The sequence below is a fragment of the Phasianus colchicus genome, chromosome 5 (assembly GCF_987193195.1).
Source record: "Phasianus colchicus chromosome 5, bPhaCol1.hap1.1, whole genome shotgun sequence".
NCBI classification, from domain to species: domain Eukaryota; kingdom Metazoa; phylum Chordata; class Aves; order Galliformes; family Phasianidae; genus Phasianus; species Phasianus colchicus.
In genome coordinates, this window is record NC_143440.1 from 61095594 (window position 1) to 61158977 (window position 63384).

A 63384-nucleotide genomic window follows, 5' to 3' on the forward strand; every position below is an offset into this window, starting at 1 on the left:
AATATGATGGTGGATCAGGTGGCAGAACAGGCAGCTGAAGGAAAAGAAATTGGTGAACTGGCTTTAATTCCAGGCGGTAAACTTAAAATATCTGAACCTTAATCAGAACCTCTAAGGTATTGTAGAGAGGATAGAAATCTAATTAATAATTTAGAAGGGAAGAGAGCAAGCTGACAGGTGGGTGCACACCCAGATGGACACATTGTCGTGCTCTTTATTATTTTATAGAAATTGGCTCTAAGGGAACATAATAAAACACAAGGGGGTACAGACATCAGAAAGTAACTGTACAGTCCTAGTACCAGGACTGGGTACAAGAGGGGCTTGTTGGGAAAGGGAATCTTTTAGGACAACAGTTGCAAATTGATTTTTTTCAGAACTGCCAGGAAAAAGGAGGGTTTCGGTATATGCTAGTTCTAACAAATACCCTTTTCAGGGTGGCCAGAAGCATTCCCTTGCAGGACCAATAAAACCAAAGAAATGAAAGGTATTGCTGCAGGAGATTATACCAAGTGGGTGTCCTGCAGCAATACCCTTCAACAAGGGAACTCACTTTATTGCAGAGATTGTCCAACAGGTCAGTAAGCATTGGGAATAAATTGGCAATTGCACATATCACACAGACCACAGGCGTGTGGTCAGGTGGAAAAGATGAACTATCTAATTAAATCACAGGTTGTAAAACTGGGCCAGGAAGCTGGACTGTCCTGGCCAAAGTTGTTGCCTTTGGCTCTCCTTAGGAGCAGAATGAAACCTAGAGCCAAAGAGGGGTTAAGTCTTTCAAAATACTGTACAAAAGGCCTTATGTTGTACAAACAGGATCTCTACCCAGGTAGGGAGTGAAATACTGAGCATGTGGTAAGTCTACAAGAACAGCTTCAGGAAATAGAGAAACTGGTTCTAGGAACTAGAGCCCAAGGCCTTGACGGCTTGATACATAATATTTTAACAAGAGATTATGTGTATATAGCAGATGTCTTTCACATTTGCCCCTGAAATCAAGGTGGGTAAATCTGTTCCAGTGCTGCTAACATCCCGCACAGCAGTGGTTAAGAAGGTCCCTCAAATACAATGGGATAATTGTTAGAAATGTTCATTTGATTAAGTGCAGCATTTGATGTAAATGTTTATGTATCTCTTGTGAAAAACATCATTGCAAAGTATACTTATATCAGTAATTGTTTGGTATGTGGGCAAGCTAAGGACTTAAACTTTTCACTTCTTGTTGTCCCTGATGATTTTAAGGCGAGAAATCAAATTGTTGCAGGGTTTGAGTTACTGTCCTTGTGGGTGATGATCAACAAGAATGTAGATTGGATTAACTACATTTGTTATAATCAGTGGAGATTTACAAACTATACAAAAGAGTGCAATAAAGGGAACTGCAGAACAGTTAGATGCCATAAGTAGGATGGCCTGGGAAAATAGAATCTCCTAAGATATGATACAAGCTGGGAGAAAAAAAAAAAAAAAAAAGGGTGTATGTGTAATGCTGGGTACCGGTTGTTGCACCTTCATCCCAATAACACAGCTCCAGGTGATACAATAACTAAGGCATTGCAAGGGCTTACCACCCTTGCCAATGAACTGGCAGAAAAATCGGGGATACTTCTATCACTGGATGGTTGGAGTCCTGGTTTGGTGCATGGAATGGGGTGATTGTATCCACGTTTACTTCTTTCATAGTAGTAGCAGGAGCCCTGATGGCCACTGGTTGCTGTGTTATTCCCTGTGTGAGGGGACTGGTACAGTGATTGATCGAGACAGCACTATTGAAGCAAACACCAATGGAGTCACCACATTTGGATAAAATGATGGTATTAGAGGAGATGGGAAATAAAGAAAGTGGAGAAGAGGGAGATGTCTATAAAAGTGAAACTTTAAAAATTGCAGAAAGCAACAGTGTATGAAAAAAGAAAAAGGGGGGGAATTGTGGGAATCAAATGTTGTTTCTGCATTAGAATTGGATAATATTTTTTATTTCATGAACTCCGTTGTCATAGTTCTTTTTGGGAGTCCTTCTACTTAACTTGGGGAAGATCTCGGATAGTTTGCATCACTTATCCTCTAGCCAAATCTTCCCAGGAATGCCGCTCTGTATATAGGTGTATATATGTATATTTTGTCACACACACTGCAAGAATATCCTGCACGAGATCAAACCGGAGAACAAGTCATGGTATGCCCGAGGAAGCGCCTGAAGAGACATCTGAAGGCCTGCCATCTTCCCCCCCCAGTGCTCTTTGTTTAACGAAGACTTTGGAGACAAACACCATATCGATACGATGACAAGAAGAGCACTGAGACTTCTTGGAAACAACAGGATGGCTGCTGACTTACACCAGATAACACACGAATCAACAAACGTAAACTGATAAGATTGTGAACCTGGAGCACCCAGCAAATGGGGAAACTGGGCAGGGGATGGATAAAGGGAAAAACAGGGTATAAAGATTGTCATCTTGTGTCCATAGGTGCGCTCCTGCTTGCGGGACGCCCGCCATTGCAATTGCAAATAAAATCTGCCTCTCTGGATGTGGAAGAGGCCTCCTTGAGCTGCTGGACTGTTTCCCGCAGCTGCACGGTAAGGAGGCTGAATGTCTGCTTGAATGTCACTGGCACCTCCTGGTACCGCCTGCTACCTCCCTGTGTTATCTCCTCTCATTTCTGTGGCTCTGACCCCACACGTCAACCCCATGTCCCCTCAAGTCCCCCCGTGCCCCCTGGCCAACTTTGCTCCGGGTCAATGTCACCATGGGGTTGACAGGGATAGGGATGCCTGTGGGGTGCGTGGAGTCCTGGGAGAAGTTGATGGCCGTGCGCAGTGGGGTGATGGTGTCCTCGTCTGTGACAGTGGGGTGGGGGCAGTGCCCCACAAGTGGGGGTCATTGCCCCCAAAATGGGGCTTGTGCCCCACGCGTGCGGGCAACTTGCATGGGGACTGCATTCTGTGATGCTTTGTCCTTTCTCCAAATGTTCTGTGACTTCAGCAATCCCACGTCATGCCGCAGCAGAAATGGGGTCCTGCAGTACGTCAGTGATCTCTGACTTGAGGTGCGCAGGGGCTGCACGAAGTACGCACGCTGCAGCCTCCCAACTTCTTTGGGCTTTGGGATCGATGTTTGAGCCAAAGGGCTACACGCTGCCATATGGGCAGGTGCCAGGTTCACCCGCTGAGGACACCAAATCCTAAAATAATTTCACAATGGTCTTTAATTGCTGTGCGAGTAGATGACACACGTTTCTCACTGGGAAGCCATAAGCTGACCCCGACAGTTTGGCAGACAGCACTCGCTCCATTCACACTGTAATCGCAGCCCTTTGCTGTCCAGGCTGCACACACAGCTTCTCAGCACCTTGCTGCATTAGTACTGAAATTTGTACTCCCCTACTTATTAGAAATTTCACCAGTAGCCTTTGAGGACAGACTGGAATCAAAATATGTGGGCCTTCATAGCTCGTCTTTTTTTTTTTTCTTTTTTTTTTCCTTCATGCTTTTATGGGAACTTTGAGATCACAGCCTGAAGCAGTGACGGAGCACCTGGTGAGGGGTGTAGCCCTGCAAGCACAGGTGGATGCAGTGCACCTGTGGGACCAGATGGGGCTGAGCCTGGCTCCACCCCTCCCTCACCTCATTTAAGGGCTGGCAGCCCCAAAGGCAGGGTTTCTTCCTGGAGACTGCCTCCTGTGGATTGTTGGGTGAGCTCTGGTTCTTGGAAGGAGGTGTTTCTTTATTGCAGGGCTTTGGTCTCTGCCTTTCTAAGGGGGTCCTAAGCTGGGTCAGCTACTGAAGGAGCTATCTCTGCTATGCCTGTCCTTATGATGCCCTTCAATTGTTCTCTGACGGGAATGAAGGGGTTATCTCCCTTTCTCTGAACTGGTAATGGAGGGACTGATGTTTGTTCCGTTCGTTTGCTCTTGTCTCGTTTCTGGAATGCTTCAATCGCCCCAAGGTAATGCTGGTTGGCTGACTGAGCATTGCAAATCTGGAAATGCCTGGAGCTAATGTGCTTTTCCGTAAAGGGATTCTGTGTTCTCCAGATCTTCTTTGCAGCTCTTTTTAAGTTGAATATCTTCCCGTGAAGTCTCTGTTCCCTCTTTCGTGATTCTCCTTGCATGATCTCCAACCTGGGACTCCAAACTTGGTTTCTCTGCTACCACGTTGCCCCAACTCTTTTTATGGCACATTCCCTCTGTGTCCTTGTGTCCTGTTTGTGTCTTGGAGTCCTCCCTGTGTCTTCTGCCCCCCTGTCCCCTCTGTGTCTCCTGTGCCACGTATTAATTTCACCCATGCTGAGTATTGTTTAAGGGCACGTATTTAAATTATGCTCCGTGTCTCTTTGGATCCTGTTCTGTTTTGCAGCTCGATGGGGTTTAAGGGTTCCTGGGGCTCTTCTAGTTAGTGGTTTAAGCACTGTGAAATCTGTGGAGCAGATAATAGAACACCACGAATCCCTTGTATGCAGGTGGGTTTTGTGATGGCTGTGGGACACTCACTTAGAGATGGAATGGGGGTCACAAGGGGCTCGCCTTGCTCCCTGGGGTTTATTCTTCCAGCCCAATAAGCTACGTGGCTGGTGATAGAGTGTGGTGCATGTATCAGGCTGGGACCTGAGCTTAAGAAAACCCCCAGCCCCAGTGGCCGTTTTCTTCATCCTCGCTTAGTGTAATACAGTCTCCACTACTTGAGCATACTGAACACAAGTATTCTGTTCCTGTTTTGTCTGGTTCTCTCCTAGACCTCCCTTACAGATTTGTCAGTAGTAACAGATGTCAGGGCATAGTTCTCAGGGCACGTTGTGGCCGACCACCCCAGGGTCCTAGGGTTCTTTCTGTTTTTATGGCAGATCTGGCTTCATCTTTATAGGAAACAAAGGATTGTCGTCTACTGGATCACTTTGTCTGGATCACCCCAGATATCTCCATCCCAATTGTCAGGGGATGCTGTTAGTTTCCTAGTCTGTATGATACCCAACCTCCCCACCCCTCTTCCTTCCATCCCCTGACCCTCATTCAATAGCTAGCTCTGCAGCTGTGGGACCCACCAGTGTGATGAAGCAGTACCTCTGGTGTGCTGAATACTGGCACTGGCACAAAGAGGCTCTATGGCTGATGTGAATCTTCCCGACTGGACTACTTGGTGAGTTTCCCCAGAGCTGTTGAGCACACAGGCTTCCCCACCTACCCTGGTTGTTCACCATGCCATCGATGTCCTTTGTGGACATGGCTTCAGGTATCATACCAGAGACTCCTTAGAGTCGGAAGCAACCATTTACGATGGTCTAGTCTGACTCGCCCACAATGAACAGGGACATTCACAGCTAGATCAGGTTGCCCTGTGTGTCACCTTGGAAGGGACAGGGCATCCACCGCATCTCTGGGCAACCTGGTCTGCTGCGCAGAATCACAGAATGTCCTGGGTTGGAAGGGACCTGGAGGATCGTGAATCTCCAACCCCCCCCTGCTACGTGCAGGGCCATCAACCTCCACATTTCATACTAGACCGGGCTGCCCAGGGCCCCATCCAACCTGGCCTTGAACACCTCCAGGGATGGACGGGGCATCCACAGCCTCTCTGGGCAGCTGTTCCAGCACCTCACCGCTCTCTCTGTGAAGAACTTCCCCCTGACATCCAACCTAAATCTTCCGTCCCTCAACTTAAAACATTTCCCCTTGTCCCTTGCTATGAAAGATATTTTCCTTATATCTAACCTAAATTTTCCCTTCTTCTTTCCTTCAGCTCCCCTTTGGGTATCGAGAGGCTGTTACCAGGTCACCTCGGAGCCTTCACTTCTCCAGGCTGAACAGCCCCAGCTCTCTCAGCCTGTCCTCACAGGTGAGGCGTTTGATCCTTTGGTTCTTTTTTTTTCTTGTGGCCGTCCTCTGTATGTGCTCCAATGGGTCCATGTCTCTTCTGCACTGAGGGCTCTTCATATGGACACAGTACTCCAGGTGAGGCCTCTTCAGCACAGAGCAGAGGGGCAGGCAGGATCACTACTTTTCACCTGCTGACCGCGCATCTTTTGGTGCAGCCCAGGGTGTGGCTGGTTTTCTGGGCTGGGAGGGCACTTTGCTGGCTCGTGTACAGCTTGGCATCCACCAGGTCTTTTGGGACAGGCCTATGCTCAGCCTTTTCATCCCCCAGCATGTATCGGTAGTGGGGGGTTCTCTTGTCCCGGGTGCAAGACACTGCGCCTGGGTTTGTTGAACCTGATGAGGTTTGTCTGTGCCCGCTGCTCGAGCCTGTCGAGGTCCCTGTGGTTGGCGTCCCATCCCTCTGGCGTGTCACTGCTCCCCACAGGTTGGTGTTGTCAGCAGGGTTTCTGAGGGTGCGCTCGATCCTGCTGGTGATGCCACTGATGAAGATACTGAAGAGTCTCAGCCCCAGCACGGACCCCTTTGAGATGCCATTCATCACCGATCGCCATCCAGACATGGAGCCGTTGGCTCCTGCACTCGATGCTGCAGCCGGTTCTTTGTCCATTGAACAGTCCGCTCACCGAATCCGTATCCTTCCAAGTTGGAAAGAAGGATGTTGTGTCAGAGGCCTTGCTGAAGTCCAGGTGGATGATATCAGTGGTTCTTCACTTGGCTATTGATGCAGTGACGCCATCACAGACGGCCACTAGATTGGTCAGGCAGGATTTACCCTTGGTCCTCTGGGTGCTCCAACAGGTCCCTGTCTTTTCTGCGCTAAGGACTCTACACCTGGGCGCGATCCCTAGATATGGGATCACGTAGAATATCGTCTCAGATAAGGGAAACCACTTTACTTCACAAGTCCTACAGGAGCTAATGAGAACTCTAGAAATCAAGCGGGAGTTCCGTACTCACCGGCACCCTCCTTCTTCAGGGAAAGTAGGATGGATCGGTCAGATGCTGACAAAGCGCTTGTCAAAATGGATTTTAGAGACCAAATGACCATGGCCAAAGCGTTTACCTGTAGCCCTTCTCAGAATACAAACTGCTCCCAGAAAAGACTTGGGAGTATCACCGTATGAAGTGCTGTTTGGGTTGCTGTACTTGAGAGGGAGGGGTGAGATGCTCACTCTCGAGACCAAGGATAAGTTTCTTAAGAACTCTTGGAAATCTGGCCCTCATATCTCCATGGAGAAGTACAAAACTTACCGAAAAACAACAGGTTGGTAATGGACCTCATTGGAAATGTATCATAGCAACAGCATCGGGGAGATTGCAAGCCTGAGATGCTCAACCAGTGAGCGAGTGCCAGGAGAGCATTACCTGCATTCGGTTTAGAGTATAGAACGGAATGAATTTCGCTGACTGGTGCACAGTTTCTCCCTTGCTAATGGGGGATGTGAGCCCAGTATTGCAATAACAAATAAACTTTGCTGCTATCACTAAGTTTCTTGCCTAACCTGAAATTTTTGAGTATTTCTCACATGGTCTTGTTTAATATGTTTGTCACCTCCCTTGGTGAGGAGGTTAGTGTCCACCCTTAGTAAGTACCCTGATGAGACGAAGCGGGTGAAGTGGTTGGCACACCAAAAGGCTGTGCTGCTAGACCTGGACAGGCTGGAGAGCTGGGTAGTATCAAACCAGGTGAGCTGTAACAAAAGCAAGTGTTGAGTCTTGCACCTGGGAAGGAATATCCACAAGTATCAGTACAGGCTGGGATGTGACATGCTGGAGAGGAGCTCTGCAGAGAAGAATCTGGGTGTCCTGGTGGATGACAGGTTGGCCATGAGTCAGCAGTGTGCCTTGGCAGCCAAGAAGGCCAATGGAATCCTGGGGTGCATTAAAAAGAGCAAGGGAGCTGATTATTCCCTTTTGCTCCTCTCTGGTCAGGCCTCACCTGGAGTACTGCATCCAGTTGTGGGTTCCCTGATACAAAAATGACAGGGTTCTCCTGGAGAGAGTCGAGCAGTAGGCCATGAAGGTGATAAAGGGCCTGGAGCACCTCCTCAGTGCGGAAAGGCTGGGTGACCTGGGTCTGTTCAGCCTTGAGGAAAGAAGACTAAAAGGGGATCTGATTAATGCTTATTATATTAAGTGTGGGAGTCAAAAGGACGTGGCCAACCACTTTTTAGAGGTCTCTGGGGACAGAAGTAGGGGATATGGCCATAAAGTGGAACACAAGAAGTTCCGCACCAACACCAAAGGAACTTCTTCACAGTAAGGATGATGGAGCACTGGAGCAGGCTGCGCAGGGAGGCTGTAGATACCGGGGTATGTCTGGCAGGACTGAGGCTTGGGGACCAGGCCAGGTCAAATCCAGTGCGCTTTGCTCTCATTCTTAGTGCTTGCTTTTGCTCAGGAGGGTGGGTGGTGAGCCTTATGAACCAGTGCCTGCAGATGGGGTTTGTGGAGAAAGAGGTCCTGCAGGCCTTGTGTGACACCCATGGAGCTATAGTGAGGCTGCATCAGTGTAAAACACCAGAAATCCCCAGAGGTGTGAAGGTGAGCTGTGGGCACCAGTAACACAAGAGGGAATGTGCGTGCTTGGGTTTGGATGCTTCTGTGTGTTTTAAGTGACTGTGATACCACTGCTCAGTCAGTTTGAGTGTGTGGAACAAGTGTGACCCCCCGCCCCCGGGGTCTCCTTGGTCCGCGGTTGCTCCGCCGGCTGCCGTTAGCTGAGCCGCCATACCATCTGGTATGGTAGCAAATGATGTTTAGCATCCTGGATGCTGCTCATGATAATCCCGAGCTTCCTGGCTGTGGCTTTGTGATGCTTTTCAGGGCTTTTTGATGCATTTTGAAGCCTCGGCTGCTCCCTAACGCCTCTCTCCTCCTGCCGTGTCCATTCCTGGCTCCCGACCTACGAGCTGGCTGTGCAGACCTGTCGTCATCACGCTGCGGCAGGAGGAGCTCACCTTGAGCAGCATCTCCCTTGCCCCGCCCCCTGCCTCTGATTGGGCAGCGGCGGCGCCGCCCCGCCCCCGGGGTCTCCTTGGTCCGCGGTAGCTCTGCCGGCTGCCGTTGGCTGAGCCGCTGTGCGCGGGAGCGAGCGTTGGGAGCCGGCTGCCGGAGGCGCGGCTCTCCTCGCAGAGCGCCGCTCCTGCCGCCTGGGCCGCCCCGCAGGACAGCGCGGCGGCAGCCGGAGCTGTCCGGGCAGCACCGAGAGGGAAGCCGCGGCGCGACGGGAGCGAGTGCTGAGGACAGCTGTGCCGGAGGTGTGCGGGAGAACGGTCCCGGGACGGGGAGAGGGGCTGTGCGGGGCTCCAGGAAGCTGCAGGGAGGCGACGGGGGGGATCTAGAGAGATCTGAGGCTGTAGGCGGCTGCGAGGGAGTGTGGGGGTTCTGGGGAGCTGGATGATCGTTGTGGTCCTTTTCAGCCCCCCTGCCGTTCTGTGGTTCTGGTAAATGCTGTGGAAAGTGAAAGTGGTGTTTCTGCATTGGATATTGAAAGGGGCAGTTGATCTAAAGAAGTGAGCTGTAGCACGTCCTTAGAAATAGCTGACGTGGACAGTAAGATTACCATATGCATATAGGTAACATATTTTAGAGACATAGTTACCGAATTACGTGACCAATTCTTTCTCCCAAAGCTGCAACAGACTTTGAGTCCAGGAGTTGGGGAAGAGTACGAGGCAAGGAAAGTTGGGGTAAGAGGATGAGGCTTAGGACCAGGAACCTCTTCCATCGGTATTAACTCTTGCCGTTCTCTTTTTGGATTAGGAATCCATGTGTTTTTTTTAACGAAGAACAGACTTATTGTGCTGCTTGTGAGTGAATTCATTCACGCTTGTTAGCTGGTTTTCTTCTCTAAATGGAGCTGCAATGGAAGTGGACGCTTGTGGTCAGATGTGCGGCCCCCTCCCGCGTGCTCAGATTAGCCAAGTTGGCAAGGCCTGGCTCTTGGTTGGTGAGTTGTGCCCAAGGTCAGAGAGTTGACTCTTGTGAGCTTTGAGTCATGTCTTCCAGTTGCACGTTGTGTTCTTTCTGTTGTGTTGACCTCTTGAGCTCCAGCCCTAAGTGAGGATGCAAGTGCTACCGCAGAAGGAACGGTTTAGATTGGAAATGCAATGCAAAGAACTGGAGCCAGCAGGAGCAGGGAAGCGATCATCCTCCTGTGCTCAGCACTGGTGAGTCCTCACCTTGAGTACTGTGTTCAGTTCTGGGTGCCTCACTACAGGAAGGACAATGAAAACCTGAAAGGTGTCCAGAGAAGAGCAGTGAAGCTGCGGGGCATCTAGAGCACAAGTCTTATGGGGAGCGGCTGAGGGAACTGGGATCATTTAGTCTGGAGAAGAGGAGGCGCAGGGAAGACCTCCTCACTCTCTACAACTAGCTGAAGAGAGGTTATGTCGAGGTGGGGGTCGTCCTCCTCTCCCGTGTAAGTAGTAATAGGACTGGAGGGAGTGGCCTGAAGTTGCGTGAGGGAAGATTGAGGTTGGATGTTAAGAAAAACTTCTCCACAGGAGTGGTCAGACGCTGGAACGGGCTGCCCAGACAGGTGATAGAGTTACCATCCCTGCAGGTGTTCAAGAAACATTAGATGTTGTCGTGAGGGGCGTGGCTTAGTGGGAAATGTTGGTGGAAGGTGGATGGTTGGACCGGATGATCTTGGAGATCTTTTCCAAGCTTGCTAATTCTATGTTTCTATGAAAGACATGTGCTGGTGAGTGCTTTGCTGGGTGAGCATCACCCTGCTGGAAAGCAGACAGCTGTAGTCTTTATCAGACAGCCACATCCATGGGGATTGGAGGCTTTTTAACCTTAACCTCGTCTTTCATGTCTCGTGGGCAGTAAGTCATGTTGTTTTAAAGCAAGATCTTAGAGGCAACCTTGATTTCTTCAGCCACCAGAGCTCTCCACCATGCTTCTCCGTGTGATGTGAGACCATATTGGAGGCCGTGCAGAAGTCTGGGTAGGTGAAGTCAGTTGCTCTTCCTTTTCCCCCCAGGGCTGGAAGTAGCGGGGAACGGGACTGTGGGACATCCCAGCAGTGGGTTCCTACCTCAGCAGAACCAAATGGCTGTTCTGGTCCACGTGGTCATTTTGAGTGAATCTGACACAAATTAGAGACATGAGGGGCCTGTGAGCAAAAAGCATGCGCCGCATTTTGTGGTGCAAGATGTTCTCTGAGCTGCTGCTAAGAATGCCCAGCATGCTTCCTTTTTGATGGGAAGAGATTTAGCAAGGATTTTTTAGATGAAAATAGATGAAAATCACGTATTTCCTTTTGATTGACCTTTCTTTCATACTGCTTCTTGAAAAGTTACCTTTGGATTCTAAACCAATATTTATTACAGAAGAGAATACATATGCACCCCGCACTTTTATCTGCACAAAAAAACTTCTGAACATCTGTTTACGTGTTTCTTTTTGGCACTGAGATGAAGCTGTGTGGAACATAGGCTTGGATGAATTTTCAGTCAGTAGCAGGGACGTGTAATGCTCATCTTAGATGTCGTGCTGACAGAAAGAGCAGAGAGGTAAATTTTATGGGGTTGCATGCTATTTTTTTCTTTTTTTTTTTTCAGTCATGACCATGGAAGCGTTACCCAGACGAAATGAGCATTTGTCACCTGGACTTTCTACACATGACAGAGGAAGTGGAAGTCAGCAGCTGAAGCGTCTGGGAAGACCCCTGCATGGGAATGGTGAGAGTTACTCTGGCACCGTCCTTTGGAAATCTCAGGGCTCTGTAAGCTCTGAAGCTGTGTCATAACTCCTCCCGTGGTGCTGGCTCAGCTCTCCCTTTCTTTTGTGTAGGAGAGCTGGAGTTCAACTCCTTCCTGTTTCCTGCCTATGTGCTCCCTGCTTTGCCCATGGCCCAATGGGCTTTTATTCCTCGCACCCAGATTGGCACGTGTGGATAAGGGCCTCTGTTTACGTTTATCTTTTGCTTGTGGTGACAGCTCATAGCTGAGCTTGTGGTTAACGAGACACACAATAGCTGGAGATACAGTTCTCTGCGTCCCTAAAACACGAGCTTTGTGGCAGCCACGAGCCCAAGGAACAGCGAGTTTCTGTGTTTTATTTCTGTGCTTGCTCCCATTGCCCCGCGGCCCTGTTGAGGTTGAAGCCGGTGGGTGGCTCAGCACCACACACTCCCCTGTTCCCCGTGGGATGGGGGAGAGTGTTGGGTGGAAAAAGAGAAGTAAAACTCATGTTTTTGAGATAAAAGTAGTTCTGAATATATATATGAATGTATTGCAAGTGATGTACAAGCAATGGCTCACCACCCGCCAACCACTGTCCAGTTAGCCGCCAAGCAATAAAAGAGAGTGAGATGTACTCTCATCCCCTTCAAAACTCCTTCCACTTGATGCCGTATAGTATGGAATATCCCTTTGGCCAGTTTACGTTAGCTGTCTTAATTCGGTTCCCTCCCAGCTCCTTGTTGAGAGCTTTGCTGAGAATGGCCTTGGCTCTGTGCAACTTTGCTTGTCAGAAACTATAAAGATCAGGGTGTTATCAGTGTGATTTTTCTCCTAGAACCCAAACATAGCATCATACCAGATACTCTGAAGAAAAATCCCTCCCACCTGAGACTAAGGCAGCCCCCCAGTGTGTGTGCCGTAAGCCAGATAGGGATGCAGGTGTTGCATTTCCCTGGCAGCGTTGGCCAGGGATGCTGGGGAGGTTTTGGTGCCCAGCTTGGACGTCGCAGCACTGCTGTGCCTGTCAAAGCAGCATGCTGCGTGCTCTCCGAGCAACGAAGCAGCGTTTCATCAACAATGTGCCATGCTATTTCCTGGAACCTGGTGCATTTGTGTCTCTGAGGCTAGGTTTACCCTACGAGCTCTTCTTGCAATAGCTGTTTTGAATTCCATTGCAGGCGTGTGAGCAGAAGTGCTTTTCCCTCCTTGTGTTCTGTCTCACAGTGTTTGCCCATGGTTGGTAGAAGAAGGTGCTGATGGAGTCAGCAGTAGATTCTGTTGGCTTACCCTCTGGTAAGCCTTCATCCCTGGAGCTCACTGCTGCACAGAAGAGTACACGCGTGTTTATCCCAGGGCTGCAGTAAACGGGAGCCTGGTTGGCATAGCACTGAGCAGCACCTAATGGGCTCTGCAGAGGATGGCTTTGCAGAAGGAGCAGGAGTGCCTGCGTCCACCTGTATCCTCGGATACGTTCTGGCAGCAATGCACCAGCTGTGGCCACAGTGACTGAATGCAGGGCTTGGCTTGGGGCTGCCGTGTGGCACTTACTGCCCCGCCGTATGCCTGGCAAAGCACAGCCACCCCTCGCCCACGACAAGCGTTTGTCTTAGTGTCGTGTTTCATGCTGTCTCCTGAACCTCAGGAACTGGAGGCAGCTTCCCCACAAGAAGGGGAGAACAAAATGAGGTCATCCTGGAAGCAAAAAGGCAAAAATCCACTTGGGAAAGAAATGTATATAGCAGTCTCGTAGCAGTTCTGTGTTTCTCCCGTCTCTTCCTTGATTTCCTTACAGTGAAATAGATATGTGCTGTAACGTGCTCTTGAATGAAACAAAGGACTCTAGTGTGGATTTTATGTAGGCCCTGCACTGCAAGGTATGCTGCTGGGAGGAAGTGTCCATCTGCCCGAGGGTAGGAAGACCCTGCAGAAGGATAGCCTGAGGCCGGTTGTACGAGGCTCAACAAGAGCAAGCGCCGGGTCCTGCGCTTTGGTCATGACGACCCCGTGCCAGCTTCTCCAGGATTTGGCTGAGGTAGAATTCCAACCGCCCTCTGATTCTAGAATGTTGGAGTGTTGGAATCTTCTGGTCTTGTGACGTGGTCTTGCTTCCCCACCTTGTCTGTCATGGTGGAGCAGCCTGGTGGCCCTTAGTGATGTCATAAGCAGCTAGAATGAGGGGAGGAGCAGTGCCTGCTGCGTCCCTTCATTGGAGCGCTTGAGCTCTGACTGAGCAGCTTGCTTGTTGCACTTGTGCATCGACTGAGTACCTTCGTTTTCACACCGTCTTGTGCAGCATCTTGTAGGTAAGCTGAGACAGTGTGAGATAGACGGGTGGACAGTGAGGTGTTGAAAGCTGCTGGCTGGCGGAGCTGGTAGTATCATGCTGCTTACTCTTTGACCATCAGACATAATTTTCACTCAGTAGCTACATTCCAAAGCATAGAGGTGGCATTTGTCTTAGGGCTTTTCCCTTGTCGTCTTTGTTAAATTATGCAAGCTCACTGATCAGCTCTTTCTCTCTCCTCTCCCCGCCCTCTGCCTTCTCCTTTGATGCAGCTTTTGCTCGCGGAAGAACAGAGCAAAGTGACAAGAAACGGCTGCGGCTTCAAGGAACTTGTTCTGATCTCTTGCCTGGTATGTGCCACGCGTTGTCCCCCCACGTGGTTTTGCAGCCTGCGTCGCACCGTGTTTAGTAACACAGCCTCATCCAGCCTTGACGGGACACCGGTCATGTATAGAGTTATTCCACTTTCCCTCCAGCTCAGCCCTCAGAAGGATGCTGTCTGTGATGCTGTGACCGGCTAGTCTTTAGGAAACCAATCCCTTAGGCAAGGAGTCCTAGTCCCAGTTTGTGCAGGGCTGCACAACATGACCATGAGCATGCGTGCTTTGGCTGCGTGTGCGCACGACAGCTGTGGGGAGCACAGCAGAGATGCAAGCAGAGGAAATCCATGTGCAAGGTTGCAGCTGGCGCTGGAGGTGAACTGGTGGGAGCCGGGCGCTGGGGAGCAGATCCACCCCCAGCAGTGACTCCTCTCACTGCCCTGCTACTGTGCTGTCGGAGTGCTCTGAGCAAGCGTATCTGCTGCTTTGTGCTGGAGTCCCCATCTTCTAGCAGAGGGATAGCGACTTGGTAAACTGCTGCGTAATAGGCTGTCTCGTTTGAATTGACTGAACAAAGTGGTTGTTTCTAGAACACCTGCCTATGCCAGTGGGTAACTGAGGGTAGTTCTGAAGAAGTCTCTCCATACCGTGGTGTGTGAACAGAGAAAATAGAAGTGTGTTTCTTTTCAGTTCCAGCTTGTCGTGCCTGCTGTGATGGGCATCGCGTGCAGCGAGATCAGCTGTGGGCCTGACCTGGCACAAATGGAGGTAGAGTATGAAGCTCTGATTGGTCTTTGTTCTGCTGACTTGAGCCGGCAGAGTGAGCTGCAGATGAGCTCTCCTGCTTTTCAAGAGAGAGAGAATCCTTCCAGCTCTATCGGTGTCACTGAAAAGCTGCCTGAAAAGCTTCATGTCCTTGCTACGAGCATCTAGATGGCCGTGGACGTTATAGTACCGACAGAATCAGATCGAGCGTTATAAACATGCAGAAGCATTTTCCCCATCCTGCTTGGATTTTGTCACCCAAAGACCAAGTTCTCATATTCAGTAAGTTAAGGGAAGCAGGCACTTGTAGTGAGCCAAGGATTGGGTCAGTGGACCAGCTCCTGTGTCCAGTCCATGGCTGAGGTCTCCAAGCAATAGGTTACAGGAAGCAAGCAGACTCTTACGCTCCTCTTTGGCAAGACAGTAGTGCAAGCGTGGCAAGTTTATAAAACTCCAGGAGTCCTCCCGGTTGGGGTGTTTGTCCTCTTAGTCTGGGTAGAGAGAGACGCATCTTTGCATTGCCTGGTGATACTGCTGCACGTCGGGAAGAGAAACAGCTGTTATTAGACTTGCAGTTTCTTGTTAAGCACTCACGATAAGGATCTTTCTCTGCAGATGTGCTCCTTGCTCTGAAATTGTCCTCGTTTGTCCTCAGCTCCTCACCATGGCCTGTGCTCTCTGTTTCAGACTGAGAACAATGGGAAGCCCCAGCTGATCCACGAGGAGTCACCTGTAAATATTCCAGCTGTTGCTGCTGCCCATGTTCTTAAGAGATACGTTGCCCAGGCACCGGATGAACTCTCCTTTGAGGTAAGCAGTTAAGGGCATTCCTAGTTGTCATGTACAGGAGAGTATAAGTGAACGCATCAGGAATATTCTCAGACACCTTCAGAATGTTTGGTGAGGTTGCAGTCTTTTGCAGGTGGGAGACATCGTGTGCGTTACTGATATGCCACCAAAGGAGCTGACCCCCTGGTGGAGAGGCAAGCATGGTTTTCAGGTAGGCACAAGCTTCGGACTTGAGAGCGCAACTTCGGTCAGGTCGGGAATCTCGGCTAAGAGCTGTGCTGCCTGCACAGGATGGCTCATGGATGTAAACATTTTCCCTGTGTCGGTGTCAGAGATGGTCTTTGTAGGAAACTGTCTCCTCAATTCACTTAGAAGCAAGAGCCTTCACAATATGCATCAGGTCATGGCCACTGAACCCCACCTTTGGAAATACAGCAGCTAAGACAGTGTTTCAGTGTCTCAGAGTATTTTGCTTGCACCCATGCAGAACGTGAAGTTAGTGTCTTTTAGGAAGTTACTGCCTGTCAGCCAAGGTAGGGTAACAGACCCTTCGCGTGCTTGTTGCTGCTGCTGGCTGCAGAACGCTGGGTAGCTCAGAGCTGGGGATCGGAGCTGCATCTCAGTCAGCAAGAACTTTCTTCTTCTACATCTTCTACAGAAGCAATTATTTGTTTTGTAGGTCTTTTGGCTGCAAATGTTGAATAATTATTACTTTTATGCAGGCCACTTTTTGTTGGATAGTCTTACGGAGTGTCAGGCAAGCACGTTCCAAGTAAAATGTTAGGTGGCTTTTGGTTGAACAGTTCAGGCCTGAGAAATGCTGCCTTCAGTATTACACCTCTCTTTTTTTTCTTGTTACAGGTTGGATTTTTCCCAAGTGAGTGCGTGGAGCTCATCAATGGAAAAATTCCGGAGTCTCTCCTCAGTTCAGTGCCAAAGCCAGGTACGGATGTTGCATTTGATGGTGCAGGGAAGCAAAATGGCGTTTCATTTTGGGTGTGTTCTGTGTTTAATACCTCCTTTATCCATCCCGTGTTATAGTCTGTGCTGATGATCCTTCAGGCATATCACGGGGCATATGGCTGGTGTTTTGTAGGCAATGAGAATGAGGGAGGGCAAAGGCAGTTCTCCTGCGAGTCAGTATGAGGTTGAGAACAGCCAGTGTCCCTGGTGGACAGCTAGAGGCCTGGTTGTGTTAGTGATACGCTTGATCAGAACGTGGCTTTTCAGGAGGATCCTTAATCCCCAAGTTGAGCAAGCCAAGCAAGAGGAGTGCATTAAACTCCATCGGAACGCGCAGAGATTTGGCCCGATCCTCCCGTGTTTATGAGTGGACTTGGGGAAATCATAGAATCCTCCTAGTATGGCTTGGGATGGAAGGGAGCTCAAGGATCATCAAGTTCCAATCCCCCTGCCTCAGGCTGGGCTGCCAACCAACCTCCACATCTAATGCGAGACTAGACCCCACTGCCCAGGGCCCCATCCAACCTGGCCTTTGGCTCCTCCTGCAGGGATGGGAGAAAATCCGTTTTTGTATGTACTTGGTAACGTTCTTCCCGTTTTGACGTGCTCTGTAGAATGTGTTATGCTCAGCCTCATCCAACTGAGCCAAACCTGAAATGAACTGGTTTCTTCCTGTTGTCGTGCAGTGCCAAAGAAACGCGGCAAGCTCGTCACCTTCCTTCGTTCCTTGGTGAAGGCCCGCCCAAAGAAACCGAAAGAGCGGGAGGTGGAGAAGAAAAAGGTGTTTGGCTGTGACCTGGGAGAGCATCTTCTCCACTCTGGTTGCGATGGTAAGGGACAGCCTGTTCCTGAGATCTTCCTCTGTTGGGCATCTAAAGATGAAAGGGAGGTCATATCTAGCAAAGGGGCAGGTTGGTACCGGTGGAGAAATGTGTAATGGAAGTTGATGGCTGAAAGATAAACTGAGGCTAATGCTCTTAAGAGACAAGCACGTTTGTATTTGCTTAAACCAAAGCCTGTAAGCCAATCCCACGCTAGCCTGAAAAGAAAGGAAGCCTTTTGGCCAAGGAGAGTGTCCTGCATCAGTTTCCCAGCTCTCCTGGACATGAGATTTCCCACCTCCTTTCATTCCCATGGAGCTGTGGTGAGACTTGCAGTGTCTCCGGCTTCCCCAGAATTACTTTCTCTAGGCTGATTCCTAGGTCCTGACATTTCTTGAAAGCAAGGAACACGTCTGTCCAGTTTCCTCGTCTTGGACAGCTTTCTTCTGTAAGGAAGAACTAAGCAGTAGCCTGGCTGGGCTTAGTGGATGAGATTTGACAGGAGCACAGCCTGAACCAGGACTTGAATGAGGAGCTCAAGTAACCGCTGGCACGTGTTCTTTAGTCCCCCAGGTCCTCCAGAGCTGCGCCGAGTTCATTGAGCAGCACGGCGTAGTGCAAGGGATATACCGGCTGTCCGGCGTCGCGTCCAACATCCAGAGACTGCGGTAAGAGTGCTGCGACTGACACAGCGGTCAGTAGGGGCGCGTGCCCTGTTGTGGGTGCTGAGAGGCCTGTGCCGTGGGGCAGCTCTGTGCAGGCAGCGTGCGCTCAGCGGTGGTGCGCCAGGCTTGTCACTGTTTGATAGGAACATGGGGCGTTCAGCAGACTTGCTGGAGCAGGAAGTTCTCCTTCTGTCCTTCAGAGCACTGGAAGGCTGTGGGGGACTGCGGTGTCACCGCTGCCAGCTCTCATTCCCGTTTCCTCCTGTTTGCAGAGCCCTTTGGAGCAGCCCACACTCCTCCTTGCTGCTCTGGGCTCCTGGCTTAGGATTGTAGGCTAGGCAGCCAGTTGTCAGAGTCACGGGAAATGCCTTAGCAAAACGAAAAGGTCTCCTTTTGGAAACATCTCATCCAGCATGGCTCGTGTGGTGCTGGTGACTGAGTGTTCATTTTCTCCTGTTAATCGGGAAGCCCTTCCAATGCTTGATTATATTTGGTGTGGCTTTTGACTTGTTTTCCTCTTTCTCAACCCCCCCGCCCGTTTTTGTGCCCTTCTCTCCAGCCAAGAATTTGAGTCTGAGCAGATTCCTGAGCTAACTGTCCGTGACACTCACAGCGTGAGCTCCGTCTGCAAAATGTACTTCAGGGAGCTCCCGAACCCTCTGCTGACCGACCAGCTGTATGACAAGTTCTCGGTAAGCACAAGGCAATGTCTTTCCTTTACCTCTTCCTTGGGCCTCTTGGGAGATGGCTGCAGCAGTGCCCCAGCTCTGAGGCCCTTTTTCTGTTAGCCCCGTGGGGTTTACTCATATGTCTTTGCCACATCATGCATCATGTGGATGCCATTTTCGGTGGTCCCAGGAGGCGGTTATTTCCATATTCGCAAAGCTTGCGAGAATTCATGTTTTTTGTTTTTTCTTTTGTTTTGTTTTTCTATTCCCCAAGTATTTATAGAATGGGAGTGAGATTTGATAGCAAAGTGCACTTGAAGCTTGAGGAGCTGAGCTGTGCAATCAGGCTGTAAACCGGACCGCTGCTTGGACTCCTTGGCCTTGATGGCACCAGCTGCGTGCCGCTATGTTCCCCAGATGCCTCCTGGAAGGCGTAAAATCTGTCTCGGCGCAGACCAACTGCACGCTGTCCCCATAGTTCCCGACCCTGTGGCAGGTATCTAGCCTGATTTGTGTCTCAGTCCCTTTCTGCACTATTCCAGGAGGCTGTTGGTGCCGCTACAGATGAGGAGCAGCTGGTCAGAATGCAGGACGTCATCCAGCAGCTGCCCGCTCCTCACTACAGGTCAGTGCTGCCCTCACTCTGTTGAGCTCAGCCATGCTGCACTTCAGAGGGCAGTGGTGTGATTCCAGGCTTGTCTCATGCTGGCAACATGATGCCTGCGTATGTTGAAGCAGTTTAAGGCTACACGGGGTTAATTTATTGGGTCGGTTCCTGGGCACGGGGGCACAGTTGGTGCAGCTGGTGGCTGCGGCTGTGCTGTGCTGGGGCTTGGTGCCGCAGCGTGGCACTTAGTCAAGTTGGATCTACTTCATCTTCAGTGACAGTAGCAAAAACATGCATTGAGGCTTGCTTTGTGAACTGCAGCACGGCGTGCTCATTGGTGCTGAACGTTTGCCTCTCTGTTTTTCCAGGACACTGGAGTACCTGATGAGACACTTGGCTCGTCTAGCTGGGAACTGCTCCGTGACAAACATGCACGCTAAGAACTTAGCGATTGTGTGGGCTCCAAACCTCTTAAGGTAAACTTCTTTCTCCATTTCAACACACCGCTTAGATCTGTTCTCCAGAAAAAAATGCAGTCTACCTTTTTCTCCATCGAATGTGCTCTTCTCCTGTACACTGTAGTAAGTGGATGACGGCAGAGCAAGAGCCTGGGCTGTTCTCCAACCGCACGGGCACAATTTCTAGATGACAATTTCTGCCCTCTTGTTTAGATGGGACTGGTGTGTCCTTGATCAGCCAGGAGAATTTCTTCAGCGGCATCACCGCGGAAGCCTCCGGAGCCCAATTTGACAGCTTTTGGCTGCAACAATCCAGACTTGGGGAAACTTGGATCTTGGAGAAATGACTTCTAAAATCTGCCTTTTCTACAGATCACAGCAGAACGAGTCTGCCTGCGCCAGCGGAAGAGCTGCCTGCATGGAACTGCAGACACAGTCGGCTGTGGTGAAATTCATCATCAACCACGCAGATGTCCTCTTCTGCTCCAAATCCGGATCAGACATGGCAGATGGAGCAGGTGAGTGTCTTCCTCCATGAGCTTTATCTTGATCAGACACCTTGATCAAATCCAGGCCTTCTCCAAGATCTTTGAAATACACTTTTTCTATCGTGGGGACAGCAGACTTCTGGGCTTAGAGTAGAATCTGGCATCCTGTTGCTGGATGCTGAGAATGTCCAAGTCCAAACTTTACAATGAGAAAAAAACCATCACTGTCGTTACGATGTTTTGCATGCAGGTGAAGCTTGATGAAAGTGTGGCAGTGAAGCTTTCTGAGTTCCCTGCCCCTGCTTTCTAGGGTTTTTCTTTGCCCGTTTCGATACAGTGAGCTGCTCTTATTAATTATGACTTTGTCCTTTGCCTTAAACATACATCTGACCACGTGCTTATTCTGACCTCCTCTTCTTCTAGTGGCTCGGATAAGCAGGTCTGAGAAAACTATAGCATCTCCCCCAGAACTGTGATGGCTGTGGTGCTGCTTTGTGATCCTCGCTCTTACCTGTGGCTTTCCCTTACAGGGCACGGTTCTCTCTCAGGGCCCAAGTCTGCGTGGGTGTCTTCTCCTGCCACAAAGCTGCTCACCCTGGAGGAGGCACAGGCTCATAGGCGAGGCCACAGCAGCTCTTCCGTTGTGACACAGAGCAGGGACATAGAAGTGGAAGAAGGCCCCACAGCTGTACAGGGGAAATTCCACACAATCATCAACTTTCCATCTGAAAGGTAAAGAGGACTTTGTTTTCCAGCAACCATCATCATTGTTTGGGTGGGTTGTGTTGTTGTTTTTTTTTTCCCCCATTATTTCTTGCGCCAAAACATGTGGAAGATAAATTAAAGTAACGGTGCCTGAAGTGAATTGTTGCAGTGAATCTCTGCTCCCTTTGGACTCTGAGATTCAACTAACATATTCGGTTTAGCCACACGAGGCTGCCATTCCTTCCTTGCTGGGCACGCAGTCACGAGATGTATAAAGCCATGCTGACGTCTACCCTGGCTTGAGCTGTTGCTCTACCTTGAAACGTTGGGGTTTTCCAGCTGTCGGGGCCACATGCCTGAAACCAGTTCCGGTTCTCCTCTAAGCAGAGCTGTTGGTCAGACCTGTTGGCAGTAGAAACTAAACTTGGCGGTGAGATGGGGCTGACGAGGTGTTGATGTCAGAGTCAGAGGTGCTTTTGAATTTCCTTTATGGCTGCACGGTTCCTCAGAAAGCAGTTACGCCTGCTGGCTCCAGAAGAGCCATCCCTTAGATGCTGTCCTGTACAGCCGCGGAGCCTTTGCTCACGTGCTCTGCATCTTGCTTGACACAGTTTAGGGGAATTTAGCCAGCAAGACTTCAGGGCTGAGCTATAGGAGTGGAACCGTCCTCAACTGCTTGAAAGAGAGCGAGTTTCTAAGTTGTGCTTCAGCAGAAACCAGGCGGTGCCAGGAACAAGCAACTGTTGGCAAGAGCTCAGTGCAGCTCTTCCCTCACCCCGCACCACGCACGACTCACACCAGTCAACTGTTTTCTCTCTCCAGACAACGTCCACCCAGCAAGACGAAGGAATCACCAGCTGGCAGTTGGCGTTCCTGCTTCAGCCTGCGGAAACCATCCTCTGTGGCCAAACGCCGACTGCAGCACAGTCCCAGGGAGCCCTCAGAGACGGAAGTCGTGGTGCTGGCAGGTAAGGGTGCGAATCGAGCTTTCAAAGCCTTGCTTTTCAGCGACATAGAACTCATGCAATACAAGTGGACTTGTATCTCCTTCTAGCGTTCCAACCTATACCTAGCATCTTCAGATCACCCCTGATCAAGAGCCACTTTCATAATTCAGCTTGTGAAAGTTTGACACTAACCCCTGTGTATCCTTCCTAGGTGAATTGAGCCCTTGTCTACCCAGAAGAGCCGGGGCAAGTAGCGATGGTGCGCTGTGTGCTTCCATCGATGGAGGGCTCTTAGGAAGCACGAGTCACTGTGGTTCAGATGACAGCCTTCCACATAATAACAGCGATGGAGAGAAGGAGCTCATCCAAGTTCACGCCCTCATTTCTCCTGGCTGTGCTGAAGATGCTGACCTGAGCCTGCTGGACACCACAGTCACCAGCCTGGACTGTGACCCAGTGCCTTTGCAGTGCAGCCCAGCCCAAGCACAGTCCGAGTGCCCCGACAGCAGCACCTCCACGCAGGAGCAGGTCAGCGTCGCTGAGGAGAAGCCGAGCCTCTTGGAGGGGGACTTAGAATCAGGCCTCCAGCCCCAGGCACCGGGCAGCAGCACTGAGAGCTCTGAGCCACTCTCTCCATGACAAGAGAGGATGAGTCCCATCTTTACCCTGGGCCTCTCACGCCCTCCTGTCTTTTACATAATAATAAAAGCACGCTCGTGCTCAATCAACGCCTTGACTGCCTTCCGAGTCTTCATTCACAGAGACTGGGACGAATGCAACGAAGAGCAAGGCACTCCAGCTTGCAACGCGATGGCTGTGGGGTGCACGCAGCAGAGCTCTGGGTTTGTTCCCGTTCTGTCTGGCTTTGGGACGTGTGCAGCGAGAGCTCAGCTACCATCTGGTATGGTAGCAAATGATGTTTAGCATCCTGGATGCTGCTCATGATAATCCCGAGCTTCCTGGCTGTGGCTTTGTGATGCTTTTCAGGGCTTTTTGATGCATTTTGAAGCCTCGGCTGCTCCCTAACGCCTCTCTCCTCCTGCCGTGTCCATTCCTGGCTCCCGACCTACGAGCTGGCTGTGCAGACCTGTCGTCATCACGCTGCGGCAGGAGGAGCTCACCTTGAGCAGCATCTCCCTTGCCCCGCCCCCTGCCTCTGATTGGGCAGCGGCGGCGCCGCCCCGCCCCCGGGGTCTCCTTGGTCCGCGGTAGCTCTGCCGGCTGCCGTTGGCTGAGCCGCTGTGCGCGGGAGCGAGCGTTGGGAGCCGGCTGCCGGAGGCGCGGCTCTCCTCGCAGAGCGCCGCTCCTGCCGCCTGGGCCGCCCCGCAGGACAGCGCGGCGGCAGCCGGAGCTGTCCGGGCAGCACCGAGAGGGAAGCCGCGGCGCGACGGGAGCGAGTGCTGAGGACAGCTGTGCCGGAGGTGTGCGGGAGAACGGTCCCGGGACGGGGAGAGGGGCTGTGCGGGGCTCCAGGAAGCTGCAGGGAGGCGACGGGGGGGATCTAGCGAGATCTGAGGCTGTAGGCGGCTGCGAGGGGGTGTGGGGGTTCTGGGGAGCTGGATGATCGTTGTGGTCCTTTTCAGCCCCCCTGCCGTTCTGTGGTTCTGGTAAATGCTGTGGAAAGTGAAAGTGGTGTTTGTACACTGTACATTGAAAAAGGGCAATTGATCTAAAGAATTAAGCTGTCACATATCCTTAGAAATAGCTGATGTGGACAGTAAGATTACCATATACATATAGGTAACATATTTTAGAGACATAGTTACCGAATTACGTGACCAATTCTTTCTCCCAAAGCTGCAACAGACTTTAAATGTTCTAAACAATGTGGGTATAGTATTCTGACCTGGGAAACGTACAGTAAGGTTGTTCATTAGGCCAGCAGAAGTGAAGTCCATTGAACAAACTCTCAAGGAGTCGGGGCCTTTACACAAAGCAGAACTGTCTCACTCTGTGGGAACGTTAGGATGCCGTAGGCAGGTTCCAAGATACTGCCCTCTATCCTCCTTCCAAGCTTATGTCTAAGCAAGGACAGGCGGATGATCCGAACAATGACCCAGTGTAAAAGTCACAAATGCTAGGGGTAATGAAGCAGTTAAGAGGTTATGTTTATGTTGTAAAGCAGACATCCAAAATTACGACCAGTTGTTTGTTAAGAAAGCAGTTGTTAGAAGGCAACTGACCAATTAAGATATTTGTGGTTGGGTGGTAAGGATTTGTGTTTTCTTGGTATTGGTATGATTAATGAAGTGTCGTGAAAGAGTGTGAACCTGCAGTACTCAGCCAATGAAGAGCCAGAGAAGACAGAGATTAGGGTCGGGCAGGAGGGGATAAAAGATGTAATGCCGTTTCCTGTGTCCACTCCTGCTTGCAGGAGGCCCACCATTACAAATAAAGATAGATATAAAGATCAGAGATACTGTCCTGGAGAATTATTTGGCTATTTCCAACTATGCTTATAAATATCTTAGAGAAAGCCTATTGCATATTTGTCCAAAGCACTAGACCCTGTATCTCGAGGTTGGCCTGAATGTGTCCAGGTGGTAGCAGCAAGTGTCCTATGGGTAGAAGAGAGTATGTGTGTACACTTTGGGGGTGTAAGGAGTAAATTGTTGAGACTTTGATAGTATGTGTTTGCCCCCCAAAGAGATTGCTCCTCATTTTGAGTCATGATCATTTAAAAAAAAAAAAAAGGAAATTAAGAAAAAAAAAAGGAATGAGGGCAGGAATCCGCTCCTTGAGCTCTTAGAAAAGCATGGTGCCAAATTCTCCCCCATGGAGATGAATTGGGCACAGAATAATTGGCCCAACTTAGAGGGAGTTGTGGATCATATAGATTCCCTCCACAAGCAAACTCGTATGGTGGAGGAAAAGGGAAAATCAATCACTTGTGCAGTTCCAGGAGCTGCTCTTACTGCTGCCGTAGAGATCCACAATGAACAGCACACGGCAGAAACCCAAATTATTCAGTCCTTGCAGGAATTGATTACAAAGACAAATTAGAAAACCTGGTGATCCTTCTCTGCCTTCCGATAGAAACTGGGCATGCGTATGAAGAGACTGAAAGTGGGTATTCTGATGTTTGTATCAAGAAGGTCTCCCTATTCTGCTACAGAACTAGCCAAATCAAGGAAGGATTTTGGTTACACACCTAGGAAATCAGTATGTGTGAAAAGTGCCACTAACAGTGGGAGATCAGATCCTGTTGATTGAAAAGGAATCAGAGGGTTACTGGGGACCACCACTGGCAACCACTGTGCCCTGTGGTCCCTTACTCAAAGAGCTGATTATTGGGATGATTACTCCCCAGGACAACTAGTGTTGATTGATTTGCCCCACACTGGTCCTGTCCCTTTAACCCTCAGGGAGACTCTTAACAAATACATCAGTAAGGCTCAAGATGATCAGAAGGAAATGTACAAAATTAGCTATCTGGATTTCACCTACCTTCTAACTTTGCTTCACTTGGGACCAGGAAGTTTCATGTTTGTTTTGTTTTCTTTTCCAGTTATGCTTCCTCTAACCTTGGTTCCTTTGGAACCGGGAAGTTCTCTCTTGTTTTCCAAATGCTAACGAATGCTGATCCTATTTCTGTGCCTCACATGTTCCCTTCTCGCTCTGTTCCTTTCTCTGGGATCCCCATGGTATCATTAGTCACTGTTTTGGACAGGAATCTTCTTCAGATTAATTTTTGTAATTGCTTATGATGACCTTATCACAGTCACTGGCTGCTCATGGGGCCATGCCCATATTTGCCGTACTGGGCATATGGGACTGAATTCTAATTCTAACAGAGGCTTAACCCTTTCAACCATGGTTAAACACAGTGATTAAATGCATTCAGGAAATGAATGGGGCCAGGATAGCGCTGGCTGATTGCCCCCAACTCTGGAGAGATGCAGGATAAAGAATAAAACTAGGGTGTCAGATTAACAAGTGATCTATGTGCATTGCTACACCCCTGCAGTTTTCCCTATCAGCACTGGGAACAAATCAGCAGTTATTATCTAGTGTATTATCTCAGTGGGAAAGAACTAATATAAAAAGTCCACCAGTTAATTGTAGATGCACTTGCCATAATTCAAATGATGTCTCCCTAGCTCTAAGTTATGGAAGGTAAAAGAAATGCTTTACCCACTGAATTTTGAAAGGTGATTTGGGACAATGCAAACAAATTTCAAAGAGAATTTTAATCTTGGTGACATCTAGTTAATTTTACTTGTGATCCTCTCACTAACTATGCCACAGCTTTTGTCCTAACAATATGCAATGTTTTGGTACATACCATATACCTAATAATTGTGCTGGGACTGAATCACAATGGAGTTGGTTTTTTTTTCCTGCAAAGAAGAAAGAATCCCAAATGCTTGTGGAGAAAGAAGATTCAGGGATTTCCTTTTCTTTCTTTCTAGCAGATCTTGACGCTCTCCTGTTCCTGCCTGTGGGCTGCTTGTCATGCCAGAGTCCTGCAGTCTCCAGAAGCTACCCCACATGGTACCAAAAGAGATCATGGACCTGGATTCAGCCATTCCTCATTCTCCCACTGCATGAGCTCTCATGGAGCAGCATGCTCCTCAAAAGTGGTCATGGTCATTTTGTGCAGTTACACAGTGTTTGTGTACTTATGTAGGAATGGAATGTTGTTTCTGCATTAGAACTAATAACGTGAGTATTTTATGTCGTTGTTTCTGCTCCCATCTTGTGTTGTTTGTCAGTACTAATAGCTCTTCTGTCTCTCCCAAATAGCATGGGTTTGTTCTTTTCTTTTTGGGTTCAGTATCATTTCTTGCCATTATGGAGTGTTTCTCTTCCTTTCCTTTGTTTTCCAGGCTGTTAATTGACTCCTCATTGGAGCTACAATGACCCAAACACAGACTACTATGCACTGACCAAGTGAGATGCAAAAAGAAGAGGTAAGCTCCAAAACAGGCTTCGGGTGAGTGCTGTGTATGACTTGTGGTTTCTAGAATGACACCTAAGTCTTACTAACCCGTGTTGTTTAGTATCTCGTGTGGACGTTTCTTTTCTCCTTCCAGGACTGGAGACTCCAGATGCTATTGCCCTTCCTGATCTCTTTGGTTTGCAGTGTTAGACATGCCCACATGCTTGGAAGGGGTGATTCCTTCATCCTTATTAGAAGATCTTGTCTTGTGTTCAACAGGTGGCATTGGAGAACTGTGGCCCTCTGAGCCGTGTGAGGACAGTACTGAGGCTCTTGGTGGTTACAGCAGGAAACCAGAGCCATAGATGGGTGCCAAGATGCACTCCTTATTTTGTCCGACAAGCTATGTTGACCCCTGAGGCCACTCCCATGCTTGTAGAGGTCCTATATTCATGGCATTGGTTGTCCCTTGTGCTCACTTTGTGTTCACCAGATGTTCTTATTTTACACCATCTTCCCCACCATATACTTACAAGCAAGTGTTCCACTTGGTCTCCATATCTCTCTCTGGCCAGGCAGATGCGGTGTGCCAACAAAACAAAGCATGCAGACCCTGAGAAGAAAAAAAAACAGGAGAGAAGCTGTCCTGGGTGAGACAGGAGAAGTGTCCCTTGAAGGGATGCTCCACTGGCACTGCCTCTCACATCCGCCGCCTGGTTCCTTCTCTCTCCTTGTCTTCTAGGGCTCACAAAGTCCAAACGTACCCTGATGGAGTTCAACTCTAGCTTGATCAACACTCATCACGTCCACAGTAGCTGGCTTAGGCTCCCAATTACCAATGGGATGTCTGCAGCTTCTGTCACTCCTACCAAACATGGGTTTGTTCTTTTCTTTTTGGGTTCAATATCATTTCTTGTCGTTATGCAGTGTTTCTTGTTTCTCTTTTCTAGTGTTTCATGTTGTCAATCTGTGCCTCATTGGAGCTACAGCGACCCAAATGCTGACTGCTCTGCTTTGACCAAGTGAGATGCAAAAAGAAGAGGTAGGCTCCAAAACAGGCTTCCAGTGAGGGCCGTGTATGACTTGGGGTTTCTAGAGTTAACTTCTTCTTTTCCAGTTCTCTTTCGTTTTTTTTTTTTTTTATTTCCCCCCCTTTTTCTAATTTATTTTCATTTTCTAATTCGCTTTCTAATTGTAATGCTTTCCTTTTCTCTGATTCCTTTTCCAGTTCCTTTTATTTTTTTCATTGCTGTTTCTGAATAATTTTCTAATTTGTTTTTTCCCTTTCTTTTCCTTTTTACCTTTTTCTTTTTTCTCCTTTTCATTTTCTAATTCTTTTATATCCTTTTCTACTTCCTTTTATTTTTCTTTCTAATTTATTTTCTCAAGTCTTTTTCCAATTCTTTTTTGTTTTGAATTCTTTTTCTATTCCTCTAATTCTTTCTTTTGCTAATTCTGTTTCCAATTCTGTTTCCGTTTCCAATTTTCTTTCTTTTTCTTCATTATGTTCCTTTTCTTTGTCATATTCCTTTCCATATTTTTTTCTTCATCATATTACAATTCCCATTCCAATTCTCATTCCATTTCTTTTTCCTTTACCAATTATTTTTCCATTCCTTTTTCTAAATCTCTCTTTTTCTCTTTCTAAATCTGTTTTTTCTTTCCTGTTTCTAATCTATTTTGTTTTTCTATTTTTTTTTCTAATTCTTTTCCTATTTCTTTTTCCTGTTGCAAGTCTTTTTCCTTTTTCTATTTCCTTTTTTTCTTTTTTGAATCCCAGTTCTTTTTCTAATTGTAGTTCTTGCGTTCTCTTTTTCTGGATAATTTTCCATTTTTTTCCTATTTCTTTGTCTAATTCTAATTATTTGTCTATTTTTTTTTCCTAAATTTCCTTCTTTTCATTGTTTTTCTTTTTCCAATTCCTTTTCGTTTCCTTTTACCACTTCTCATTCTAACTTTAATTCTTCGTTTTCTTTTTATAATACTTTGTTTTTTTCTAATACTTGTTTCATTTTCTTTTTTCCTTTTCTAATGACTTCTCAAATTCTTTTTCTAATTCTTATTCTACTCCTTGTTTTTTTCTTTCTCTAATTATTTTTCCAACTCTTTTTTTTTCTTTTTTCTATTTCATTTTTTTCTAACTCCAACTCTTTTTCTAATTGTAGTTCTTTTTCTTTTCCCCATTCCAAATCTTTTCCCCAATCCACATCCTTTTCATTTTCTCTATTTCAGTTTTTTTCTTTTACATTTTCTAATTCTTTTCTGATTCTTTTTTTAAATTTGTTTTCGTTTTTTCTGTCCTTTTCCTGAATCAGTTTCTTTTCTTTTTCTGATTCTAAATCTTTTTCTACTTCTCATTGTAATTCTTGATATTTTTCTATATTTTTTTCTTTATATTTTTCCTTTTTCTAATTCATTTTATTTTTCTCAATCTTTTTCTAATTATTTTTGTTTCCAGGTTTTTCTTTTTGCATTTTCAGTTTTTGCAGTTCTTTTTCCTTTTCCAATTATCATTCTAATTCTTTTTCTTTATCCATTGGTTTTTCTTTTTCTAATTCCTTTTCATATTCTTTCTCTTGCTCTAGTGCTTTTGTTTCCTTTCTCTTCTTTTTCATTTTCCAATTCTTTTTTCAGTTTTGATTCCATTTCCAGTTCTGTTTCCAATTCTTCATCTATTTTATTTTCCATTTATTTTCTCTGTTCTTTTTTGTCCAATTCCTTTTCTTTTCATTTTCTTTTTCATATTCTTGTTTTTCTCTCTAATTCTATTTTTTCTAATTCTTTTCTTTTTTTTATTCTTTTATTTTTCATAGTTCTATTTTTATCTTTTTCTAGACTTTTTCTCACTCGTTTTCCAATGGTTTTTTTATTTTTTCACTCTTTTTTCATTTTCTAATTCTAGTTCTTTTTCCAATTCTTTTTCTAATATATTTTTTACTTTTTTTCTCATTTCCCAATTCTTTTTCCATTTTTTTCTTTTTCCAGTTCTAATCCTAATTCTTCTTCATTTTTCTTTTTCTAATTATTTTTCTCTTTCATTTTCTAATTCTAATTATTTTCTTTTTCTGTTTCTAATTCTAATAATTTTTATAATTAGAATTCTCTTTTCCTTTTTCTTGTTTCTTTTCTATTTCTTACTCTTTCTAATTCTTTTTCATTCTTTTACTTTTTATCTTTTTCTAATTCTTAATTGTTTTCCTTAATTAGTTTTCTTTTCCTTTATCTTTTTGTAATTCTAATTTCAGTTCTTTTTTTCCTAATTCCAGTTTTTTCCACAGCCTTTCCCAATTCTTCTTCTAGTTTATTTCCAATTCGTTTTCTATTTATTTTCCTAATTCCAATTATTTTGTCTTTTTCCTATTCCTGTTCTAATTCTTTTTTTTTTCTAATAATTTTTCTTTTTATAATTCTAATTATTTCCTTTTCTATTTCCTCTTATTATTCTTTTTCTATTTCTTTTTCTACATCTTTTTTTTTTTACTCTCTCCTTTTCCCTTTTTTCTTTTTCTTTTCCCCTTATTTTCTTTTCTTTCTTTTTTTCTTAATTTTCGTCTTTTGTGAACCTGAAGTACTCAGGCAATGAGAAACCAGGGGAGGAGAAGGTAAGAGTCAGGTAATAGGGCATGAACAATGTCCTACTGATTCAGATTTCATTATTTGTGAAGAAAATACTACCAGTCTACAAGGGACTTATCCAGTTGGGTTGCATTGCCAGAATTCCAAACCCAAATAAACCGAAGGATGCCCAATTTTGTGGGTTTTCACTTGGTTAACTTGTATTGTCTGTGCAAATTCATGGTATCTTTGTACAGGTTTGTGGGTCTTCACTGGGCTTTGCAGAAGTCCGCCCTGGTTCACTGAAGACTTTACAGGATCACTGGTCTTCACTGAGGTTCCATGAAGTTCACATGGTTTTGTAAAATTTTGCACGGCTTCACTTCTGTTCACACTAGTTCACATATCTTCACTTTGGTTCAGTCAAGTCTGCACAATTTTGCTGGTCTTTGCTGCCTTAAAATTTTACTTCTTTACTTAGTCCCTGACAGTTTGCAGGTGGAATCTCAATTTCTGAGTCATCTAGTGCTGCTGCCACTTCCCCCACCTTTCCAGGGTATGTGCCTGCAATTAAAATATCTACACATGGATACAATTTCACATTCTAAGGCAGTGAAACTTTCTGTCAAAGTTCAGTGAGGTGGCTTGAGCAATAGTGGGAGTCTGCTGAAGGTATATAGTATCCCCTCCTGCATGAAAGCAGAGTTTCTTTATCCTCTTCCTGCAAGGAAACTGTAAAGAACATGTTTTTTACATTGAAAACTGCCATCTGAATAGGCTCCAAAGCCCATTTCACCTCATACTCCAGCCCCAAACCATCAGTATTTCACGCCAAACTCCAGGTTCAAGTCCTTGCTAATTCACCCCAAATTGAGCTCCCAAAGCCTCATTATTTCATCCCAAGTATCAGCCCCAAATCCTTACTATTTTCCCCCAAACTCTACTCCCAAACCCTACCTATTTCACCCCGAACATCAGCCCCAACACCCCAATGTCACCCCCCAAGGATGCTCCAGCATCACTCCCCCAGCGTAATTCCTTAATATCACCCCCCTGTCATCCCAACACCACCCACCAGCATCAACCCAACAATGTCACCCCCCAACATCACCACACTATCAACCCTCAGTGTCACTCCAACATTGTCATCCCCCAGTGTCACCCCAACGCTCTCACCCCACCATCAGTCATTCATGTTAAATCCCAGTGGTACTCCAACATCACCCCCCAATGATGTCACCCCAGTGCTACTTGCTGATGTCAACCCTATTGATATCCCAACATCACTCCACCACAACCACAGTGTCACTTCCTCCAGTGTCGCTCTCTGAAATGTTAGATAATTCCATTAAGTGGGAAGCAGAATCTCCCTAAGCAGGTGTGCTATTACTATCTGACCCTTGAGAGATGGCAAGTCACCGAAGAGGAGAGAGAAGGAACATGCCAGCGGTAGATTCGATTGGCAGCACCAGCACGGCATCCCCCACTTCAAAGTGCACTTCCGTGCTTTCTCCTGCTTTCATTCTCCCCAGGGTCTGTAGGGTTTGTTCCGCTTGCATGCTGTACCCATGCGGCCAGTGTGTGATACAGAGCCCAAGTGGAACATCAACTTGCAAAACAAGTCTTTGCAAGAACAAGACCAAATACCAAGGATAGCACTCTCCACAAAACATTTGCAGCCACAGCCACAAATATCAACTCCCTTAAAACTGCCAAAATACCTTATTCAATTCCAGGATCATTCTTCAGTCAGGGGCCTTTAGATCCCCAACAACATCACCACCCAGCATTCACTCCCTGATGTCACTCCCTCCAGAAAAGCCCCAACATCACCCTTGTCACTAGAATGACACACCAGAAACATTCTCCAGTATCCCCAATGTCAGCCCCCAGTAATACTACAACATCACCCCAGTGTCACCCCCCTGTTGAACCCCCCCCCAGCAATAACCCAACCTCATCCCCCCAACATTACTCCCTAATATCACCCCACTGTCACAGCAGTGCCACCCCAGTGTCATTCCTTGTATCACCCCAACAACGTTCCCCCAGTATCACCCCCTGATGTCACCTCCAGTCATACTCATTACCTCTCAATGTCATTCCCCAAAATAAACCCAGTGTCACCCCAACAATTTCACCCCAGTAATGTCTCCCCCAACATCACTCTTAACATCACCCCAGCGTCACCCCCACATCCCCCCAAAACATCACTCCTTGATGTTAAACCCTAGTAATATCCCAACATCAACCCACAACTTCATTCCCCGACATCAACCCAACATCACTTCCTCCAGTGATACCCCAACATCACCCCCAGTGTCACCCCCTAATATCATCCCTGTATCATCCCAATTTCACTCCAGTGTCACCCCCCCAGCTTCACTTCCTGATGTCAATCCCAGCCACACCCCACCAGCACTCCCCAGTATCACTTCCAAACATCACCGCAGCGTCACTCCCTGTTGAAACCCCTCTTAGGGTAGGGATAGCCCAATATCCTTCCTAGTAATGTCACCCCAACAATGTCACTCCTTGATGTTACCCCAAGTGATACCCCAACATCACCACCCAACGTCTCTCCCTTGTCACCCCAACAACATCACCCCAACGTCATTTCCTGATTCCTCCCTCACTTCCCTCCCAGCATCACCTCAATAATGTCACCCCCCCCAACAACGTCACTCCTTCATCTCATCCCCCAGAGATACTCTAACATCACCCTACAGCATCACTGCACAACCTCAACCCAGTTTCACCCCAGTGTCACACCAGTGTGCCCCCACCAGTGTCACCCCAATATCACTCCCTTATGTCACCCCCCAGTGAAACTCCAACACCATCCTAGTCTTATCGGAATGTAACCTCCCAGCTTCACTCCAACAATACTACTCAAAAAAACCCCCACATCACCCCCACCAATAATTATCTCCTGTAATGCTACAACGTGATGGAAAATGCAACAACAATAGCAAAAAAGCAAGTCCTAGGTTGCAATAAGTGAGAACTTGCTTAAACACAGCAGCTGTAAACACAAAAACAAGGAACAAAATCTGCTTAACTTTAGAAGACCTCAAGCAAGCAGGGACCTCCAGCAAAAGCTGCTCATTCCTGCTGACAACACTTAAATGAGGCCTGGGAGGGGGTGGAGCCAGGATCCACCCCTTTCATCACTCAGGTGCGTTTCGTGCACCTGAGCTCCTCTGGTTTGTCCCTTCTCAATTATTGTTTCAAGCCACAATTTAGGGTTTCCACTACATTCCCCCCAACAATATCACTCCAACATCACTCCCTGATGTCCCCCCCATGATATTCCAACATCACCCCTCAGCATCACCCCCCCACATCATCCTAGCCCAATGTCACCCCAGTGTCACCCCAGTGTCACCAGCAGAGTCACCAATTTTAGAGTCAGGCAATTTTACCAATTGCCTTTGAGGACAGACTTGAATCAAAATATGCGTGCCATTGTTGCTCATCCACTGATAAAACTCCCCTTGCCAGACAGGCAGATCCAATCACCAGCTTGTTACTAGTCTTTTTTTTTTTGCTTCAGGCCTTATGGGAACAGTTAGGTCACAGCCAGAAGCAGTGATTGAGCACCTGATGAAGGGTGTAGCCAGCCCTGTGAGCACAGGTGGAAGCAATTCACCTATGGGACCGGATAGGGCTGACCTTGGCTCCACCCCCTCCCTGACCACATTTAAGGGCTGGGAACAGTAAGGGCAGCATCTCTACCTGGGGGTTGTCTCCTTGGGAGTGAGTGCAGACCTTTGGAAAGTGGTGAGTGATTCATGCATTATTTGTTGCTGCCGTGCCTTGTTACTGATGTTGCTGCCGTGCCTTGTTACTGATGTTGCTGCCGTGCCTTGTTACTGATGTTGCTGCCGTGCCTTGTTACTGATGTTGCTGCCGTGCCTTGTTACTGATGTTGCTGCCGTGCCTTGTTACTGATGTTGCTGCCGTGCCTTGTTACTGATGTTGCTGCCGTGCCTTGTTACTGATGTTGCTGCCGTGCCTTGTTACTGATGTTGCTGCCGTGCCTTGTTACTGATGTTGCTGCCGTGCCTTGTTACTGATGTTGCTGCCGTGCCTTGTTACTGATGTTGCTGCCGTGCCTTGTTACTGATGTTGCTGCCGTGCCTTGTTACTGATGTTGCTGCCGTGCCTTGTTACTGATGTTGCTGCCGTGCCTTGTTACTGATGTTGCTGCCGTGCCTTGTTACTGATGTTGCTGCCGTGCCTTGTTACTGATGTTGCTGCCGTGCCTTGTTACTGATGTTGCTGCCGTGCCTTGTTACTGATGTTGCTGCCGTGCCTTGTTACTGATGTTGCTGCCGTGCCTTGACCGCTTTCAAGGGGTGGAAACCATAAGGGCAGCATCTCTCCATGGAGACTGCTTCTTCTGGGGTGTGGGGTGATTGTTTTTGGAATAGGGTAACTGATTCTGTCTTCTTTGTTGGATTGTAATCTCCCTTTCTGGGGGATTCCTGACCACACTTAAGGTCTGGCAGCAGGATGAGCAGCTATTGTACCTGGTGAATGTTTCCTTTAGAGCATGGTGTGAACCCTTAGAACAGAGTGAGTCATTCTTTATTTCAGGGTTGCAATCTCTCCTTTTTTTGGCAGATCTCGCCCCCACTTAAGGGCTGACAGCCTTAAACGTGGTATCTATCTTTGAAGACTGTCTCCTTGGGAGCGTGGGGTGAGGTCTGGTCCTTGAGAAAGGGCGAGTGATTCCTTATTATTTCAGGGCTGTGTTTTTTCCCATTTTGGGGGCATCCTGACCACATTTAAGTGCTGGCACCTGTAAGGACAGCATTTATCTCTGTAGGCTGTCTCCTGTGGAGCATGGGCAAGTGTTGGTTCTTGGGAAGGGGGTAAGTGGTTTCTTTATTTCAGGGCTGTAATCTCTCTCTCTCTTTTTTTTTTTTTCCTCTAGTATCCTGACCACATTTTAAGGGGTGGAAGCCACAAGGGCAGCATCTCTACCTAGAGACTGCTTCCTTGGCAGTGTGGGCTGAGTGTTCATCCTTGGAATGGGGTAACTTATTCTTTTTTTTTATTTCAGGGCTGTGATATCCCCTTCTGGGCGTATCCTGACTACATTTAAGGCCTGGCAGCCATAGGTGCAGCATCCTGGCGGCAGCTTCCCTGGGAGAGTGGGGTGAGTATTTGGAACGGGGCATGTAATTCCTTCTTTATTTCAGGGCTGTGAGCTCCACCTTTTTGGGGGGATCCCAAACTGGATTAGAGCAGCTGTATTTGCATGTTTGTCATCACAATGCCCTTTTTTCTTCTCTAAGGGAGATGAGGGTGTTATCTCCCTTTCTCTGATATGGTGATTGAAGGACTGACACATGTTTCTTTCTTTCATTGCTCCCTCATTTCTGGAATGCTTCAATCAGCCTCAGGATAATGCTGGTTAGCTGACTGAGCATTGCTGTTGTGGGAATGCCCAGAGCTAACATCCTTTTCCATAAAAAGGTTCTTCATTCTCCAGGTCTTTTAAGCAAATCTTTCTGAGCTTGTTATCTTCTGGTTCCATCTCTGTTCACCATTTCATGGTTCTTACAGCATGATCTCCAATCTGGGGCTCCAAACATGGTTTGTGTGCACCTCTATCATCCTATTTCATGACTGTAGTTAAGAGTGTTATGCACTGCTTCCAAGCATACAAAGTTGTTTAAAGGCATTCTGTGCACCCTTACATGTAATAAATCAGCTGATCTCATTTTTTTTTTTTTTTTTTTTTTTTTTTTTTTTTAATTTTTTTTAGCTTGATGGGGTTTAGAGATTGCTGGAGTTTGTCTCATCAGGGGTGTAAGCACTCTGAGATCTACTGAGCAGGTAACAGAGCATTCCAAGCCCCGTGTTTGTGCACTAGCTTGTATGCAGGCAGGTTTCTAATGGCTGTGGGAAGCTCACTTAGGGATCAAATGGGTTGCAGGCGGCTCACCTTTCTCCATGGGGTCTATTCTCCCAGCCTGCTGCACTACACGGCTGATGATAGAGTGAGGTGCTTCGGCCAGGACCTGAAGAACACTCCCAGAACGTAGTGGCCATCTGCTTCATCCTCACTGAGCATAATATGGTCTGCACCACTCAAGCATAGTGATAACAGGTATTCTGTTCCTATTTTGTCTGGTTCTCTCCCATATCTCCCTTACAAATTTGTCAATGGTAATGGATCCCAAGGCATTGTTCTCAGAGCACATTGTGATTGACCACCTTGGGATCCTATAGTCCTTTCTGTTTGAACAGCAGATCTGACTTCATCTTTATAGAAGGCCAAGGATTGTCCTCTTTTGGACCACTGTACTCAGCATCACCCCAGATATCTCCATCCTAATTGTCTGGAGATCCTATTAGTTTCCTAATCTCTATGACACCCAAACCCCCATCCCTCTTCCTTCCATCCCCTGTCCCCCATTCAATAGCTCTACAGCTCTGGTTCCCAACAGTGTGATGAAGTGAGGTCCCTGGTCTGCTGAATACTGGGACTGGTCCAGAGAGTCTCTGTGATACAGCTAGATCAGGTTGCCCAGAACCTGGCCCAGCTTCACCTTGGAAGGGACAAGGCATCCATCATGTGTCTGAGTAAGCTGTTCCACTGTGTCACCACCCTCGCAAGATTTTCTTTATATCTAACCTAATTTTTTTCTCATTCTTCCCTTTAGGTATTGAAAGGCTGTTACCAGGTCACCTCAGAGCCTTCACTTCTCCAGGCTGAACAGCCCCAATTTTCTCTCTTCATAGGAAAGGCATTCCATCCCTCGGTTCATATTTGTGGCCATTCTCTGGATGTACTCCAACAGCTCTATGTCTGTGTCCTACACTGCAGCCATCCAAATCCAGACACAGCGCTCCAGGTGAGGCCTCACCAGCGTAGGGCAGAGGGGCAGGATCATCTCCCTTTGCCTACTGACCACGCATCTTCGGGTGGAACCCAGCATACAGTTGGCTTTCTGGGCTGGGAAGGTACATTGCTGAGTGCCCACTACTCAGCCTGTTGAGGTCTCTCTGGATGGTGTCCCATCCCTCTGGTGTGTCACTGCACCCCACAGCTCGGTGTCATTAGGGTGCACTTGACCCCCACTGTCAATGTCACTGATGAAGAGGCAATCCCAGATGTTTATACAAACTCGGCAAAGAACCGCTTGAGAGCAGCCCTGAAGAGAAGGACGTGTGGATCCCAGTGGATAAGAAGCTGGACATGAGCTAGCAGTGTGCACTTGCATCCTGGAAAGACAACTATATCCTGGGCTGCATTAAAAGAAGAACAGCCAGCAGAGAGAGGGAGGTGATTTTTTTTTTTTTTTTTTTTTTTTTTTTTTTTTTTTCCCCCCTCTACTCGGCTCTCATGAGGCACCATCTGCTTAACTGCGTCCAGGCCTGGAGCCCCCAGCACAGGAAGGACTTGGAACTCTCAGAGTGGGTCCAGAGGAGGGCACTAAGATGATCAGAGGCCTGGAGCACCTCTCCTATGAGGAAAGGTTGAGGGAACTGGGCTTGTTTAGACTGGAGAAGAGAAGGCTCTGGAGAGACCTCATTGTGGCCTTCCAGTACTTGAGGGAGTGGATAAACAGGAGGGGAAACAGCTGTTTATGAGGGTGGATCAGGATAGGACAAGGGGGAGTAGTTTTAAACTAAGACAGGAGAGGTTTAGGTTGGATATTAGGAGGAAGTTTTTCACTCAGGGTGGTGATGCACTGGAACACGTGCCTTGGAGTCACTTCCAGGAGGATCTGCTCTGCGATCATTCACAGCACAGAGGTGAGACTGACATGTTGATAGTTCCCAGGGTCATCCTTTTTATCCGTAATAACAGGTGTGCTGTTGCCTTTTTTCTACTCACCAGGGATTTCACCTGACTGCCACAACTTCTCAAATACCGTTGAGAATGGCTTGTTGACTGCATCAGCGAATACCGTCGTGACTCTGGGATGCATTTCATTGGGACCCATAGACTCCTGGATGTTCAGGTTCCTCAGGTGATCCCAAACCCTATCTTGACTCTCAGTGTGGGGCAGGGAGGTTGTTGGTGGGGGTGGCATTGCTTTCTCAATCCCCACCTGCACAGCCAAAGGTGAGGGCTGTATATAATGAGCAGTTAACAGAGGAGATGGAAGCAAAACTGTTGTTGGGTATTTGAGCCTTTTCTTGTGTGTTGTTCTCAGCTACTGTGCTGCTGGTGAGCAGCATCATGCACAGAGTGCAGCCCCCCAATGTATGCAGGGTAGTGCTTTCGTTACTGTGCAGCATTACTGGGAGCTGTGGTTCTCCCAGGTACTGTAACGTCTGCATGGAGAGATGTGTGAATCTTCATGAGAACAGCTAGAAACGGAAAGCTGGATTTCCTGGAATGCCCCGGAATCCCACTTTGCTGACTGGTAATTGTCTGCCCAGCAGGTAAGGGCAGCGTATGCACACCAATGTTTACCCATTATGTAGCGTGGTACAACGTAGCACTCCTGGAGCTCTTTATTGCATTTTAGGGTACCCCAAAGGCTGCCTGTCCTTTTCTTCCCACATTCTATTTGTCTCTGGCCTTTCACTGCAGTGTTCTCCTTCTCTTTACCCTAGACATTCTCTACTGCGTTTTCTTGCTGTCCTGTTTTGGTGTTCTGTGCCCCATTGTCTTGGCCATTGTACTTAGCTTTCTTTGCTGCATTCTCTTCAGCGTTTGGTTTTGGTGTTTCTTGCCATGTTCCCTTGGCCTCGTGTTTTGGCATTTCTTGCCATGTTCTCTTGGCCGTTGTCCTCAGCATTTCCTGCCATCTCATAGCCGTTGCCTGGGTGTTCCCTGTGGCATTCTCCTTGGCCTCCTGTTTTGGCCTACCCAGCCACCTTATCTTGGCCTTCTGCATGGGCTTTCTTTGCCATGTTCTCTCTGGCCACTTGTTCTGGAGTTCCCTGCCACATCCTCTTGGCTTCCTGTTTTGGCACTTCCTGCCATGTTCTCTTAGCCCTTGCCTAGGCATTTACTGCTGTGTTCTCTTAGCCTTCTGTTTTGGTATTTCTTGCCATGTTCTCTTGGCCGTTGTCCTCGGCACTTCCTGCCATCTCATAGCCCTTGCCTGGGCGTTCCCTGTGATGTCCTCCTCGGTGTCCTGTTTTGGCGTTCCCTTCCCTGTGGCATTCTCCTTGGCCTCCTGTTTTGGCCTACCCAGCCACCTTCTCTTGGCCTTCTGTATTGGCTTCCTTTGCCATGTTCTCTTTGGCCGCTTGTTCTGGCGTTCCCTGCCACGTCCTCTTGGCCTCCTGTTTTGGCATTTCTTGCCATGTTCTCTTAGCTCTTGCCTAGGCATTTCTTGCCATGTTCTCTTGGCCTTCTGTTTTGGTGTTTCTTGCTGTGTTTTCTCGGCCTTTGCTGTTGGCCTTCCCTGCTGTGCTCTCCTTGCCCTCACCATAGCTTTTCACTGGGTATTTTCCTTGCTTTTGCCCTTCCCTTAGCCTTAGCTGTTTGCTTTGCCTTTACCTCAGATTTCCCTTTGCTTGTCCTGGGAGTTTGGCACGCCTTTGCCTTTGGTTCTCTGGGATTGGCTGGGAGGCAGCGTTAATTTTGATCTTGACCTGAACCCCGAGCTTAATGGGAACTCTAATGATAATTACATTAACCTGCAATGCATCTGTAAACCTAACCCTTAGCCTGATGTAAAAAAAAAAAAAATGTCTCTAACCCGAAATGCAGCAATAAAAATAACACCCCTTGTTTTCTGTCAAATTAACCTTCATCCCAATCGTAGTGCAGAAAAGAAGTTGTAGTTAGTTTAACAATTCAAGCCAACAAATAGCATTAATTTTATCCCTAATGCTCCTTTGTGACATCATTAGAGCAGTGTGCACAGGGTGCAGCCCCCGCATATGTGGGGCAGTGCCTTCATTACTGTATTGTGTCCAACAGGTGGCAGCGGAGAGCTGTGGCGCTCCTGAGCGCCGTAAAAACTGCACAGAGTGATCTGTGGCTCTTCATGAGAACAGCCAGGAACAGAAATCTGCATTTCCTGCGATGCCCGGGAAGCCAACTTTGCTGACGGTAATAATCTGCCCAAGAGGTAAGGGCAATGTTTACCCATTACTTAGTAAGACACAAGGTAGGGTACCCGGAGTTCATTTCTGCATTTCAGCGTGCCTTACAGGCTGTCTGTTCTCTTCCTTCTGCGTTCCCCTTGCCTCTCCTCTGTGCCTAGTTATTTCCTGCAGCATTCTCTTTGGTCTCTGTTCTGATGTCTGTGGTGGCATTCTCTTGTGCCTTGCCCAGTGTTTTGGCGTTCCTGGTGGTGTTTTCTTGGGCCGTGCCCTCCATTTTGGCGTTCCGTGCGGTGTTTTCTTGGGCCCTGCCCTCCATTTTGGCATTCCGTGCGGTGTTTTCTTGGGCCTTGCCCTCCGTTTTGGCGTTCCCTGCATTGTTCTCTTGAGCCTTGCCCTCCGTTTTGGCGTTCCCTGCATTGTTCTCTTGGGCCCTGCCCTCCGTTTTGGCATTGCCTGTGGCATTATCTTGGCTTTTGCCCTCTGTTTTGGTGTTCTGTGCAATGGTCTCATCAGTCTTGTGCTGTTTTGGTGTTCCTTGCGGCATTCTCTTTGATCTTGTCCTTCATTTTGGCATTCCCGAGGCTGTCCCTTGAGGCCCGGCCTCTGGCGAGGCCTTCCCTTTGTTGTTCTCCATGACTTTGCCTTGTCTTTGATGTTGCCTTCCCTTGGGTGCTGTCTATACCTTTGCCTTCTGTTTTGGCGTTCCCTTCCCTGTGGCATTCTCCTTGGCCTCCTGTTTTGGCCTACCTAGCCACCTTCTCTTGGCCTCATGCATTGGCTTCCTTTGCCATGTTCTCTTTGGCTGCTTGTTCTGGCGTTCCCTGCCACGTCCTCTCGGCCTCCTGTTTTGGCACGTCCTGCCGTGTGCTCTTAGCCCTCACCTAGGCATTTCTTGCTATGTTCTGTTGGCCTTTGCCGTTGGCCTTCCCTGCTGTGCTCTCCTTGCCTTTGCCCTCACCATAGCCTTTCATTGGGCATTCTCCTTGCTTTCGCCCTTCCCTTAGCCTTTGCTGTTTGCTTTGCCTTTACCTCAGATTTCCCTTTGCTTGTCCTGGGAGTTTGGCACGCCTTTGCCTTTGGTTCTCTGGGATTGGCTGGGAGGCAGCGTTAATTTTGATCTTGACCTGAACCCCTAGCTTAATGGGAACTCTAATGATAATTACATTAACCTGCAATGCATCTGTAAACCTAACCCTTAGCCTGATGTAAAAAAAAATGTCTCTAACCCGAAATGCAGCAATAAAAATAACACCCCTTGTTTTCTGTCAAATTAACTTTCATCCCAATCGTAGTGCAGAAAAGCAATTGTTAAACTAATAAACTAACTGTGACTTCATACCAACAAATAGCATTAATTTTATCCCTAATGCTCCTTTGTGACATCATTAGAGCAGTGTGCACAGGGTGCAGCCCCCGCATATGTGGGGCAGTGCCTTCATTACTGTATTGTGTCCAACAGGTGGCAGCGGAGAGCTGTGGCGCTCCTGAGTGTCGTAAAAACTGCACAGAGTGATCTGTGGCTCTTCATGAGAACAGCCAGGAACAGAAATCCGCTTTTCCTGGGATGCCCTGGAAGCCGACTTTGCTGACTGGTAATTGTCTGCCCAGCAGGTAAGGGCAGCGTATGCACACCAATGTTTACCCATTATGTAGCGTGGTACAACGTAGCACTCCTGGAGCTCTTTATTGCATTTTAGGGTACCCCAAAGGCTGCCTGTCCTTTTCTTCCCACATTCTATTTGTCTCTGGCCTTTCACTGCAGTGTTCTCCTTCTCTTTACCCTAGACATTCTCTACTGCGTTTTCTTGCTGTCCTGTTTTGGTGTTCTGTGCCCCATTGTCTTGGCCATTGTACTTAGCTTTCTTTGCTGCATTCTCTTCAGCGTTTGGTTTTGGTGTTTCTTGCCATGTTCCCTTGGCCTCGTGTTTTGGCATTTCTTGCCATGTTCTCTTGGCCGTTGTCCTCAGCATTTCCTGCCATCTCATAGCCGTTGCCTGGGCGTTCCCTGTGGCATTCTCCTTGGCCTCCTGTTTTGGCCTACCCAGCCACCTTATCTTGGCCTTCTGCATGGGCTTTCTTTGCCATGTTCTCTCTGGCCACTTGTTCTGGAGTTCCCTGCCACATCCTCTTGGCTTCCTGTTTTGGCACTTCCTGCCATGTTCTCTTAGCCCTTGCCTAGGCATTTACTGCTGTGTTCTCTTAGCCTTCTGTTTTGGTATTTCTTGCCATGTTCTCTTGGCCGTTGTCCTCGGCACTTCCTGCCATCTCATAGCCCTTGCCTGGGCGTTCCCTGTGATGTCCTCCTCGGTGTCCTGTTTTGGCGTTCCCTTCCCTGTGGCATTCTCCTTGGCCTCCTGTTTTGGCCTACCCAGCCACCTTCTCTTGGCCTTCTGTATTGGCTTCCTTTGCCATGTTCTCTTTGGCCGCTTGTTCTGGCGTTCCCTGCCACGTCCTCTTGGCCTCCTGTTTTGGCATTTCTTGCCATGTTCTCTTAGCTCTTGCCTAGGCATTTCTTGCCATGTTCTCTTGGCCTTCTGTTTTGGTGTTTCTTGCTGTGTTTTCTCGGCCTTTGCTGTTGGCCTTCCCTGCTGTGCTCTCCTTGCCCTCACCATAGCTTTTCACTGGGTATTTTCCTTGCTTTTGCCCTTCCCTTAGCCTTAGCTGTTTGCTTTGCCTTTACCTCAGATTTCCCTTTGCTTGTCCTGGGAGTTTGGCACGCCTTTGCCTTTGGTTCTCTGGGATTGGCTGGGAGGCAGCGTTAATTTTGATCTTGACCTGAACCCCGAGCTTAATGGGAACTCTAATGATAATTACATTAACCTGCAATGCATCTGTAAACCTAACCCTTAGCCTGATGTAAAAAAAAAAAAAATGTCTCTAACCCGAAATGCAGCAATAAAAATAACACCCCTTGTTTTCTGTCAAATTAACCTTCATCCCAATCGTAGTGCAGAAAAGAAGTTGTAGTTAGTTTAACAATTCAAGCCAACAAATAGCATTAATTTTATCCCTAATGCTCCTTTGTGACATCATTAGAGCAGTGTGCACAGGGTGCAGCCCCCGCATATGTGGGGCAGTGCCTTCATTACTGTATTGTGTCCAACAGGTGGCAGCGGAGAGCTGTGGCGCTCCTGAGCGCCGTAAAAACTGCACAGAGTGATCTGTGGCTCTTCATGAGAACAGCCAGGAACAGAAATCTGCATTTCCTGTGATGTCCTGGAAGCCAACTTCGCTGACGGTAATAATCTGCCCAGCAGGTAAGGGCAATGTTTACCCATTACTTAGTAAGACACAAGGTAGGGTACCCGGAGTTCATTTCTGCATTTCAGCGTGCCTTACAGGCTGTCTGTTCTCTTCCTTCTGCGTTCCCCTTGCCTCTCCTCTGTGCCTAGTTATTTCCTGCAGCATTCTCTTTGGTCTCTGTTCTGATGTCTGTGGTGGCATTCTCTTGTGCCTTGCCCAGTGTTTTGGCGTTCCTGGTGGTGTTTTCTTGGGCCGTGCCCTCCATTTTGGCGTTCCGTGCGGTGTTTTCTTGGGCCCTGCCCTCCATTTTGGCATTCCGTGCGGTGTTTTCTTGGGCCTTGCCCTCCGTTTTGGCGTTCCCTGCATTGTTCTCTTGAGCCTTGCCCTCCGTTTTGGCGTTCCCTGCATTGTTCTCTTGGGCCCTGCCCTCCGTTTTGGCATTGCCTGTGGCATTATCTTGGCTTTTGCCCTCTGTTTTGGTGTTCTGTGCAATGGTCTCATCAGTCTTGTGCTGTTTTGGTGTTCCTTGCGGCATTCTCTTTGATCTTGTCCTTCATTTTGGCATTCCCGAGGCTGTCCCTTGAGGCCCGGCCTCTGGCGAGGCCTTCCCTTTGTTGTTCTCCATGACTTTGCCTTGTCTTTGATGTTGCCTTCCCTTGGGTGCTGTCTATACCTTTGCCTTCTGTTTTGGCGTTCCCTTCCCTGTGGCATTCTCCTTGGCCTCCTGTTTTGGCCTACCTAGCCACCTTCTCTTGGCCTCATGCATTGGCTTCCTTTGCCATGTTCTCTTTGGCTGCTTGTTCTGGCGTTCCCTGCCACGTCCTCTCGGCCTCCTGTTTTGGCACGTCCTGCCGTGTGCTCTTAGCCCTCACCTAGGCATTTCTTGCTGTGTTCTGTTGGCCTTTGCCGTTGGCCTTCCCTGCTGTGCTCTCCTTGCCTTTGCCCTCACCATAGCCTTTCATTGGGCATTCTCCTTGCTTTCGCCCTTCCCTTAGCCTTTGCTGTTTGCTTTGCCTTTACCTCAGATTTCCCTTTGCTTGTCCTGGGAGTTTGGCACGCCTTTGCCTTTGGTTCTCTGGGATTGGCTGGGAGGCAGCGTTAATTTTGATCTTGACCTGAACCCCGAGCTTAATGGGAACTCTAATGATAATTACATTAACCTGCAATGCATCTGTAAACCTAACCCTTAGCCTGATGTAAAAAAAAATGTCTCTAACCCGAAATGCAGCAATAAAAATAACACCCCTTGTTTTCTGTCAAATTAACTTTCATCCCAATCGTAGTGCAGAAAAGCAATTGTTAAACTAATAAACTAACTGTGACTTCATACCAACAAATAGCATTAATTTTATCCCTAATGCTCCTTTGTGACATCATTAGAGCAGTGTGCACAGGGTGCAGCCCCCGCATATGTGGGGCAGTGCCTTCATTACTGTATTGTGTCCAACAGGTGGCAGCGGAGAGCTGTGGCGCTCCTGAGTGTCGTAAAAACTGCACAGAGTGATCTGTGGCTCTTCATGAGAACAGCCAGGAACAGAAATCCGCTTTTCCTGGGATGCCCTGGAAGCCGACTTTGCTGACTGGTAATTGTCTGCCCAGCAGGTAAGGGCAGCGTATGCACACCAATGTTTACCCATTATGTAGCGTGGTACAACGTAGCACTCCTGGAGCTCTTTATTGCATTTTAGGGTACCCCAAAGGCTGCCTGTCCTTTTCTTCCCACATTCTATTTGTCTCTGGCCTTTCACTGCAGTGTTCTCCTTCTCTTTACCCTAGACATTCTCTACTGCGTTTTCTTGCTGTCCTGTTTTGGTGTTCTGTGCCCCATTGTCTTGGCCATTGTACTTAGCTTTCTTTGCTGCATTCTCTTCAGCGTTTGGTTTTGGTGTTTCTTGCCATGTTCCCTTGGCCTCGTGTTTTGGCATTTCTTGCCATGTTCTCTTGGCCGTTGTCCTCAGCATTTCCTGCCATCTCATAGCCGTTGCCTGGGCGTTCCCTGTGGCATTCTCCTTGGCCTCCTGTTTTGGCCTACCCAGCCACCTTATCTTGGCCTTCTGCATGGGCTTTCTTTGCCATGTTCTCTCTGGCCACTTGTTCTGGAGTTCCCTGCCACATCCTCTTGGCTTCCTGTTTTGGCACTTCCTGCCATGTTCTCTTAGCCCTTGCCTAGGCATTTACTGCTGTGTTCTCTTAGCCTTCTGTTTTGGTATTTCTTGCCATGTTCTCTTGGCCGTTGTCCTCGGCACTTCCTGCCATCTCATAGCCCTTGCCTGGGCGTTCCCTGTGATGTCCTCCTCGGTGTCCTGTTTTGGCGTTCCCTTCCCTGTGGCATTCTCCTTGGCCTCCTGTTTTGGCCTACCCAGCCACCTTCTCTTGGCCTTCTGTATTGGCTTCCTTTGCCATGTTCTCTTTGGCCGCTTGTTCTGGCGTTCCCTGCCACGTCCTCTTGGCCTCCTGTTTTGGCATTTCTTGCCATGTTCTCTTAGCTCTTGCCTAGGCATTTCTTGCCATGTTCTCTTGGCCTTCTGTTTTGGTGTTTCTTGCTGTGTTTTCTCGGCCTTTGCTGTTGGCCTTCCCTGCTGTGCTCTCCTTGCCCTCACCATAGCTTTTCACTGGGTATTTTCCTTGCTTTTGCCCTTCCCTTAGCCTTAGCTGTTTGCTTTGCCTTTACCTCAGATTTCCCTTTGCTTGTCCTGGGAGTTTGGCACGCCTTTGCCTTTGGTTCTCTGGGATTGGCTGGGAGGCAGCGTTAATTTTGATCTTGACCTGAACCCCGAGCTTAATGGGAACTCTAATGATAATTACATTAACCTGCAATGCATCTGTAAACCTAACCCTTAGCCTGATGTAAAAAAAAAAAAAATGTCTCTAACCCGAAATGCAGCAATAAAAATAACACCCCTTGTTTTCTGTCAAATTAACCTTCATCCCAATCGTAGTGCAGAAAAGAAGTTGTAGTTAGTTTAACAATTCAAGCCAACAAATAGCATTAATTTTATCCCTAATGCTCCTTTGTGACATCATTAGAGCAGTGTGCACAGGGTGCAGCCCCCGCATATGTGGGGCAGTGCCTTCATTACTGTATTGTGTCCAACAGGTGGCAGCGGAGAGCTGTGGCGCTCCTGAGCGCCGTAAAAACTGCACAGAGTGATCTGTGGCTCTTCATGAGAACAGCCAGGAACAGAAATCTGCATTTCCTGTGATGTCCTGGAAGCCAACTTCGCTGACGGTAATAATCTGCCCAGCAGGTAAGGGCAATGTTTACCCATTACTTAGTAAGACACAAGGTAGGGTACCCGGAGTTCATTTCTGCATTTCAGCGTGCCTTACAGGCTGTCTGTTCTCTTCCTTCTGCGTTCCCCTTGCCTCTCCTCTGTGCCTAGTTATTTCCTGCAGCATTCTCTTTGGTCTCTGTTCTGATGTCTGTGGTGGCATTCTCTTGTGCCTTGCCCAGTGTTTTGGCGTTCCTGGTGGTGTTTTCTTGGGCCGTGCCCTCCATTTTGGCGTTCCGTGCGGTGTTTTCTTGGGCCCTGCCCTCCATTTTGGCATTCCGTGCGGTGTTTTCTTGGGCCTTGCCCTCCGTTTTGGCGTTCCCTGCATTGTTCTCTTGAGCCTTGCCCTCCGTTTTGGCGTTCCCTGCATTGTTCTCTTGGGCCCTGCCCTCCGTTTTGGCATTGCCTGTGGCATTATCTTGGCTTTTGCCCTCTGTTTTGGTGTTCTGTGCAATGGTCTCATCAGTCTTGTGCTGTTTTGGTGTTCCTTGCGGCATTCTCTTTGATCTTGTCCTTCATTTTGGCATTCCCGAGGCTGTCCCTTGAGGCCCGGCCTCTGGCGAGGCCTTCCCTTTGTTGTTCTCCATGACTTTGCCTTGTCTTTGATGTTGCCTTCCCTTGGGTGCTGTCTATACCTTTGCCTTCTGTTTTGGCGTTCCCTTCCCTGTGGCATTCTCCTTGGCCTCCTGTTTTGGCCTACCTAGCCACCTTCTCTTGGCCTCATGCATTGGCTTCCTTTGCCATGTTCTCTTTGGCTGCTTGTTCTGGCGTTCCCTGCCACGTCCTCTCGGCCTCCTGTTTTGGCACGTCCTGCCGTGTGCTCTTAGCCCTCACCTAGGCATTTCTTGCTATGTTCTGTTGGCCTTTGCCGTTGGCCTTCCCTGCTGTGCTCTCCTTGCCTTTGCCCTCACCATAGCCTTTCATTGGGCATTCTCCTTGCTTTCGCCCTTCCCTTAGCCTTTGCTGTTTGCTTTGCCTTTACCTCAGATTTCCCTTTGCTTGTCCTGGGAGTTTGGCACGCCTTTGCCTTTGGTTCTCTGGGATTGGCTGGGAGGCAGCGTTAATTTTGATCTTGACCTGAACCCCTAGCTTAATGGGAACTCTAATGATAATTACATTAACCTGCAATGCATCTGTAAACCTAACCCTTAGCCTGATGTAAAAAAAAATGTCTCTAACCCGAAATGCAGCAATAAAAATAACACCCCTTGTTTTCTGTCAAATTAACTTTCATCCCAATCGTAGTGCAGAAAAGCAATTGTTAAACTAATAAACTAACTGTGACTTCATACCAACAAATAGCATTAATTTTATCCCTAATGCTCCTTTGTGACATCATTAGAGCAGTGTGCACAGGGTGCAGCCCCCGCATATGTGGGGCAGTGCCTTCATTACTGTATTGTGTCCAACAGGTGGCAGCGGAGAGCTGTGGCGCTCCTGAGTGTCGTAAAAACTGCACAGAGTGATCTGTGGCTCTTCATGAGAACAGCCAGGAACAGAAATCCGCTTTTCCTGGGATGCCCTGGAAGCCGACTTTGCTGACTGGTAATTGTCTGCCCAGCAGGTAAGGGCAGCGTATGCACACCAATGTTTACCCATTATGTAGCGTGGTACAACGTAGCACTCCTGGAGCTCTTTATTGCATTTTAGGGTACCCCAAAGGCTGCCTGTCCTTTTCTTCCCACATTCTATTTGTCTCTGGCCTTTCACTGCAGTGTTCTCCTTCTCTTTACCCTAGACATTCTCTACTGCGTTTTCTTGCTGTCCTGTTTTGGTGTTCTGTGCCCCATTGTCTTGGCCATTGTACTTAGCTTTCTTTGCTGCATTCTCTTCAGCGTTTGGTTTTGGTGTTTCTTGCCATGTTCCCTTGGCCTCGTGTTTTGGCATTTCTTGCCATGTTCTCTTGGCCGTTGTCCTCAGCATTTCCTGCCATCTCATAGCCGTTGCCTGGGCGTTCCCTGTGGCATTCTCCTTGGCCTCCTGTTTTGGCCTACCCAGCCACCTTATCTTGGCCTTCTGCATGGGCTTTCTTTGCCATGTTCTCTCTGGCCACTTGTTCTGGAGTTCCCTGCCACATCCTCTTGGCTTCCTGTTTTGGCACTTCCTGCCATGTTCTCTTAGCCCTTGCCTAGGCATTTACTGCTGTGTTCTCTTAGCCTTCTGTTTTGGTATTTCTTGCCATGTTCTCTTGGCCGTTGTCCTCGGCACTTCCTGCCATCTCATAGCCCTTGCCTGGGCGTTCCCTGTGATGTCCTCCTCGGTGTCCTGTTTTGGCGTTCCCTTCCCTGTGGCATTCTCCTTGGCCTCCTGTTTTGGCCTACCCAGCCACCTTCTCTTGGCCTTCTGTATTGGCTTCCTTTGCCATGTTCTCTTTGGCCGCTTGTTCTGGCGTTCCCTGCCACGTCCTCTTGGCCTCCTGTTTTGGCATTTCTTGCCATGTTCTCTTAGCTCTTGCCTAGGCATTTCTTGCCATGTTCTCTTGGCCTTCTGTTTTGGTGTTTCTTGCTGTGTTTTCTCGGCCTTTGCTGTTGGCCTTCCCTGCTGTGCTCTCCTTGCCCTCACCATAGCTTTTCACTGGGTATTTTCCTTGCTTTTGCCCTTCCCTTAGCCTTAGCTGTTTGCTTTGCCTTTACCTCAGATTTCCCTTTGCTTCCTTGGATTTCCCTTTGCTTGTCCTGGGAGTTTGGCACGCCTTTGCCTTTGGCTCTCTGGGATTGGCTGGGAGGCAGTGTTAATTGTAATCTTGACCTGAACCCCTAGCTTACTGAGAGCTGTAATGATAATTACATTTACCTGCGATGTGTCTGTCACCCTAACCCTTAGTCTGATGTAAAAAATGTCTCTAACCCGAAATGCAGCAATAAAAATAACACCCCTTGTTTTCTGTCAAAGTAACCTTCATCCTAATTGTAGTGCAGAAAAGAAGTCATAGTTAGTTTAACAATTGTTGTTGTTAATAAGTTGTGTGCACAGGGTGCAGCCCCCGCATATGTGGGGCAGTGCCTTCATTACTGTATTGTGTCCAACAGGTGGCAGCGGGGAGCTGTGGCACTCCTGAGTGCCATAACAACTGCACAGAGCAATCTGTGGCTCTTCATGAGAACAGCCAGGAACAGAAATCTGCATTTCCTGTGATGTCCTGGAAGCCAACTTCGCTGACGGTAATAATCTGCCCAGCAGGTAAGGGCAATGTTTACCCATTACTTAGTAAGACACAAGGTAGGGTACCCGGAGTTCATTTCTGCATTTCAGCGTGCCTTACAGGCTGTCCATTCTCTTCCTTCTGCGTTCCCCTTGCCTCTCCTCTTTGCCTGATTATTTCCTGCAGCATTCTCTTTGGTCTCTGTTTTGGTGTCTGTGGTGGCATTTTCTTGGGCCCTGCCCTCCGTTTTGGCGTTCCTGGCAGCGTTTTCTTGGGCCCTGCCCTCCGTTTTGGCGTTCCTGGCAGCGTTTTCTTGGGCCTTGCCGTCCGTTTATGCGTTCCTGGCAGCGTTTTCTTGGGCCCTGCCCTCTGTTTTGGTGTTCCATGTGGTGTTTTCTTGGGCCCTGCCCTCCATTTTGGCGTTCCCTGCATTGTTTTCTTGGGCCCTGCCCTCCGTTTTGGCGTTCTTGGCAGCGTTTTCTTGGGCCCTGCCCTCCGTTTTGGCGTTCTATGTAATGGTCTCTTCAGTCTTGTGCTGGTTTGGCATTCCCTGAGGCCTTCTCTTCAGTCTTGTGCTGGTTTGGCATTCCCTGAGGCCTTCTCTTTGGGCCCGGCCTCTGACGCGGCCTTCTCTTTGGGCCCGGCCTCTGACGCGGCCTTCTCTTTGGGCCCGGCCTCTGACGCGGCCTTCTCTTTGGGCCCGGCCTCTGACGCGGCCTTCTCTTTGGGCCCGGCCTCTGACGCGGCCTTCTCTTTGGGCCCGGCCTCTGACGCGGCCTTCTCTTTGGGCCCGGCCTCTGACGCGGCCTTCTTTGTTGTTTTCCATGACTTAGCCTTGCCTTTGATGTTGCCCTCTCTTGGGTACTGTCTATACCTTTGCACTCTGTTTTGGTGTTTGCTTCAGTGTTCTTGCCTTTGCCTAGGCTTTCCCTAACAGTCACTCTGAGCATGATCCTAATAACCCTAACTGTAATATCTTCACCCCAACCTTAATGAGCTCTGATCAACAAATGTAGTGCTAATTGTAACCATGACTGTATAGATAACTATACTAGCTGTCCAAATTAACCCTGAACCTACCCTCTAATGGTGCACTAAACTTATCTGTAACCTTTTAGTATTTAGTAATACTAAAAATAATCCTACATCTTTCCTGTTAAATACTCCTAACCTTAATCTTAAGCCATTTGTTGGGGTGGTCTTTTGCTTGCACATTTTGTGGGGGGTGGTCTTATGGTGAGCGCTGTTTGTGTGTTGGTGTTCCTCTTTCTAAAGTGTGTCTCTCTGTATTGCAGGCAAAGATGCCTTTGACACTTCCAGTCGATGACTTCCCCCCTGGGATGCCATGCTCTTTCCAGGCCTCCCACACTCACCACCAGCTTAGTTCAGTTGAGCTGTTACTCATATCTCCTGGTCTCTTCCCTTCCCATAGTCTTCCTTTCACTCTGCCACAAGCCCCTACCACCACCCAAGGTCATTGCAGGCAATGTGTGGAATGCAGTACTTGTTCTCATTATAGTTCACCCCATTGGCGTCAGCCTAGCAAATCCAACCCACCCACACCCTTCCTTAGGGCCCTTCTACTCCCAGGCCAATCAATCCTTCCTTCTCATGTGATTTTGTGTTCCTTCCCAGCCAGTTTAAGACTCATGCCCCTTTGTGCCCATTTTGAGAGTTGCGCTGATTTCAGTATGTGCATCATTTGTGTCAACCAAATTGGCTTTAGCTTTGCAGATTTTTTGCATCAATCAAATTGGCTTTGCAGTCATTTTGCATCAACCAAATTGGCTTTAGCTTTGCCTTGCTTACGGGGTTGGGTTAGCTTTGCTTTGTTTGTTTCTACAGCAGGGCTAACCCAACCCTGTAAGCAGCAGCCAAGGGCTGTTGGAGGCCATTTGCCTTCCTTCCCGGCCAGTCTGAGACTTGTGCCCCATTGTGGCCATTTTGAGAGTTGCGCTGATTTCAGCATGTACAGTTGATTAATCTCAGGCAAATTGGCTTTAGCTTTGCCTTGCTTACAGGGTTGGGTTAGCTTTGCTTTGTTTGTTTCTACTGCAGGGCTAACCCAACCCTGTAAGCAACACCCATGTGCTGTTGGAGGCCATTTGTGTTCCTTCCCGGCCAGTCTGAGACTCGTGCCCCATTGTGGCCATTTTGAGAGTTGCGCTGATTTCAGCATGTACAGTTGATTAATCTCAACCAAATTGGCTTTAGCTTTGCCTTGCTTACAGGGTTGGGTTAGCTTTGCTTTGTTTGTTTCTACCGCAGGGCTAACCCAACCCTGTAAGCAACACCCATGTGCTGTTGGAGGCCATTTGTGTTCCTTCCCGGCCAGTCTGAGACTCGTGCCCCATTGTGGCCATTTTGAGAGTTGCGCTGATTTCAGCATGTACAGTTGATTAATCTCAACCAAATTGGCTTTAGCTTTGCCTTGCTTACAGGGTTGGGTTAGCTTTGCTTTGTTTGTTTCTACCGCAGGGCTAACCCAACCCTGTAAGCAACACCCATGTGCTGTTGGAGGCCATTTGCGTTCCTTTCCGGCCAGTCTGAGACTTGCATTTCCTTTTGGATGGGCTGAGATATGAACTGCTTTTGAGGTGGATTGGAATATATAATGTTTTTGAAAACGTAATGTCATTAATGGGGTTTGGAGGCTCTGTGACCTTTCTCTGGTTAATCTGACATATGTAAACCATGTGTGTTAAACTGAATGGAGTAAGTGTATATTGCACCTGTAAACTGAATATGTGGCACAATGCAATCTGTGTAATGCTATGCCTGTAAACTGTATTGTGCCTTGTATGGATGCTGCACCTAGAAATAGCATAGTGCCATATACAGAGTTGATAGGCATAGCATTCATAAGTGAAGTTCAGGGTTAGGGTTAGGGTTAGGGTTAGGGTTGGGGTTGGGGTTGGGGTTGGGGTTGGGGTTAGGGTTAGGGTTAGGGTTAGGGTTAGGGTTAGGGTTAGGGTTAGGGTTAGGGTTAGGGTTAGGGTTAGGGTTAGGGTTAGGGTTAGGGTTAGGGTTAGGGTTAGGGTTAGGGTTAGGGTTAGGGTTAGGGTTAGGGTTAGGGTTAGGGTTAGGGTTAGGGTTAGGGTTAGGGTTAGGGTTAGGGTTAGGGTTAGGGTTAGGGTTAGGGTTAGGGTTAGGGTTAGGGTTAGGGTTAGGGTTAGGGTTAGGGTTAGGGTTAGGGTTAGGGTTAGGGTTAGGGTTAGGGTTAGGGTTAGGGTTAGGGTTAGGGTTAGGGTTAGGGTTAGGGTTAGGGTTAGGGTTAGGGTTAGGGTTAGGGTTAGGGTTAGGGTTAGGGTTAGGGTTAGGGTTAGGGTTAGGGTTAGGGTTAGGGTTAGGGTTAGGGTTAGGGTTAGGGTTAGGGTTAGGGTTAGGGTTAGGGTTAGGGTTAGGGTTAGGGTTAGGGTTAGGGTTAGGGTTAGGGTTAGGGTTAGGGTTAGGGTTAGGGTTAGGGTTAGGGTTAGGGTTAGGGTTAGGGTTAGGGTTAGGGTTAGGGTTAGGGTTAGGGTTAGGGTTAGGGTTAGGGTTAGGGTTAGGGTTAGGGTTAGGGTTAGGGTTAGGGTTAGGGTTAGGGTTAGGGTTAGGGTTAGGGTTAGGGTTAGGGTTAGGGTTAGGGTTAGGGTTAGGGTTAGGGTTAGGGTTAGGGTTAGGGTTAGGGTTAGGGTTAGGGTTAGGGTTAGGGTTAGGGTTAGGGTTAGGGTTAGGGTTAGGGTTAGGGTTAGGGTTAGGGTTAGGGTTAGGGTTAGGGTTAGGGTTAGGGTTAGGGTTAGGGTTAGGGTTAGGGTTAGGGTTAGGGTTAGGGTTAGGGTTAGGGTTAGGGTTAGGGTTAGGGTTAGGGTTAGGGTTAGGGTTAGGGTTAGGGTTAGGGTTAGGGTTAGGGTTAGGGTTAGGGTTAGGGTTAGGGTTAGGGTTAGGGTTAGGGTTAGGGTTAGGGTTAGGGTTAGGGTTAGGGTTAGGGTTAGGGTTAGGGTTAGGGTTAGGGTTAGGGTTAGGGTTAGGGTTAGGGTTAGGGTTAGGGTTAGGGTTAGGGTTAGGGTTAGGGTTAGGGTTAGGGTTAGGGTTAGGGTTAGGGTTAGGGTTAGGGTTAGGGTTAGGGTTAGGGTTAGGGTTAGGGTTAGGGTTAGGGTTAGGGTTAGGGTTAGGGTTAGGGTTAGGGTTAGGGTTAGGGTTAGGGTTAGGGTTAGGGTTAGGGTTAGGGTTAGGGTTAGGGTTAGGGTTAGGGTTAGGGTTAGGGTTAGGGTTAGGGTTAGGGTTAGGGTTAGGGTTAGGGTTAGGGTTAGGGTTAGGGTTAGGGTTAGGGTTAGGGTTAGGGTTAGGGTTAGGGTTAGGGTTAGGGTTAGGGTTAGGGTTAGGGTTAGGGTTAGGGTTAGGGTTAGGGTTAGGGTTAGGGTTAGGGTTAGGGTTAGGGTTAGGGTTAGGGTTAGGGTTAGGGTTAGGGTTAGGGTTAGGGTTAGGGTTAGGGTTAGGGTTAGGGTTAGGGTTAGGGTTAGGGTTAGGGTTAGGGTTAGGGTTAGGGTTAGGGTTAGGGTTAGGGTTAGGGTTAGGGTTAGGGTTAGGGTTAGGGTTAGGGTTAGGGTTAGGGTTAGGGTTAGGGTTAGGGTTAGGGTTAGGGTTAGGGTTAGGGTTAGGGTTAGGGTTAGGGTTAGGGTTAGGGTTAGGGTTAGGGTTAGGGTTAGGGTTAGGGTTAGGGTTAGGGTTAGGGTTAGGGTTAGGGTTAGGGTTAGGGTTAGGGTTAGGGTTAGGGTTAGGGTTAGGGTTAGGGTTAGGGTTAGGGTTAGGGTTAGGGTTAGGGTTAGGGTTAGGGTTAGGGTTAGGGTTAGGGTTAGGGTTAGGGTTAGGGTTAGGGTTAGGGTTAGGGTTAGGGTTAGGGTTAGGGTTAGGGTTAGGGTTAGGGTTAGGGTTAGGGTTAGGGTTAGGGTTAGGGTTAGGGTTAGGGTTAGGGTTAGGGTTAGGGTTAGGGTTAGGGTTAGGGTTAGGGTTAGGGTTAGGGTTAGGGTTAGGGTTAGGGTTAGGGTTAGGGTTAGGGTTAGGGTTAGGGTTAGGGTTAGGGTTAGGGTTAGGGTTAGGGTTAGGGTTAGGGTTAGGGTTAGGGTTAGGGTTAGGGTTAGGGTTAGGGTTAGGGTTAGGGTTAGGGTTAGGGTTAGGGTTAGGGTTAGGGTTAGGGTTAGGGTTAGGGTTAGGGTTAGGGTTAGGGTTAGGGTTAGGGTTAGGGTTAGGGTTAGGGTTAGGGTTAGGGTTAGGGTTAGGGTTAGGGTTAGGGTTAGGGTTAGGGTTAGGGTTAGGGTTAGGGTTAGGGTTAGGGTTAGGGTTAGGGTTAGGGTTAGGGTTAGGGTTAGGGTTAGGGTTAGGGTTAGGGTTAGGGTTAGGGTTAGGGTTAGGGTTAGGGTTAGGGTTAGGGTTAGGGTTAGGGTTAGGGTTAGGGTTAGGGTTAGGGTTAGGGTTAGGGTTAGGGTTAGGGTTAGGGTTAGGGTTAGGGTTAGGGTTAGGGTTAGGGTTAGGGTTAGGGTTAGGGTTAGGGTTAGGGTTAGGGTTAGGGTTAGGGTTAGGGTTAGGGTTAGGGTTAGGGTTAGGGTTAGGGTTAGGGTTAGGGTTAGGGTTAGGGTTAGGGTTAGGGTTAGGGTTAGGGTTAGGGTTAGGGTTAGGGTTAGGGTTAGGGTTAGGGTTAGGGTTAGGGTTAGGGTTAGGGTTAGGGTTAGGGTTAGGGTTAGGGTTAGGGTTAGGGTTAGGGTTAGGGTTAGGGTTAGGGTTAGGGTTAGGGTTAGGGTTAGGGTTAGGGTTAGGGTTAGGGTTAGGGTTAGGGTTAGGGTTAGGGTTAGGGTTAGGGTTAGGGTTAGGGTTAGGGTTAGGGTTAGGGTTAGGGTTAGGGTTAGGGTTAGGGTTAGGGTTAGGGTTAGGGTTAGGGTTAGGGTTAGGGTTAGGGTTAGGGTTAGGGTTAGGGTTAGGGTTAGGGTTAGGGTTAGGGTTAGGGTTAGGGTTAGGGTTAGGGTTAGGGTTAGGGTTAGGGTTAGGGTTAGGGTTAGGGTTAGGGTTAGGGTTAGGGTTAGGGTTAGGGTTAGGGTTAGGGTTAGGGTTAGGGTTAGGGTTAGGGTTAGGGTTAGGGTTAGGGTTAGGGTTAGGGTTAGGGTTAGGGTTAGGGTTAGGGTTAGGGTTAGGGTTAGGGTTAGGGTTAGGGTTAGGGTTAGGGTTAGGGTTAGGGTTAGGGTTAGGGTTAGGGTTAGGGTTAGGGTTAGGGTTAGGGTTAGGGTTAGGGTTAGGGTTAGGGTTAGGGTTAGGGTTAGGGTTAGGGTTAGGGTTAGGGTTAGGGTTAGGGTTAGGGTTAGGGTTAGGGTTAGGGTTAGGGTTAGGGTTAGGGTTAGGGTTAGGGTTAGGGTTAGGGTTAGGGTTAGGGTTAGGGTTAGGGTTAGGGTTAGGGTTAGGGTTAGGGTTAGGGTTAGGGTTAGGGTTAGGGTTAGGGTTAGGGTTAGGGTTAGGGTTAGGGTTAGGGTTAGGGTTAGGGTTAGGGTTAGGGTTAGGGTTAGGGTTAGGGTTAGGGTTAGGGTTAGGGTTAGGGTTAGGGTTAGGGTTAGGGTTAGGGTTAGGGTTAGGGTTAGGGTTAGGGTTAGGGTTAGGGTTAGGGTTAGGGTTAGGGTTAGGGTTAGGGTTAGGGTTAGGGTTAGGGTTAGGGTTAGGGTTAGGGTTAGGGTTAGGGTTAGGGTTAGGGTTAGGGTTAGGGTTAGGGTTAGGGTTAGGGTTAGGGTTAGGGTTAGGGTTAGGGTTAGGGTTAGGGTTAGGGTTAGGGTTAGGGTTAGGGTTAGGGTTAGGGTTAGGGTTAGGGTTAGGGTTAGGGTTAGGGTTAGGGTTAGGGTTAGGGTTAGGGTTAGGGTTAGGGTTAGGGTTAGGGTTAGGGTTAGGGTTAGGGTTAGGGTTAGGGTTAGGGTTAGGGTTAGGGTTAGGGTTAGGGTTAGGGTTAGGGTTAGGGTTAGGGTTAGGGTTAGGGTTAGGGTTAGGGTTAGGGTTAGGGTTAGGGTTAGGGTTAGGGTTAGGGTTAGGGTTAGGGTTAGGGTTAGGGTTAGGGTTAGGGTTAGGGTTAGGGTTAGGGTTAGGGTTAGGGTTAGGGTTAGGGTTAGGGTTAGGGTTAGGGTTAGGGTTAGGGTTAGGGTTAGGGTTAGGGTTAGGGTTAGGGTTAGGGTTAGGGTTAGGGTTAGGGTTAGGGTTAGGGTTAGGGTTAGGGTTAGGGTTAGGGTTAGGGTTAGGGTTAGGGTTAGGGTTAGGGTTAGGGTTAGGGTTAGGGTTAGGGTTAGGGTTAGGGTTAGGGTTAGGGTTAGGGTTAGGGTTAGGGTTAGGGTTAGGGTTAGGGTTAGGGTTAGGGTTAGGGTTAGGGTTAGGGTTAGGGTTAGGGTTAGGGTTAGGGTTAGGGTTAGGGTTAGGGTTAGGGTTAGGGTTAGGGTTAGGGTTAGGGTTAGGGTTAGGGTTAGGGTTAGGGTTAGGGTTAGGGTTAGGGTTAGGGTTAGGGTTAGGGTTAGGGTTAGGGTTAGGGTTAGGGTTAGGGTTAGGGTTAGGGTTAGGGTTAGGGTTAGGGTTAGGGTTAGGGTTAGGGTTAGGGTTAGGGTTAGGGTTAGGGTTAGGGTTAGGGTTAGGGTTAGGGTTAGGGTTAGGGTTAGGGTTAGGGTTAGGGTTAGGGTTAGGGTTAGGGTTAGGGTTAGGGTTAGGGTTAGGGTTAGGGTTAGGGTTAGGGTTAGGGTTAGGGTTAGGGTTAGGGTTAGGGTTAGGGTTAGGGTTAGGGTTAGGGTTAGGGTTAGGGTTAGGGTTAGGGTTAGGGTTAGGGTTAGGGTTAGGGTTAGGGTTAGGGTTAGGGTTAGGGTTAGGGTTAGGGTTAGGGTTAGGGTTAGGGTTAGGGTTAGGGTTAGGGTTAGGGTTAGGGTTAGGGTTAGGGTTAGGGTTAGGGTTAGGGTTAGGGTTAGGGTTAGGGTTAGGGTTAGGGTTAGGGTTAGGGTTAGGGTTAGGGTTAGGGTTAGGGTTAGGGTTAGGGTTAGGGTTAGGGTTAGGGTTAGGGTTAGGGTTAGGGTTAGGGTTAGGGTTAGGGTTAGGGTTAGGGTTAGGGTTAGGGTTAGGGTTAGGGTTAGGGTTAGGGTTAGGGTTAGGGTTAGGGTTAGGGTTAGGGTTAGGGTTAGGGTTAGGGTTAGGGTTAGGGTTAGGGTTAGGGTTAGGGTTAGGGTTAGGGTTAGGGTTAGGGTTAGGGTTAGGGTTAGGGTTAGGGTTAGGGTTAGGGTTAGGGTTAGGGTTAGGGTTAGGGTTAGGGTTAGGGTTAGGGTTAGGGTTAGGGTTAGGGTTAGGGTTAGGGTTAGGGTTAGGGTTAGGGTTAGGGTTAGGGTTAGGGTTAGGGTTAGGGTTAGGGTTAGGGTTAGGGTTAGGGTTAGGGTTAGGGTTAGGGTTAGGGTTAGGGTTAGGGTTAGGGTTAGGGTTAGGGTTAGGGTTAGGGTTAGGGTTAGGGTTAGGGTTAGGGTTAGGGTTAGGGTTAGGGTTAGGGTTAGGGTTAGGGTTAGGGTTAGGGTTAGGGTTAGGGTTAGGGTTAGGGTTAGGGTTAGGGTTAGGGTTAGGGTTAGGGTTAGGGTTAGGGTTAGGGTTAGGGTTAGGGTTAGGGTTAGGGTTAGGGTTAGGGTTAGGGTTAGGGTTAGGGTTAGGGTTAGGGTTAGGGTTAGGGTTAGGGTTAGGGTTAGGGTTAGGGTTAGGGTTAGGGTTAGGGTTAGGGTTAGGGTTAGGGTTAGGGTTAGGGTTAGGGTTAGGGTTAGGGTTAGGGTTAGGGTTAGGGTTAGGGTTAGGGTTAGGGTTAGGGTTAGGGTTAGGGTTAGGGTTAGGGTTAGGGTTAGGGTTAGGGTTAGGGTTAGGGTTAGGGTTAGGGTTAGGGTTAGGGTTAGGGTTAGGGTTAGGGTTAGGGTTAGGGTTAGGGTTAGGGTTAGGGTTAGGGTTAGGGTTAGGGTTAGGGTTAGGGTTAGGGTTAGGGTTAGGGTTAGGGTTAGGGTTAGGGTTAGGGTTAGGGTTAGGGTTAGGGTTAGGGTTAGGGTTAGGGTTAGGGTTAGGGTTAGGGTTAGGGTTAGGGTTAGGGTTAGGGTTAGGGTTAGGGTTAGGGTTAGGGTTAGGGTTAGGGTTAGGGTTAGGGTTAGGGTTAGGGTTAGGGTTAGGGTTAGGGTTAGGGTTAGGGTTAGGGTTAGGGTTAGGGTTAGGGTTAGGGTTAGGGTTAGGGTTAGGGTTAGGGTTAGGGTTAGGGTTAGGGTTAGGGTTAGGGTTAGGGTTAGGGTTAGGGTTAGGGTTAGGGTTAGGGTTAGGGTTAGGGTTAGGGTTAGGGTTAGGGTTAGGGTTAGGGTTAGGGTTAGGGTTAGGGTTAGGGTTAGGGTTAGGGTTAGGGTTAGGGTTAGGGTTAGGGTTAGGGTTAGGGTTAGGGTTAGGGTTAGGGTTAGGGTTAGGGTTAGGGTTAGGGTTAGGGTTAGGGTTAGGGTTAGGGTTAGGGTTAGGGTTAGGGTTAGGGTTAGGGTTAGGGTTAGGGTTAGGGTTAGGGTTAGGGTTAGGGTTAGGGTTAGGGTTAGGGTTAGGGTTAGGGTTAGGGTTAGGGTTAGGGTTAGGGTTAGGGTTAGGGTTAGGGTTAGGGTTAGGGTTAGGGTTAGGGTTAGGGTTAGGGTTAGGGTTAGGGTTAGGGTTAGGGTTAGGGTTAGGGTTAGGGTTAGGGTTAGGGTTAGGGTTAGGGTTAGGGTTAGGGTTAGGGTTAGGGTTAGGGTTAGGGTTAGGGTTAGGGTTAGGGTTAGGGTTAGGGTTAGGGTTAGGGTTAGGGTTAGGGTTAGGGTTAGGGTTAGGGTTAGGGTTAGGGTTAGGGTTAGGGTTAGGGTTAGGGTTAGGGTTAGGGTTAGGGTTAGGGTTAGGGTTAGGGTTAGGGTTAGGGTTAGGGTTAGGGTTAGGGTTAGGGTTAGGGTTAGGGTTAGGGTTAGGGTTAGGGTTAGGGTTAGGGTTAGGGTTAGGGTTAGGGTTAGGGTTAGGGTTAGGGTTAGGGTTAGGGTTAGGGTTAGGGTTAGGGTTAGGGTTAGGGTTAGGGTTAGGGTTAGGGTTAGGGTTAGGGTTAGGGTTAGGGTTAGGGTTAGGGTTAGGGTTAGGGTTAGGGTTAGGGTTAGGGTTAGGGTTAGGGTTAGGGTTAGGGTTAGGGTTAGGGTTAGGGTTAGGGTTAGGGTTAGGGTTAGGGTTAGGGTTAGGGTTAGGGTTAGGGTTAGGGTTAGGGTTAGGGTTAGGGTTAGGGTTAGGGTTAGGGTTAGGGTTAGGGTTAGGGTTAGGGTTAGGGTTAGGGTTAGGGTTAGGGTTAGGGTTAGGGTTAGGGTTAGGGTTAGGGTTAGGGTTAGGGTTAGGGTTAGGGTTAGGGTTAGGGTTAGGGTTAGGGTTAGGGTTAGGGTTAGGGTTAGGGTTAGGGTTAGGGTTAGGGTTAGGGTTAGGGTTAGGGTTAGGGTTAGGGTTAGGGTTAGGGTTAGGGTTAGGGTTAGGGTTAGGGTTAGGGTTAGGGTTAGGGTTAGGGTTAGGGTTAGGGTTAGGGTTAGGGTTAGGGTTAGGGTTAGGGTTAGGGTTAGGGTTAGGGTTAGGGTTAGGGTTAGGGTTAGGGTTAGGGTTAGGGTTAGGGTTAGGGTTAGGGTTAGGGTTAGGGTTAGGGTTAGGGTTAGGGTTAGGGTTAGGGTTAGGGTTAGGGTTAGGGTTAGGGTTAGGGTTAGGGTTAGGGTTAGGGTTAGGGTTAGGGTTAGGGTTAGGGTTAGGGTTAGGGTTAGGGTTAGGGTTAGGGTTAGGGTTAGGGTTAGGGTTAGGGTTAGGGTTAGGGTTAGGGTTAGGGTTAGGGTTAGGGTTAGGGTTAGGGTTAGGGTTAGGGTTAGGGTTAGGGTTAGGGTTAGGGTTAGGGTTAGGGTTAGGGTTAGGGTTAGGGTTAGGGTTAGGGTTAGGGTTAGGGTTAGGGTTAGGGTTAGGGTTAGGGTTAGGGTTAGGGTTAGGGTTAGGGTTAGGGTTAGGGTTAGGGTTAGGGTTAGGGTTAGGGTTAGGGTTAGGGTTAGGGTTAGGGTTAGGGTTAGGGTTAGGGTTAGGGTTAGGGTTAGGGTTAGGGTTAGGGTTAGGGTTAGGGTTAGGGTTAGGGTTAGGGTTAGGGTTAGGGTTAGGGTTAGGGTTAGGGTTAGGGTTAGGGTTAGGGTTAGGGTTAGGGTTAGGGTTAGGGTTAGGGTTAGGGTTAGGGTTAGGGTTAGGGTTAGGGTTAGGGTTAGGGTTAGGGTTAGGGTTAGGGTTAGGGTTAGGGTTAGGGTTAGGGTTAGGGTTAGGGTTAGGGTTAGGGTTAGGGTTAGGGTTAGGGTTAGGGTTAGGGTTAGGGTTAGGGTTAGGGTTAGGGTTAGGGTTAGGGTTAGGGTTAGGGTTAGGGTTAGGGTTAGGGTTAGGGTTAGGGTTAGGGTTAGGGTTAGGGTTAGGGTTAGGGTTAGGGTTAGGGTTAGGGTTAGGGTTAGGGTTAGGGTTAGGGTTAGGGTTAGGGTTAGGGTTAGGGTTAGGGTTAGGGTTAGGGTTAGGGTTAGGGTTAGGGTTAGGGTTAGGGTTAGGGTTAGGGTTAGGGTTAGGGTTAGGGTTAGGGTTAGGGTTAGGGTTAGGGTTAGGGTTAGGGTTAGGGTTAGGGTTAGGGTTAGGGTTAGGGTTAGGGTTAGGGTTAGGGTTAGGGTTAGGGTTAGGGTTAGGGTTAGGGTTAGGGTTAGGGTTAGGGTTAGGGTTAGGGTTAGGGTTAGGGTTAGGGTTAGGGTTAGGGTTAGGGTTAGGGTTAGGGTTAGGGTTAGGGTTAGGGTTAGGGTTAGGGTTAGGGTTAGGGTTAGGGTTAGGGTTAGGGTTAGGGTTAGGGTTAGGGTTAGGGTTAGGGTTAGGGTTAGGGTTAGGGTTAGGGTTAGGGTTAGGGTTAGGGTTAGGGTTAGGGTTAGGGTTAGGGTTAGGGTTAGGGTTAGGGTTAGGGTTAGGGTTAGGGTTAGGGTTAGGGTTAGGGTTAGGGTTAGGGTTAGGGTTAGGGTTAGGGTTAGGGTTAGGGTTAGGGTTAGGGTTAGGGTTAGGGTTAGGGTTAGGGTTAGGGTTAGGGTTAGGGTTAGGGTTAGGGTTAGGGTTAGGGTTAGGGTTAGGGTTAGGGTTAGGGTTAGGGTTAGGGTTAGGGTTAGGGTTAGGGTTAGGGTTAGGGTTAGGGTTAGGGTTAGGGTTAGGGTTAGGGTTAGGGTTAGGGTTAGGGTTAGGGTTAGGGTTAGGGTTAGGGTTAGGGTTAGGGTTAGGGTTAGGGTTAGGGTTAGGGTTAGGGTTAGGGTTAGGGTTAGGGTTAGGGTTAGGGTTAGGGTTAGGGTTAGGGTTAGGGTTAGGGTTAGGGTTAGGGTTAGGGTTAGGGTTAGGGTTAGGGTTAGGGTTAGGGTTAGGGTTAGGGTTAGGGTTAGGGTTAGGGTTAGGGTTAGGGTTAGGGTTAGGGTTAGGGTTAGGGTTAGGGTTAGGGTTAGGGTTAGGGTTAGGGTTAGGGTTAGGGTTAGGGTTAGGGTTAGGGTTAGGGTTAGGGTTAGGGTTAGGGTTAGGGTTAGGGTTAGGGTTAGGGTTAGGGTTAGGGTTAGGGTTAGGGTTAGGGTTAGGGTTAGGGTTAGGGTTAGGGTTAGGGTTAGGGTTAGGGTTAGGGTTAGGGTTAGGGTTAGGGTTAGGGTTAGGGTTAGGGTTAGGGTTAGGGTTAGGGTTAGGGTTAGGGTTAGGGTTAGGGTTAGGGTTAGGGTTAGGGTTAGGGTTAGGGTTAGGGTTAGGGTTAGGGTTAGGGTTAGGGTTAGGGTTAGGGTTAGGGTTAGGGTTAGGGTTAGGGTTAGGGTTAGGGTTAGGGTTAGGGTTAGGGTTAGGGTTAGGGTTAGGGTTAGGGTTAGGGTTAGGGTTAGGGTTAGGGTTAGGGTTAGGGTTAGGGTTAGGGTTAGGGTTAGGGTTAGGGTTAGGGTTAGGGTTAGGGTTAGGGTTAGGGTTAGGGTTAGGGTTAGGGTTAGGGTTAGGGTTAGGGTTAGGGTTAGGGTTAGGGTTAGGGTTAGGGTTAGGGTTAGGGTTAGGGTTAGGGTTAGGGTTAGGGTTAGGGTTAGGGTTAGGGTTAGGGTTAGGGTTAGGGTTAGGGTTAGGGTTAGGGTTAGGGTTAGGGTTAGGGTTAGGGTTAGGGTTAGGGTTAGGGTTAG

General features: G+C 48.3%; 1 protein-coding gene and 3 long non-coding RNA genes across 12 annotated transcripts; all 4 read left to right on the forward strand.

Annotated features, from left to right (window-relative positions):
- Positions 1-2345: 2345 nt before the first annotated feature.
- Positions 2346-8444, forward strand: LOC149917991 (uncharacterized). Of its 3 annotated transcripts, none has more exons than XR_016467216.1 (4): positions 2346-3723; positions 5021-5140; positions 5741-5836; positions 6319-8444. It is a non-coding gene; the product is annotated as an uncharacterized LOC149917991 (long non-coding RNA). The 3 variants fall into 3 exon arrangements; XR_016467215.1 differs by having other exon boundaries at positions 2346-2584; positions 4364-5140; XR_016467214.1 differs by lacking the exon at positions 2346-3723 and having other exon boundaries at positions 4119-5140.
- Positions 8445-8969: 525 nt separating this feature from the next.
- Positions 8970-22875, forward strand: LOC149917992 (rho GTPase-activating protein 32-like). Of its 5 annotated transcripts, none has more exons than XM_090141977.1 (19): positions 8970-9137; positions 9513-9829; positions 9928-10585; positions 10714-10834; positions 11451-11570; positions 14130-14207; positions 14868-14945; positions 15630-15752; positions 15865-15942; positions 16593-16674; positions 17381-17524; positions 18081-18183; positions 18740-18872; positions 19391-19473; positions 19824-19931; positions 20286-20431; positions 20932-21133; positions 21929-22074; positions 22265-22875. In XM_090141977.1, exons 5-19 carry the CDS (start codon positions 11562-11564, stop codon positions 22690-22692), a joined length of 1941 nt encoding a protein of 646 aa, XP_089998103.1. In that variant the 5' UTR covers positions 8970-9137; positions 9513-9829; positions 9928-10585; positions 10714-10834; positions 11451-11561; the 3' UTR covers positions 22693-22875. The 5 variants fall into 5 exon arrangements, with proteins under 5 accessions (XP_089998103.1, XP_089998104.1, XP_089998102.1 ...); XM_090141978.1 differs by having other exon boundaries at positions 9934-10049; positions 10766-10834; XM_090141976.1 differs by having other exon boundaries at positions 9513-10049; positions 10766-10834.
- A 431-nt stretch (positions 22876-23306) lies between these two features.
- Positions 23307-31221, forward strand: LOC149917993 (uncharacterized). Of its 2 annotated transcripts, none has more exons than XR_016467217.1 (4): positions 23307-23474; positions 26469-26966; positions 27511-27977; positions 30748-31221. It is a non-coding gene; the product is annotated as an uncharacterized LOC149917993 (long non-coding RNA). The 2 variants fall into 2 exon arrangements; XR_016467218.1 differs by having other exon boundaries at positions 27886-27977.
- Positions 31222-35569: 4348 nt separating this feature from the next.
- Positions 35570-38599, forward strand: LOC149917994 (uncharacterized). 2 transcript variants are annotated; one of them, XR_016467396.1, is made up of 5 exons: positions 35570-35657; positions 36270-36340; positions 36441-36614; positions 37171-37793; positions 38352-38599. It is a non-coding gene; the product is annotated as an uncharacterized LOC149917994 (long non-coding RNA). The 2 variants fall into 2 exon arrangements; XR_016467397.1 differs by having other exon boundaries at positions 37250-37793.
- Positions 38600-63384: the final 24785 nt, after the last annotated feature.

Bases quoted from the DNA above. Each gene is read 5' to 3' on its own strand.
- LOC149917992 (XM_090141976.1), top strand. The intron at 15,753-15,864 runs GTAAGCAGTTAA...AGTCTTTTGCAG, and splicing joins CGGATGAACTCTCCTTTGAG to GTGGGAGACATCGTGTGCGT. The intron at 21,134-21,928 runs GTAAAGAGGACT...TTCTCTCTCCAG, and splicing joins ATCAACTTTCCATCTGAAAG to ACAACGTCCACCCAGCAAGA.